The sequence below is a fragment of the Uloborus diversus genome, chromosome 6 (genome assembly GCF_026930045.1).
Source record: "Uloborus diversus isolate 005 chromosome 6, Udiv.v.3.1, whole genome shotgun sequence".
In the NCBI taxonomy this organism is placed as follows: domain Eukaryota; kingdom Metazoa; phylum Arthropoda; class Arachnida; order Araneae; family Uloboridae; genus Uloborus; species Uloborus diversus.
In genome coordinates, this window is record NC_072736.1 from 84,915,786 (window position 1) to 84,987,874 (window position 72,089).

Genomic DNA, 72,089 nt, shown 5'->3' on the forward strand with positions numbered 1-72,089 from the left:
ACAAATTTAATGAAAGAAACAAGGGTATTTATTCTGCAAAAACTTAAAAGTAAGTGTAATCTTAAAATAGAATTATCCTTAATTCTGCATTATTAAGATTATTTAATCAAAGGTCACCGAATGCAAGTTTCAAACTGTTTCAACGAAAAAAAAGTTAGTACATAGTGTTAATTTGTGGCAAGCTTCAGTTTACAAAAAAATTAATAGATAAATAAAATTCATTGCTTCATAGGGGCCACCGACACATTTATATCTTGAATTGTTTACATGAAATACCATCACGAAAATCATAGCTAAATGGAGAAAAACACAGGAGCTCCCAAAATATGTTTTGAACATACCCCCCCCCCCCCGTTAAAATATAGTGGTTGAGTTTAAAAATATTGCAATGAATATGCGCACCAGTTGTTCTAAGTGTTTGAATGTTAAAAAAAAAAATAATAATAATAATAATAATGAAATGAAAAATCAAGAGATTCAGGAGACATGATACTTAGAATATAAAAAAAAAAAGAAAAAAAAAAAAAGAAACTGGAAAAAGATTGCAAAGTACACCATTTCAAACCAAAATGTTAAAAGCTCTATTTGTTGGGGCTGCTGACAGTTTTGTATTTCAAATAGATAAAAATACTAGGTTGTACAAACCAACCAAAGCAGTCCAGTGGTCATGGAGAAGAATACAAAGGGTGGGTTTTCCATGTTAACCATAATTAGAATAAATAGGAGAGATTCTCTCTTCGAACCTTGTTCTTCCATTTTATGTCACCAAAGGTAGCCTAGAAATGTGTTTTTGAAACTTTGATTTTGGAAACATTCCGAGAGAAAGCTTCCAAACTCCAAAATTGCGCATTTAGGACTTCAATTTCGAAAAACTTACAGGGGGAGCACACCCCGATAACCCTTAGAAACGCCCCCTGTCCATCATAAAAGATCATCTGAACTTTCGATAACGGGCACAACTTCTAAACAATTTCTAGGGGAGAGCCTTTAAACCACCTCTTCTCACAACATCAATTGGAGATCATCTACAACTGTGTTTCTGGAACTTCAGGTTCGAAAATTTGTCGGGCCCCCAAACCTCTTCTCTCACGAACAGTACTAAAGAGAGTCAAAAACTGCCTTTAAAACCATAATTCTGGCAAATTTCCGGGAAGAGAGTCACAGAAAACTCCATTCAATTTCGAGAACCTTTAAAAGGGGCGGGGGTAGGGTTTTTAGCGTCAAAAAACTCACTTTCTTTATGATTTTTTTTTTTAGAAAATAGTTTGATTACATTTATTTAAACTTTTTGTGCATTATTATGTATGGTTCTAATAATATTCCATAAATTTAAATCAAAAAATATCCATAGACAAGCCGGTGACAGCTTTTCCCAGAGCATCTTTGGAGAAAGATGATTTGCGGTGTTCACTGTATCTCAGCTAACATTTATCTGAAATCAAATTCTATGTGATTTTAGGAAAAGTATTAATTAATCCTGCCCCCCCCCCCCCCCCCCAAGTTCTCAGATCTTTTTTTGATTTTAAAATTTTTGGTAGCCACGAACAATTTTTTGCTATTTTGTTAGTAAAAAACACATAAAAAAAAAACTCAAACTCAATTTAGATGTGTGTATTGGTATATGCCGAATATTTGTACAAAATTTGAAACGGATCGGTCAAATGGTTTTAAAATGGGAGAAAACACAGACTTTGAAAAAGTGATTTTGAGAAAAACTCGTTTTAAGTTTTAGAAGCTAAAAGGCATAAATTCCAGCTCCATAGAAGACAGTCCCTGCAGCAGCTTCGATTTCCTGAGCCTTTTTGTTTTTCATTATTTATTTATATTATATCTAACTTAACCCAAGCTAGCAGCACTGACATTCTGAGCCTCTGCAGCTGTCAGAACAGCTGTTTTCTTCGACAGCTGTCGGAGCTACAGTTTGAAGGAGCAGAGACTGAATACTTGATAACTTCGAGAATTTTGCTTAAAATTTTGGGAATATATTTTTGAAATGTTTTACTACAAGACGAAAAAAAAAAAAAAATCACTTTTATGAAACTGCAACACCCCCCCCCCCCCAAGAATTCAATTTCGAAAATTTCCGGAAAACTCTTAAAAAACTCCATCTCTTCCCTCCCTTGCACCTCCAAAGATCGGCTGAAACTGCGTTTTTAGAACTACAATTTCGAAAATATTCTGATGGAGATCCCCTACTATCATAATCGAAGATAATCTGCACATGTTTGTAAAGTTTCAACTTAAAAAAATTCCCGGGCAAGGGCCTTTGAAATCCCCCTTTCCATACACTATTGGAGATTGTGTACAACAACGCTTATAAAACTATGATTTCAGAAATTTTCCGGGGGAGAAAACCACGAACTTCCTATAACTGAGAGAATATTACACTTAGAATTAGGTTTATATAGCTAACACTTCAATCTTGTAATGACATCCTCTTAAACCAGAAGCTAAAATCTTTCTCGCTCTCTCTCTTTGTTAAAATGGGCTAAAAATTAAGGGGTCACCAAACTCATACACTCCCCAATTTTTTGACCTTGCGACGTCCCTGCATTTGTTTTATTTCTCTTTTCTCCTTCCATTTTTAAAAAAACCCTTAAAGTTGCAAGATTGTGTACATTCACCCCTGAGCTGCGGCCGGTTTTGTGTAATCGCCCGAATCGTTTTAACGGTCCAGTCCGGCCCAGCATTTAATATTGCGTAATGGTTATAATAATTGTTGGCTGTTAGAAGTAGCCTTAAAGAAATTACTTTTATCAACTACGACTGAGATGATAAGTGGACTTTAAACAGCTCAAATAAAAATAAATGAGATGTTGAGCTTGCTTTTCAAAGTTTTCTCACATTGTAACTAAATCTTATCTACCTCAAGCTAATCTGGTTAATCCATTCCTTTCATAAAACTCTTAAATTTAGCTTCGATTTTCTTGGGATAAAGAATTTTCTTTGAATGAGTACTATGGACACTGAAACCTTCTTCTCACATCTATATTGCATTTACTGATGAATAACTTTCTCGCAATTACAGCTTTGAAACGATGAGAGTTGAACAAATTTTTACTGGTTTTGAATTGTGCCTTGTGTATTTGTTGAGGCAATTTTAAAGCAGTCTGAATTTAGCCAACTTTTCACTTAAAGTTTTCTTTCTTTATATTTCAATTTATCTTGACTTGCTTGAAGCAACTTCTTTAGTTTTCAACTTTCATCTTCCTATAATCTTTCCTCTGGAGACAACGTTTGTATGCATTACAGTTTTTTTGGCACTGCTGCTGACGCCTTTGTTTTAAGTACAGAAGACAAAAATTTTCATGTGGAACACATAATGTAAACAAATTAGCAATCTGAGGGCAAAAATATTGACTTCAAGATTCCCTTTTTGTCCAAAAATTAACTAGTAAAAGTTTGTCTTGACATTAACATGAAAATGAACAAATATGTATTCTAAAATTCTAGCTGAGGCCTACATTCACACTTTTCTCTTTCTTCAATTTCTTCATGCTCAATCCAGACAGATAGACCCATGACAAGCTTTGTATAGAAAACTTAAAATGTAATTATGCTGTTTTTTGCATTGTAAATTACATGAAATCAAACAAATCCACATGAATTCAAAACTGTAATCAATAAAAAATGAGTTACAAAACTCTGTTACTGCAAAGTTTTTGATAAATTTTTAGTGTTAAATTTTTTTTCCAGCTTGAATAATTATGAATTTTATTCAGTATATATGAAACATTTTTAATGCGCAATCTTAAATGCTATTAGTTTACATTTATTACAAAATTATAGAGTTAAATACACAATATGCAGCAATTCATCTACCTTCGAAGAAGGGACACCTCTACTTAAGGGAGAAGTTGTCTGGTCCCCTTAGTGACCCTTATTGAGAGGTTCTACTGTACTACCTGTTCGTGTTGCTTGTTCAAGTATTTTAGTTTTAAATCTGTCAACATACGATGATTATCAAATTTAATTTTCATACCAATTTTCTTGTATAATATATTTAATTTTTAAAATCCATGAACAAGATGTTCAAATCTTCAATTCAACAGATTATGTATATAAGCAAATTCATGTTTTTAAAAACATAGGCAAATCATAAAGAAGGCAGTTTACGCTTTATAAATAACAATATGAAATTTCAGGATTTTTTTCTAGTAATAATTAAATATCCTCAAATAAATAATAGTCGATGATCCAGTAACCTGCGTGTTTCAACAATGAAACTCACACCACCGCATGATCATTTGATAATATGTTTTGGTAATGCTGGGAAAGGCTTCACTGTGACAAGGCTGAACTCAATCCGGTAACTTAACTGTTTTACTGGTAAGACTGTGTCATTTCAGGGGAATGAAGAAACGAAAAAATAGTCAGCAATGAACGCTACCTACTGGAGTTTAGGGTTAATCAACTGGAGTTAGGGTTACAATTTCAACTATCAAAATATCACCAAACAGGCAACGGCTTCGTTCAAATGTAGAAGCAATTTTCACCCATCATACCATGACGGGCGATTTTCCAGTCAAAAGATAAAGTTTAAGAAATACAACAGTCAAAAGAGAATGTTCTAATATTTATTGAATATTATTAAATTTACAAACACAATCTGTACATTATCAGTTTGTTCCAGATGGTCTGTAAGAAAAAAAAAGACAGATTTAATTAAGAATACTCAGTTAATAATTTAATACAACTAATGTCCAAGACTAAAAATAATCATTGCTAAGACTTTTTCTCCAGCAATTCTGCAAATAATCACAAAATGTTAAGAAAATTCTACATAACGGATAAAAAGTAAAATTAAGAATTTCAACACTATAAGTTTAGAATGAGCCTGGCAATCTAAATGCATGGTTTGGGAATTAAATAAAAGAAAATGTCATGCATCACTTAATTATTTTTATTTTTGCCAGACTTTAAAACTTTGTGGTTTATTTTTCAGATTAAACTATCTCTAGTTTAATGCATTAAATTTTCAGTGTGAAAATTATTTAAAACTAGCTGCGCTGCCCGGTTTTGCACGGTCTACCTCGAAAATTTAAGTTTCGTCAAGTGAGGCGTATTCAAAAGCTAGGCTTAAGTAATAGAAAAAAAAAAAACTTTAAAATTTCCCATCAAAATAATGATATTTAAATTTCGATAACAGCAAATTTTAAAGTCCCGAATAAATTATACGCAACCCTCCACAATTACAACTAAAATCCTTGATTATCGCCTACTAGCAGTACAAAAAAAAAAAAAAGAGAGAGCCAGAACATAATTATAAGGGGAAATTTTAAAGAATTTTACTTGTTCAGAGTCGAGAAAAAAAATGGCAACAGATCAAAAATGATTTTATTCACATTAATTTAAATGCTGCTGGTTAGCAAGTTAAAATTAGGGATTTGATGTGTGGATGTTCCATTAGGTTTAGAAATGCATTTAATTTTTTTTCCAGTTATTTTATTGCTTTGGTTTTATTTAAATTCCAAGGAAGAAAATCAACATTAAGGGTATTTTTTGCAGGTTTTCGAATGGGACTTTAATCAAGAAGATTGGATAATTATTTCGGGTAAAAAGAGCCTATTAATGCCATTTTTGGATATTAAAATTAAATTCCGATAGTTCATCCTTTTTGGCCTTTGAAAACTCCCCTAAGCTCCTTTGCAGATACCCAAATACCTCCCTGACAAATTTGGTTGAGATCCAACATAAACTGTGGATTTGTATAGAGAACATATAAACACACATACATCTCTACATAGTATAAAATGAAGTCCCCAAAAAGCGTCTGTGTGTTTGAACTCGCAAAACTCGAGAACTACTTGGTCGATTGTGCTGAAATTTTCACAGTTTGTTCCTTTAAGTCCTGAAAAGGTTTGCAGAACAGTTTGAATAAAATTCGATGAATAGTTCTTTTTTTATTCCAATTTACTTCTAATTTTTTACATAAATTGTCAAATATGGGGGTAAAAAATTACTTGCACATATTAATATTACATATCGTTAGAAAGGGTAGAATTTCCATGTTCTAACACAGTTTGTTTCAGTGCTCTAACTTTATTACGAGGGAAGTTATTAGCGTTTTTAGCTCGAATTATTTTAGGCTAAGCTGAAATTTAGGCACTACTTTCTTTATTAAATAAATTAATAAAAAGTGAAAGAATTGTCCCACAGCTTTCTTTTTGATGCCATTGGACAAATCGACCTTTTTTACTCCAGATCTACTTCGACCTATGGTTGAAAAAATAAGCTTTTATCTCAAAAGGAAAAATAGTTACAAGCCTTTTTAAATCAAGTTTAAGAAATCGCGATTCCATTCACATTGTGAACCATTTTCTTTCGCATTTTAATTCCTTAATCTTATTTTATTTTGTGTTTCCATGGTTATGCATTTTAGATCATCTTTCTGGATTTAATTTCTTAAAAGTATTTTAATATCTGTCGTCATTGTTTGGAAGGGAAATAATGATGGTTTTTTTAGTTTATTTTTTACGCCTGATTGTTGAATATACGTCACTTGACACAATTTTTATTTTCAAGGTAGACCGGGCAAAGCCTGGCAAATCAGCTAGTACATATATATTCTTTATTTATATAGATTCACAGAAGTTTCTACTGCACTAGCTAGTTAAAACAAGTATTACACATTTTTATAGCACTAAGTAGAAAAAACACAATCAATGAAAACCTTTAAACTAAAATAAATCTGTAACAAAAAAATTATAATTTTTAAGTCTACTTTTAGTGACATAGATGTTCCAAACTGTTTCATTAAATTTAAAGACAAATACTCTGGCAAGAAAATCCATTCTTTAATTTTTGTTTTCAATGTGCAAGTATGTGCAAATACTACTTGTCATCCAATACCTATGGTTCAATTAGTCTTTAATTATAGTCATAATTAAGGTCTGTATTATATGGAAATATATATGTGCACATAAAATTGTTTCTTTTTTCTTCTTTTGATATTAGAGTATAAATATCCATAAAAATGTTCTATCTCCATTCTAAACACTCTTATCTTTTTGAACCATTTTTACTTTTCAAAATCATCATAACCCTAAGATAAAAATGGAAAGGAAATTTTTGAGTAGGTGTGCTAAACAGATGAGCATGCAACGGAAGAAATGTAAAAGGAATTTAAAATAAAGGTCAACTCAAAATCAGTGTGTCTAAAAAGTAGACTTTTGTATGAAACAAAAACATGAATTTTTGAGACTAATGCAATCAAATTTCAAAATTGGAAAAAAAAAGTTTAATGCTTAAAAACGGCTTAAATACTTATTTTTTATGCAACAAGTATGAAAAGCATTTGTATTTTATTTATTTTTAAGGCGTTTTTAAGAACCTATGAAGATTAAAAAAAGAAGCAATTTTAATATCCTTCAAGGACCCATCGAAAAATCACGTACTTATTACTTGATAGAATAAATAAAAGTCTAAAATTAAGTGCAAATTATTCAATAGTTAGTGAATATTTCAGGCATATTTAGTGCACGTCATAATCTACCTATTAGCATCTTGTAGTAAACACAGTTTTAGAATTTTTAGTGAAAAGTTTTAATGCACATAAGAGGAAAATCATAGGAATAGAGACAGCACTAAATAGAAGGAAAATTTCACAGAAAACCAAAAATATTCAAGGGACTGGTTGGGTATAATTAGTCCCTTGAATATCCAGGAGAAACAAATATAATCACTTACTTAGCCCACTCTACACTTAAAATCAAATTATCATATCCAAAGCCATCAACACTTTGAATAGCTCTTGCAGCATCTTCACGGCGGTGGTAACTGATAAAAGCAAAGCCCTAGAAAAAGAAAAATACAACCATACTGAGAGATTATTATGTGTTTTTATGATATTTTCAGGGATAAAAAAAACAGACCAAAGTCAAAAAAGAAAAAAAATTGTGCGGCCTAAAATTTGAAAAACTTTTTAAAAAAATATTACGAGAAATTATACATATACATTGATACTATGCTGTCTTTTAAATATTAATAGAAAAAAATTGTTTTATTCTTCAGCCCACAAATTAGGTGAAATGCTATAAAACTTCAATATAATTAAACACTCAATACAAGCTGAATGATTAGACACCATAATTACAAAATGACAATATCAGGGTTGCCAACCTTGGAGAAACTATTTGAGGAGCACCTGTGGTGATTTTGAGAAGCATTTTGAAGTTTTGTAGAGCTGAGAATATTATATACAAATCAATAAAATAATAATAATAATAAAAACCTAAAACCAATTTAAAACTGTTTCTGAGATTTGATGGTCATTTTAAACATTAGCATAAAAATAATTACTTTAAAATTAATAAAACAGCTTCAAACACTATGTTATGCTTGGAGAGTAAAAGCATCTTTAATTTCCTATATTTACATGCATATCATAATAAAACAGCACAATATAGTTAAAACAAATTAGAATTCATTAAATCTTCAAGAGTTATATCTCTGGTAAGCATTAAAACTAAATCTGACAAATGATGTTGGCTTGAATAGGCGTGGCCGTCTTCAGGGGAAAAATATATATTTAAGAAGGGTTGTGTGTGTGTGTGTGTGAAAATAATAGTCTACAAAAAGGTATTAATGTCTAAGCAGTAGAATGGCATAGCAGATAAAAATGAGAGAGTGTTAAAGAAGCGGATGCAGTCGGATTTCAAAAGCTATATCTAATGATAGATAGCACCCTCACTTTCCTGCACCCCCCCCCCCAACAGCAAGTTACTTCCATCTTTCTACCCAAGAAAGAACAATTGCCTAAGCAAAAATCCTGATGGGAAGGTTGGGGAAGAAGGGAGGTGAGAGGGTATTTGTGCGATTGCTTGAAAGTGACTGTGAAATGGGTGTGGCAAAACAATAAGCAAAAAATAAAATACAAGAAGGGTTGAAAATAGTAGTCTACAAAAAGTTATAAAAGTCTAAGTGATATGATGGCATAGTAGACAGAAATAAGTGAATGTTATGGAAGTGGATGCAATTGGATTTCGAAAATGCGTAAACCCTGACGATTGCTACGTCATTCTCAAACCTTTCCTCCTCCCCACTCAGAGCTCTTCTTTCTACCTTAGAAAGAGCACGTGGGTCAGCAAAAATTACGGCAGGAAGATCGCAATCGATCGCTAAACCCTCGGCCGGAAAATGAAAAAAATACAAAAGCGAAAAATTGCGAGTTTGCCAAACATTTTCATCCCTGGTACTCACGAAGTAAACAATATTGTGCAGTTATTGTTTAACACCGATATTTTTAACAAACTTCAAAAAGGAGGTGCTGATCCGCAGAAGATTTTCATCCCTGTATTTTGAAGTTTGCTTCGTTCCTGGGCAGAAACCAAAAAATCTTTGAAATAGTTTGGAGCAGTAAAACATTTGTTTCACAGCTGGACAATTTGGAAAAGCAAAGTATCAGTTTAGGAAAGCAATAGTAACAAAAATTTTAGGGTAGCAAAAATGCTACTTCATAAGAAAAATAAAGTAGATTTGGAGCAGACATATCGCAAGTTAAATCAATAACTTTATCAGAGTTTAAATAATCAATGCAATGAAGATAAAAGGTACACACAAATTCATTTACCTTGTTATGAAAAAATAAAAATTAGCAAGGCAAGCAGTTTCTTTTGTTATTTAGTTATGTAAGGAAAAATTTTGTTCTACTGCAAATAATTGCTGTTAGTATATCATGTAAATATAAATTACATGTAAAATTTATTAATGAGTAACTAAAATCAAAGTCTTAATTGCACAAAAAATCAAGGATTTTCTAAACAATTTTAACCCATTGCAAGAAAGTCAAGTTAGACCTTTAAGGAGTCTTAGTGCAATGCATTACAGAATAGCTTCTTCTAGAAGCTGATTGACGCAAGCATACGGCATGCTTTTCAAATCAAACTTTAAATATCAGATGGCATCAGGTGTACCCAGATGGGAGGTTATTGTGACCTCCCAAAAAAATTCCTTATTCAGCATAATTTGTCTGGCAATTTGGAAAATTTGGAGACAGCATAGCAATACTGCAACAAATTGCTTTTTAAATATTTTATTTTCGTTTTTAAAGATGCTTAAAGTCTTTTCTGATTAGATGTAGAATATTTGTCGATGGGTAAAATTCATATATTTTATCGTTTTTATCAGGGAAGGAACTGGCATTAAGATCTGTATGAAAAATTCTGATCATTGCTCTGTCTTCAGGGCTGAGCTTTCAGCTATTGAGGAGGCTTTGAACTATTGCATCACAGAGAATGTCAGTAGAAATATTTGGATTTTGAGCGATAGCCGAAGCTCTATTCAGCATCTGCCTGAGTGGTGGAGACATGATGACAAAACAACTCTGAATATAATCCAACACCTTAAATACAGTAGGCGCAGTTTAATGTGATCACTTTGGGACAAATACAATTTGATAACAATAGCCGAAAAGAATCCAGGACGCACAAAATGGAAGATTTCTTCAATTAAAGACCATTCATTTTGACAACTACAAATTGAAATTACAATGACTCAATTAAACCAGTTTAAAATTATTCATTTGCAGAATGGAATATTTCTTTTTTTCATCGATTAAACCATTCATCCGATGTTACTAAGTCTTTTTTGCCCATTTTAAAAGCAAGAAAAAAACTTTTTAAAGTTAAGTTTTTTCTACGTTAATGAATCGTTTACTTGTGTGCGCATCCTTTTCTCTGACGTTCGTAAACCACAGTTTCAAATTTCCAGCAGTTTCACTTGTTGTTTAAATTTTCATTTAGCTTCACTTTGTTTTCAATCTCGTCACAATTTTTTTTTTGTTTTGTGTAACTTACTAAGTAATGACTGGAAAAAAAAGTTGTACTGCTTTGATTCATCATGGTTAATTTGTCGAAGCGTTTTAAATTTTTTTCCGTAAAAGTTAAATAAATTGTTAAATTATTGTATTTTTTCTCCATGGCTAAAATATTTGACAGTTTAGAGTGAAGTTTTTAGTGTAACTGGACAGGGAGAAATTTTTTTCTGCTTTACTGATAAGAAGGAACTTTATTTTTCCGAAAGATACTTGTCAGTGTTTGCCTTTGCATTTCTATTGATTGAGGAACAAAATAAGGGAAAAAATTTAACGTTTATGAAAAAGTGATAACAATAAACAAACACTGATCACAATATCCGTTTTTTTAAACATGTTAATATGCAAGTGTTCTGGGACTTTGTGATTCTTCCACTGAAAATTGATTTTCATTGGATACTGTCACATGTGGATGTATAGGGAACTGAAGTTGCTGACGGACTGGCATGTGAGGGGAGCCGTGAGGTTTCTCCTCATAAAGGGTGCCTTTCTTCTTGAGAAATTGCAACCCGAGTCAAGCAAAACATCTGCTCCGCTTAGAGACGGGCCCTTACATATGAGGGGTACAAAGCAATGCACCCCGGTGCTGCTTTACTTAGGGCAAACAGCAGCAAAGATCAAACAATACTGGCTCGGCTACGAAGTAGACACACTCAAGCACAGCAACATGTGGCTGGTCTCGAAGTTTTCCCTCAATGTCCCAAATGCCATATTGGTCAAGCCGCTTCTGCCCATATCTTTTCTTGCATTGGTTGTGAAGAGGTTCTGCTCTACTCTAACCCAAAAAGTGTATTAGAGGGTTTGAAAGCGCACGGGTTCATGGACTTGGTCCAAGGGTGCCCATATAGGGAGGCAAGGGGGGGGGGGGGGGCTCGAGACCCTCCCTTTGAAATTAGAATTTCCTTGCTTTTAGTACTTTTTTCTTTCCAAAAATGTAAAAACATTTCTTCTCCAGCCATTAATAAATAAATTATTAAAAACGTCAAATTTTAATGACTCAAATCTGTCCTGAAATCAGTTTCCATGGGGAAAATATCCAGCTAAACCACGAGGAAAATATTTGAGCCCCCCCCCCCCCCCTTGCAACTTTGCATATGGGCGCCCATGACTTGGTCTGATGTTTCTGTCTACCAAGTGGGATAAGCAATAACAACATATATTTTATCACTTAGTCAGATTTTTGTTCAGCACATAGTAAGCTTAAGTCCTTACAAACATTTAACCCTTTAAGCAGTCTACCCGTACAGTGTACGTGCTACCTGAAATTGGTCTCATCTGGTGTGCCCGTACGCGTACAGGCATCGACATTTTTTTCTTTCCTTTTCTGCTTTGCCCGCATTTTTCATTATTGAAAGAGACTATTTAGTAGTATTATTTTTCAACAGATGGCGTGGCTTGTCCATGTAAATGAAATGCTTTTCATCCGGGTTTTTCTATGTAGCGGAAATTTTTCTTTGAAATTTTTGTTCGACTGTATGCTGTGCTTGTGAATCTTATGAAAATTATGGATGGAATAGACGACGAAAATACTTTCTTGTTAGATGATGAACTACATGCTGATACAGATATTTCTTCTAATTATTTGGATTATTCCTCAGATGACTCATGCAGTGAGCTCAGCTCTGATGAAGATTTGAGTTTCTGCAAGAATTTTTACCGAGGCTGATGTGAAAAATCCACCTGTTCCGTTTCCTCGATTTAAATTTTCTGGTATTCCCTCTGTGCACGTACAATTTGACGACACCTCTGATGTTCTACAATTTTATGAAACATTCACTGATTTTTCACTCAAGAGTAAAATTGTGGAAGAGACAAATAAATATGCTAAACAGTGCAATAAAAAAATATGCTTTTTTTGGAAGCATTACTGCTAAAATAATTGACCGCTTAAAGGGTTAAGTTCATAGTGCCCACATAGACAGCATTACTAATCAATACATTTTTCTTAAAAAATATTAGAACCCCAAACTAGTACTTTGCTCCCCAAAATCAAGGTTATAGTCCGTCAAGTCTTTGTGCATTATTATTTTTCTTCTCGTTAATAAAAATTTAAGTTAACTTAAGTGGGTGTGCAAAGAAATACATGCTAAATATTTCATTTTTGAGTGGATGCCTGTTAAATTATTCTTTCCCTTGGCATGGGATCCTATAAAAGATTGCTTAACAAGTGGTTTATTCATCTTGGTGTGATTTGTGTAGCTTAATGTGAAAAAGCAAAATATGATAAATGTAATTAATACATAACACTACAGATAAGTATCTAACACAAATGGTACAAAAAAATAATGATTTCAAAATCTTAAACAAACCCACTGATGTTAAGTGATGAGTAATTGTCATTTGCCAAAAATTTGCTTTGATAAAAAACAAATGGTAAAAAGGTTATAATAAGATGTGTAGTAAGCTGAGAGGCACAACCAATTAGCCAGAGTAAGATAGAATAAACAAGAGTCGCACATCTTGTTACAGCTTTCAGTGACAGCAGTTCCACTCTTATTGGAGATTATTAGTCTGGAATTGCCATATTAGTCTATGGGCCGAGCGCAAATATCGTTCAAGTTCGTTTACCAATCTTAGGGACTACGTGAACTTGCTTGAAATCTCTTATAAATGGTGAACTCAATAGAAAAATACAATGTTCACAAGCTGGAACAGTCTCATTAAGTTTTAATTAGTAATTGAAATAGGAACTATGTTCCGTGGACTGTTAGTACTTGCACAAAAAAATCTGTCTCTAGATGGCGCTATTAAACACAATATTTATAATCTAAAAATTTAATAAACAGTTTTTCAACCGAAATTTTACTGTTTTACTCAATTTTTTGTTGCTAAATATATTAATACGTTTTAAATTACTTACTTTTGTTTAGTAATTTTGTAATTAAAAGGAAATCAAAATTTGTATTAATCCGCAGCTCTGAATGATCATCTCAAGATTTCGTTTATTACACTAGAGCCAGCGCACATAGACATTGTTAACAGGGTTCATACCCTTTAGGCAGAAAAAAATTCAAGCACTTTTCAAGTACTTTTCAAGGTAAAAAATTTTGTTTTCAAGGCAATATCATAAATTTGTACTAAAAATATTGTATGCAGATTTCATTTACTACAAACACATAGAAATAAGGCAATAATACAAAAAAGTATAGGAAAACAAAATTGTTTTTTCTATAACGAGAGACGCTTTGATGAAAGATCTACTGCGTTGAAAGTCTTTCTGAAAATGCTTGAAAAGTTCGGTCATAAAGAGAAGCAGATACCATGAGGTTTAATTTTGAGGTTTTTCAAAGGTTGCAGCAGTCAGAGGTTTGTATATTTTCTAGAATCAGCAAATTAATACTTAAAAAAAAACCCTTTCATAAGTGCTTTTAACTTTTATGGGAAGAAACTAAAATACCCAAGTTCAATGGCATTGCCAGAGAGGAGTTTTTGAAGTCACTCCCCCCCCCCCCCCCCACCGGTTCCAACATTTATTTCCAATATCTATACAGTGGTTAATTATAATATAAGGGCGGTTAGGACAAAAGCACTACCCAGAAAGTTATTTCAGTTTGCACTATTAAGTTCTAAAAATATTAGGTTTGCAAATCATTTATAAGTATGCAAATCAATTATTCGTATGTATTTATTAGCTGTTCAGCCAATAAGGCATTTCAACTGTCCTCGAGTAATTTTAAAAATTACGAAGTAAGAAAAGTTTATGAAAGTCCACAGTCCAGTCTCTACACCTCAAAATATACAAAAGCAGCTTAAGCAGTGATAAATACTCTGAATGCAAACTTGAGCCTATTCAGCTTTCATTGATTAACTTGCAATAGACAATAAATGTGCAAGTTCAGATTTATAGAGCCATATTTCGAAATTGAAAAGATTCAAAAGAAGTTGACATGTATTATGACAAAAGTAGTTTTATTTTGGGAAAAAATGGGTTATTGTTGAAATTAGAATTTAAATTTAGAAAGGCAATAATATTCAGGTGTAATTGTGATTTGTGAGTTCATAAAAAAATTACCTGAAAGTTTCAAAGAGCAAAATGGGGCGGGGGGGGGGGGGGGGGAATAATTTTTAAAACTAAGACCCCTATTACTTGAATATACATATGTACAACAGTAACTTTTGCTATGCATACAATTCATAAAATAGTTTATTAAATCAAAATATTCTGCATAGAAATACCATGCCCAGTGCCTGTTGATAACCAGCAACAGGCACTGAGCCTAGCTAGGCTGGTACTGGTCAATTTATTAGATCCAATTGAAGATGAAAGACCCTCCTTAAGCTATCTACCCCTTTGTTGATTAAAGCCTCTTTCAGTAAGCTCCAAGTACCCACAACCTCAATAAAGTAGTAATTTTGAACATTTGAGGAAAAGGGGAAAATTGGAGATATAAGGAGGTAAAAGCATAAAAACAAACACTACTGGATTTCAAGTGAATAATCATAACACAACCACCCCTGTTATACACCTTATTTATTTTAGCAGACATAACAAAATGATGTACTTATAAATAAAATTATATAAATCAACTTTATATTTAAAATACAAACTTTAAGTTAATTTGTTAGGTGCTCAACTGCTGAAATTTAAATTTTTTTAAAAAAAAATCTGTTATGACCAAAAATTAAGTAAAGATAATCATTCAAAATTGCAAAAATAAATAAGCAAATAATTAAACAAGACCAAGGTAATAAATTCTTTAACTCTTTAGTTATTAAAATAAAAAAATAAAATAAGCTAATCTGATGCAGCAGTGTCAAAATAACTACTAATTGCCAAAAATATAAAAATATTTACAAAATGCAAAAGGATTGAAATCTCAAACAAGGGAAGCAAATTTTCGCGAATTCAGTTTAATGTTGTCATGTTTCCCATAAAATAAACTTATATTTTACTGAAATTAAACATAAAATATGCTAATCTACGGTAGCAAATATGAAAATAACATCCGATTAGTGAATATATTTAAATATTTGCAAGATGCAAAAAGATTGAAATTTCAAACACGAGAAGCAATTTGTTGCAAAGTCTGAGTTTGTTCGACGTGGCATGTTTCCCATGAAATAAATTTATTTGTTTTTCATTAAAATTAAACAAAAAATATACTAATCTAAGGTAGCATATGTGAAACTAACATTTGATAAGCCAAAATATTTAAATATTTGCAGGATGCAAAAAGATTGAAATTTCAAACACAAGAGCAATTTTCCGCGAAACCCGAGTAAGTTCAATGTTGTCATGGTTTCGAAATTAATTTCTTTGTTAATTAATGAAATTAAACAAAAAATAAACTAATCTAAAGTACCATATGTCAAAATATCTTTCGGTTGTAAAAAAAACATCAAAATATTTACAAGATACAAAAGGATTGAAATCCCAAACACGGAAGCAATTTTTTCGCGATGTTGCTTACTGAACACATGTTCAGAAAATTGCATTGGTGAAATACTTTTTTAAAACTTCTAAGCACAATTCGTTGATTTTTTAGAGAATTTAAGCACTAAGAAACTTTTTCAAGGTTTTCAAGCACTTGAAAATGAACTTTCTTTTTTCAAGCACTTTTCAAGGTTTTTCAAGGGCGTACGAACCCTGGTTAAGTACAAAAAATTAGAAGGCACTTTACTTCCAAAAAAAGGTATTAAATGAATCACCGAATAGCAATAATTTACCTACAAAATCTTAAGAACATAAACAACTCTAACAGATGCCAATACATGTTTAAAATTTTTTATAAAATTAAACATTAGCAGACGATAAATTAAAAATTAAAAAGTATATTTCACTTTCATATCACGATGTTTTACCTTTTCCTTTTTTAATAATATTGTTTTTTGATTACAGACGACATCTTGAGTTCATTTTTAGCCTACTTTCTCGTCAACGTAAAATAAAATTAAAAAATAATTTGAGCTCTGAAATTTTGAGTTCATTTTTTGTGTTTCGCAATCACGAGTTGCGACAGGACATTACTCATTGGAGTTATTGTTTCTAGAAACGGCTCCTGTACCCCCAAGCCAGACCCTCTCTCCTAGGCGGTTACGTGTGCATAGTTGTGTGTGTGCGTAGACCTGTGTGTACGCTTGTAGGTGTGTGTATACATGTATAAACGTGTGCGTGTGTGAGTGTGAGTGTGTGACTAGGACATGGACGCCACCGTCCAGGAGAAGCGGATTCCGGGGGACACGCTCAGGACCGGAGGACGGTGGGCGGGTAGTGCTGCAGAGGCCCCTGGTCCAAGCTAAAAAAGGCCCGGGCATCAAAGACGGTCAAGTGAGAACAATAAGCAATCGTGATTGCTGAATAAGGACATGAAAGGTGGTTTAATGGGCTAAAATTAATGTATCGTAAAAATATTGCTTAGTACTAAATAAAAAAAAAATAGATATAATAATTAAATAAATATCAAATTCAAAATTAGGGGTTAGAGATGGGGAAAATGCATGTCTGTTGGTGCTCCTCCCCCACCCCCTCAAAAAAAAAAAAAAAAAAAAAAAAAAAAAAAAAAAAAAAAAAAAAAAAAAAAAAAAAAAAAAAATTGAACAAATCGTTAGATTCAAACAATTTTTTTTTTTGAAAGATCTTCCCGATGACACCTAATTCCGGTATTTCATTTTTTGATTTGAATAGTCATTCGTTCAACTTTGAACAGTTCAAAGCACTTCATATTAGCTCCTGCGGGAAAAATTTAAGGCAAATATAAAATGCGAACTTAAAGGCGGATTTGTTTAAGAAAAACTTTTTTGGAAAACGCTCTTAATGAAGAACATTTTTACAAAAGTTTTTTTTTTTTTTTTAAATTAGCCATTTTAGGGCCATTTTTTGACAGTTGAATTTTTTTTAACATTAATGACAACGCGAAAAATTATTTTATGTCACCAAAAATTGAAAAAATGGAGTAGGTTCTGAATACATTCTCAGTTTTTGGTGACCAAGAAATAGAAAAGAAAGTTATTAATCAATATAGAAATACCATATCTCGTAGACTTATAACATAGACAAAAGTCAGATAAATATGACTGAATCAAAATGAAATGAATTTAAAGCGCAAATGTTTTTACCGAGGCTGCGGAGCTGGAGTGAGAAAGAAAATTCCTGACTTTGACTCCTATCCTACCCCTCGTTTGTGCACTAACTATCAAGCAAATATTCATTGCTGATGCTTGAATAACTTAATCCATTGGTGAATAACTATTTTTTACCTACGGGCCACAACTAACATTAATAGGAATCTCGTGGGCCAGAACAAATATCGAATTTATTTATATGATTGAAGTTTTTCTAGATAGCATGGAAAAACAAGGGAAACAACAGACAATTACAAACCAAAATTGCTGTCATTATTACTACATGCTTATTTTATTGCATCTGTGTTTCAGAAATCAATTTATGACTGCTAGACTTCAAAATTCATAACACCAATAGAAGATGATTAGTTTTTTTGGAAGTTTTTAAAATATATTTTTCGTTTTTTAACTCTGAATACAACGACGGGGCACATGGGTCAGCTTCAAGGGCCATATTTGGTCCGCAGGCTGTAGGTTGAGCACCACTGATTTAATCGATGCTCTCAGTTCATCAGAACATTGCATGAACTATAAATCCGGGCAGTATTGAAATACAATGGAGCACTAATCTCATTGCATCAGATAATGTTCAAAAACTAGTCGCCTGTGCATGCCCGAAAACTCGGTGTTCTTCGAAGAGATGTAGTACATGCAAGACGTAAAATTGTTCATGCACATAATTTTTCTCTAGTGACTGTAGCTGTATAAACTCGCAGGAGGTAAATAAACGCAAAAACAGGATAGATGAATTCAGTGGTTCTGACGATGATACTTCAGAATGAAGAGTTTGCTACTTGAAAAAAAACTATTTTTTGATGTACATGCATAATGGTTTTAACGTACATGCATAATATTTTAAATGTACATGTATAATGTTTTTTTTATTTATTTAAAATTTGTCCGCCCTTTGCTTGTCAGTTTCGCTCCTTTTCATGTATCTCCAACAATCTGTAAAAAAATTATGAGACACTATTTTTTTGTGAACATTGGGTTTTTTTCATCTGTAGACACTAATGATTCAGAAAAATATAACTTTTTGTACTCCCCGAAGTTGGCAAACGAAACCATGTTTTTAAGCATCTTTTATGCCTTCGTCCCGCAGCCTATATCAGAGTTGGAGGTAGTAAACATCTCATTTAGGCAGAAATTTCCTGCACTAAATTTGGTTTTATACACTAACAAGGACCCACACACTGCAAGCCAGTACAAGGCAAGGCAACAAGTAAATAGCTTGCTGCAGCATTTCAAGACTGCAGATTCGCTCATTAAAGATCAAGGCTTCAGTTTTGCTTAAACTAGAGACTAGAGAAGCACCAATATGATTACTGAATAACATGGGCGGATTTATGGGGGGCAGAGGGGGGCAATGCCCCCCAGTTTCGGGAGGACTTTATGTAGTTACAACACATGTTCCAAAATTAAAAAAAAAAAAACATTATTTTTTTGTTTTTGAATAGTTCAGAAGAGCATGGGTTACTATTTACCTTTTATGGGGGGGGGGGCAAAGGGGGCAATGCCCCCAGGTTTGGGAGGAGTTTATATAGTAACAACTTATCTTCCAAAATCTTATAACAAAAAAAGATCATGGTTTTTTCTTTTTTGAATAGTTCAATGAAAATGAAGAGAATAGCGAATGTCCTTTTCTGAAGGGAGAAAAGAAAAAACCGAACATTTAATACAAATAGTACAATTGTCATTGTGGTACTGAAAATTGGTCTAAATTCACTATTTTGGACTGAAAACCATTTGGGCATGTATGTGAATGAAAATATAGGCTAAACGAGCTATGAATTCAGCTGCAACACTTATAATAATTAACGCTTGGGACCCTCCCTCCCCCCTCCCCAATTTGCGCTAACAGAACGATCTACTCGTTACGATTTGTTTTCTCTCTTTTCAGAATGTTTATTTTCAATTTGTGTGATTTCAAAACTAGATGTTTTGGGTTGTTACAGACGAAAGATTTTGAAGAACCTTCTGGATTCACACGTTCAAATGAAATTGGCTGATTTGAAATGTATGCTATTGCAAGAGAAGTACATAGCTAAAAGGATTTTGTACAGCAAAACACTATCAAATGTAACAGTTAACACCATACTCAACGAATGTATGTAACAATGAACAAAAAACTGGAAAAATTGTCCAACCATTGAACAAACAGAATGTAAAATCACTGTAAACAATGTGTTGTTTTTTTAGGGGAAAAAATAGGAATCTCAATCCCTAGCAGTTCAAAACTAAATTTCTGATTTTCCAGAATCATACATTGTAAGGGAAACGTCTGAATAAAAGAAAAAGTGAGGGAGATATATTTCCGGCACGAAAGTTTTGCACAATTCTTGTAAGATCGTATTATTACCTGATAAAATGTTTTTATAACTGTGTTTTCCTTATTTTTTAAAGGAAAAAATTTGTATATATGAGACTAATAGTTGGAACTGTACTTAATGCGCTCGGAAATTTTTCGGCTTGTCTTTTTTTTATGAGAAAGGAAAGTAAATACTATCTCAGACTGAATAAATTTCAGTTATCTGAACGTTCTGATTAATTGAATCTTTTTACTTAGAGGGAAAGTACCATTTTCCTTACTTTCTAAATACTGTTTAAAAATTAAGGTAAGTCATAATCATCTAAGTCTAAATGAGACAGTTAATTAGTATTATTGAAATCTGAGTAATTCAGTCATAAAAAATTTTGGAAAAATTTGCTGAAATTTGATAAAAACCGATAAAAACCTTACACAGTTTAGTAAAATCATAAAATCCTTTAACTGTAAAAACTGACAAATAATCGTTAAAATTACAAAAAAATAAACAAAAATCTGCAGGTAAGAGTGAATTACATGCAGGGTCGGATTTGCCTATAAGATAAACAAGCTGTAGCTTAGGGCCCCTGCTTTGAAGTGGGCCCCTAACTCCCAAATTTGTTCCCCTGATTCGTTCCTTAAAAAAATGGAATGTGCTTGAAAAACTAATTTCTTTTTCAAGTACTTGAAAACCTTGAATATTTGGAAACGTGTGGCTACAAACCTTAAATTTTAAAATTTCTAACAAATTGTAAGAGGATTAATGCCAAAATGTGTCAAATTCAGCTCCTTGCTACATCCTGCATCAAAACTGTAAAAATCATGGTTCTTGCGTTTGTAACATATTACTTGAAATAAATTTTTGTGACTCACATGCTTCATATCTTGCTATTTATTTAATCCCGAATGCAGAATTTTGAAAATTCTTTTGTATTGATTGCTTTTATCTTACTTTTACTGGATATTGTTAATCTGTTTAGCCCGGGGGGAAAATGATGCACGACCCCTATTCCTTTTCGTTTTCTGCACTACTTATAATTTAAAAAAAAGTTGTAATAAGAAATTAAAGTTTATTTTTTCTTTTAAACTTAAAATAACCGTTTCTTACAAAGTTTGAACAATACTGTACAATTGTATATAATCTAGTACTCAATTTCAGAAACTGGAAAGTGCAAATTTTGATCTAACCAACCAAACCTTGAAAATAATTAGACAAGTCTTTGAAACTTCTAAGCAAAGTATGCTTCAATTTTATTTCTTATCAAGTGTAAAAATTAAGAATTGTTCAAATGGGTAGTATGCTACTCTCTTGATACCTATTCTCTAAATCTGTGCACCATTCCTTTTAAAGTATTAACTTGCATCACAAAGCACTTTTAAAGCATAAAACTTGAAAAAAAAAAAAAATATTTGCCTATTATTTCCAATTAAGATAAGATAAGATAAAATTTATTAACAAACAAAATACACATACATAACAGTAAGCAATATTAAAAAAGTAAAGTTAAAAAACTTACAAATTATAAAACATAAATTACAAACATCATAACAAAACATTGAGTACAAACACAAATATGTATTAACAGTAATATTTTCAAATTAATTTTACACAAGTAGTAAACATTTTACACAGAACAATTATTGGACGGTTTGACTCCAGAAAAAAAAAAAAAAACACAATAACTCGCATTGAAACATTCAATAATTAACCCTTATAAGACTTCAAAATGCAGAATTTTATATCCATTTTATATAATTCCCTCCGGGGGAGTAACCCCCAGACCCACAAAATTGGAGATATTCTATATCCCACTTCAAAGAGAGCCCTGCGTCACCGCGTCACTCTCTTAATACCAGCCCCCTCTTTTAAGGTCAATTTAAAAAGGACAGCATGATTACACACAGTAATGAAAACGACACATAAAAAGGTGAAGAATGGCCTTATGCATCACAGAAAATAGATAAAAACATGGGAGAGTGGGGGGGGGGGGGGGCAATTATTAATGTTGCTCCAAAAAAAAAAGTCCTGCCCCCCCAGAAACTCAGTCCTAAATCCGCCTATGCTGAATAATCAGCAAAAGATAATCAACCGATACAAATTAATGATAGATTTTTTTTATACTACAATTTCTCCATCAACTTTTTTTTAAATTACAATATTTCAGAACTAGTTAATACTTTGTTTATTTGAAAAGTAATTTATTTCTCTTTATTTTAACAATATTTCTAAAAAATAATGCTTCAAAATTTTTATAAATATCTATTAACCAACTTTCTTTTAAATATTGATAAAATTATCTTCTGCTAAAAAAGACATGAAAATTCAACTATTTAGTTATTTGATTGTATGCTTACTTTGGTATACAGTTTTTTTACTGTTAGCAGTCATTTAAAGCAAGCCTTTCATTTTTAAAAAATATATAAGGCATTTTGCATGTAATTTTGTCTTAACTCAGGCTTAAAGGCGGTAACCTACTACTTATTATTAGCAGTCTTAAAACAAGACCATAAATGTAGCAGGGACAGATACAGACTAGCAATTCAGGAGGGAGGGCCCACCCCCCTCCCTCCTGAATTGCTAGTCTGTATCTGGGTCATCCTAAAAAATATTAAGTGTTGAGAACAAAAAATTTCTGGCACTATTTGGGTGTCAATAAAAAACATTGAATCGGCCAGAAATAAGGCGCCCAGTAGGGACAAACTTTATTAAATTCAGAAGTAATGAAAGGAAGTTTCATTTCAGACATTTATTTAAATAACTAGGGGGCTCTGCCCCCTGCTCGCTAACCAACCCCGAAGATTACTTCATAATCTTATTTGATTCGCAAAGATTTAAATTCGTTAATTAGAAAGAAACTGATTAAAAACGCATTATGAGCTCTTTTCGGATCAAAAAGCACCCCTTCCCTGGGTTTCAAAATAACTTGTACTAACTTGCAAAGCCTTAAGTGCTAAGGGGCTAATAAGCATTTAGAACTGCAGTTTTGCACGTTTGAAAAGTCGATTTCATATTTGTGGGCTCTAGTAATATATTTTGCTCTTTAGCTCAGGGCTTGAATTGAGTTGATCCTAAGATTTTCCGTTAAAATCGAAACCCATAAAGTTTGTGAGTAAGAAAGAAAAAAGATGCGAATCGAAAAGACATAACTGTGGCAACTTCAAAATAAAACATCAATAATTTTAATGGCGATGAGATTATTCGAACTTTATATTTAACGGCTTGTAACTTTTTTTTCCTTTGGAGATAGAAGCTTAGTTGACCAGATCTAACTCAACCATAGGTCGAGTTAGATCTGGAGTAAAAAAAGCCGCTCTTTCCAATGTTGTCAAAAAGAAAACCGTGTTACATTTCCTTCACTTTTTGCTGATAGATTTAATGAAGAAAGTAGTGCCTAAATTTTAGCTAAGCCTAAAAAAATTTGAGCTAAAAATTTCAAATAACTTCTTCTATATCTGAGTTAGAGCATTGAAATAAATGCATAGAACGCGGAAAATTTTACCCTTTCTAACGATAATTAATATTAATATGTGCAAGTAATTTTTCACCCACTTAATAGGCAATTTACGCAACATTTGAGCCTAAAAAATTAATTACAAAAAGACTAATTCAAATTCCAAAAAATAAAACCCCAGGTGCACACCCCCGGAGCTCGAAGTAGTAATTTTGCACAAAATTTCAAGGCCGAAAGTGCTATGGGGTCTTCTGGACGTAGGTTCACCACAAACTTCCTTCCAGAATTTCTTAAAAACCTTAATTTCATTTACTACAAAGAGATTACTAAATTGAATAAATTACAGCAAAAAAATTTACATTTTAATCACAAAGTACTGGAACACAATTTGTAATAGTATATTTGTTGATGAATGGATGTTCTACATCCATTCATCTTATATGTAATTGCTTAACGATGATCACATGCCATAATTATGGATGCATAATATTGTCAATTTTTTTTTTGGGGGGGGGGGGGGAGGGGTCTTGACTCAAATGATTCTTTTTGTATCCTCCCCCGACATAAAATGTGAAGCAAAGGACTTTTCATCATCCATTATTTGTAAATATACAGGCGAACCAAATGACCTTTTAATTTTCTACTATGGGAACATCCGTGCTGGTACCGCTAGTAGTGTATATTTCAGCTGAATACCCAAACATTCACCTTCGATTTATAAGGTGAAAAATAGCAGGTTAATGGTCAATCAAAAATAGAATTGTGTGATTTGGAGGGCAAAAAAAAAAAAAAAAAAAAAAAAAAATCAAATGAAAAAAAGAGCTTTTTGAAAAATATGGGCAAAAACGAGCACAGCAATTTCTGGTGGTAATATAAAATATGCAATAGAAGGGGATGTAACAGAGAGAGCAAGTACTTTTTTCAACAACTTGTCTAGTTTATGCACAGCTTCAACAGTGCTTTACAACAATCAGAGATTTTAAAACTAGATTTTTAAAATTTTATCCAGAATATTCAATTTCACCAAACCTATAGTGAAATTTAAGGTCCCTCCCTTTTAATCTCCTTTGGTTAGTTAAATTTCCTCTCGGACAGGTTTCTTAAATTAGTTGGGTTTTAACATGAAAGCGAATTTCACTTAGAAGAAATGCAAGGTTTGTAACTTTCTGAAGCATACTAATTACCAAAAATTCTAAAACAAGCTGTTGCCAAAAATGAAAAACAGTTCAACAATTTTTAATTTATAAATCCAATGCCAATAAATCAACATTACTTTCAAAATCTTAAAAGTTTCCAAATGTAAAACAAGTACAATAAAAGAAAAATATAGTTACCTTAGACTGCCCTGTTGATTTATCTTTTGCAAGATAAATACGTGCAATTGTCCCAAAAGGTCGGAACAGCTCTTGTAAGTCAGAGTCCCTTACATCTTCAGACAGGTTTGTTACTCTGATAGTTGCTGTTTCATCTGAAATACAGGTTATGCAATCATTTTAAGATATAAAGTATTACAATTAGTTTGATAAAAACGAATTAGGAAATAAAATCTGCTGTGTGATGATTAAGAAAAACTATATTTTCATTAAACTGCTTCTAAATATATAAGAACTTTTTTAGCTGAAAAAAGTTAAATCTACATAAAATTGATAATATCTGACTAAATAGTTTTCTCATATTCCTACATTTTATAGAAAGTTAATAAACTTTTCCTCCTTTAAGAATGGCAGCTTTTACAGCAATTTGGAGTTTTATCTAAGTAACAACCTCTGTGCAAAAAAGGGGGGGGGGGGGAGAAAAAACACTATATATTAACAATAGATCAGTTGAAATTCAATTTTTACATTTCATCAATGTTAAAAATAATTTTACGAAACACATTAGTTATGAATTCTCTTTAAGTAGCTTGTAGTCCGAGTTGTAGGAAAGTAGGAAAGAGGGGTGGTTCTTGAGTCTGGACCCTTTCTTTGAAGTTCAAAATAAAATTCTTATAATGAAAATAAAAACTTTCTTCGTTTGACAGATCTTTTTTTGATCATCTAATCAATTTTATGTATATATGGCAATGTAAAACTAATGTCAAAAATAACATAAAATGTGCCATAAATCTTTTTTTTTTTTTGGGGGGGGAGGGGGGGGGGGTTGATTAATTTCTTGGAAAGTGCAAAATTTTATCTGCTAAATTGTAACTTATCCTCATTGCTTTGGAGGCTGTTGGGCTAAAAACTACTTCATCTAAAATGCAGGTTCTTGCCAACTTTTCACATATTGATTTTTTGGCGAGAAATTCAAAAAAACTTTTTAAACTCAATTTTCCAAGCAGCATGTCAATAGATACTAAATAATTCTCCTTTAAAATATGTAAAATTATATTTATTCATTATTTTTCTGAAACTGGAAAAATACCCCATCCCCCTCCCTTAAACTCGGCAACACTGGTGGCCTCTAAGTTTTTTGGACATTGGCCATTTTTTAAATGACCTTTATCTGCCAACTGTCTTTGGATTTTTTTTTTAAATAGCAATTCAAATCTTTTTGAATGAATTGAATTAGTCTTGCAGCATATTTTTTCCCATTTTGTAAACAATTACTTTTAATAATGTTGTCAGAACATGGATTTGAAATACTTTTTCCTGTCACAAATCCCTTTTTGTTTTGTAAAGATTGTGAAATTTATATCCAAATTAAATTATATTTAGTTAACAACTGATTTGAAGACACCTGAAATATATACTATCTTTCTTTGGGAATAATCTGAAAGCAATAGAATAGTCTTTAGAAAGATTTGTACCTCCATCTATAATTGTTGAACAATAAAATAAGTTTTCTAGACAAAAAAATAATACTTGCTAGAAAAGTCTCTTATATTTTAACTGTAGGGGTGGGAACCTCTTGTGAGGCTAGGATTTAGAATCAACAGAATGTTAGAATAAAAATGTCTTATAAGAGTAATTCATTTACGAATTAAATTTTTGAAAATAATTATTACTGAAATCAAAATCATCCACTATAATATTAAAATGTGTTCGCGTCCGTCTGTCTGTCTGAAGATCGATCTTCTCGAGAACCGCTGCGAATCGAGAGTCAAACTAGATACCGATCAATTCGAAATTTTCCAAAGAAAAAACAATAGGACCAATCTCGTAATTGTGCGACTTTAATTAGCGGAAATATTAATTAAAACGTTAATTAACATAACGTTATTCAGGAATTATTTTTTATTTCTTTCCTGTTGCCATTTTGCATATGCGTGAGCAAGTAAAATTCTAATAATTGTTTTAAAAGAGATTTTTTTTGGCTGATGTCCAAATCTTAAAACAACGTTTCCATCTAGAATTTCATTTTAAATTAGTTAAAAATTGGTTGCCTTATTCGGACATAGCCTTTATTTTATCATCTGACCTTTTTTTTAATTTTTTACATTCAACGTTCTTAACTCTTTTCAGCATATGAAAGATTTTTCTTCAGCTATGTTTATTGATTGTAGTGTAAGTTTATCATTCACCGGCCTCATATTTTGGTACACTTAGGATGTGCGATTAATTATGTTTATTTTATTGGACTTTTTCCCGTCACATGGGTGAGTTTTCAAATTGTAATAACTCTCTTTTTCGTTCCTGTTTCTATTTTTAAAATACAGTTTATATCGTTAAAAGAACATGTTAAATTAAGATTGATTGGATTTCTTTGTGAAACAGAGTTGAACAAAAACGATTGTTTTTAAGGATTTTAACTAAATCTAAATTGGAATCTGATGACTTGGTATTAAATTAATACTTACTGGTAGTTATTTCGTCTTGGTACTTTAGTTTCACGTAAGCAACCAAAAACGTATGTGTTATTCTATGTAAAAAGCTGATTATAATTCTACACAAACAGTTCAGGTATAGTCTATCAGATGTAATTCATTTTAACGTGAGCACAGATTATAGTTGATAATGCATATATTTTCATCTTTTGTGCTAATTGAAAATACTCATAACTTGTATCATTGCTAACTATGATTAGCGTTAAAGATATTTTTGACAAAAATATGCTCTACTGGTGTTTTGCAAACCTTGCATTACGCGTATTTATTTACTCCTTAGCGCTTTAGAAACTGATGTCAGAGTAATACAAAAACATCAATTGGACATCACTTTCATTTTTTAAGTAGCTCGTGCAACGCCGGGCACGCAGCTAGTTAGTTAAAATAAAAAATGAGAACTAAAAAAAAAACATTAAATAAAATTAGTTTTTACACTAAAATAAAGTTTTTGATCAGTTGAACCACTAATAATCACACTTGAAGTTTATGTAAAATGAACAATTTGTTAAGTTGGCAACCCACTCTATAAATCCTAATTTATTTGTAGATAAAAGAAATATTCAAACAGGTCAAATGCTTTTGATATTAATAATTGCTATATCCATTTCAAATTGAGTGCTTTGCTGATTTTTTTTCAAAATGGCCAATTTTGTGCAGAATAATAATAGGCTGTAAAGGGAGGGGAAAAAAATCTTTCAAAATCCTTGTGGGATTTTTCATATGCCTCTTAGTTGTAACTACTTTAATTGGAAGGGGGGGGGGAGGTGATAGTCATGTGACAGGCCCTGTCTGATTCGAAATGGAATGGCTCTATAGATAGAGAAGGAATATTATGTACGCATAAATTTAGCGACAACGATTGAGAGCAAGAGGAATTTTTTAAATGTGAGTTGGGATTTCTTAAACTCATATTGCTATTTTTACTTTACTTTTTGAAAGTTCCAAAAAAAAAAAAAAAAAAGTAAGATTAAGAAATTTTTTAAAAAACATATAAAAGAGGAGTAAGTTTTTTTTTCTCTTTTCTTTAATTGTAGCAGGTAAAAATTTTACAAATTCAAAGATAAATTGGCAACATTTTTTTGGGAAATAAAAATTTTAAAAAGAAAGAAAATGAAACAAACAAGTTTTATAAATTCTGTACCTCAGAGCCAGACTAACATAAGTACAAAAATAGACGTTTCCCGTTTATTAGTACATCGTACGTAGATGCCGATTTTGCATTGAGGCATGTGAATGTAATTCTTTAAAAAAAAAAAAAAATCTTTTTAATTTTCCACCAGGGTTAAAATAGCATGCGTCCCATTCTTTTCATGCTCCAGAAAAAAGCTTTTCCTCTCTCCAGTAAAATTACCATAGTGTGACCTACGTCCTTCTTCCGAGGCACAGAATTCTTAGATATATATACAATTTTCATACTCATGTATGAAAAGACTTTGTTTTCGAAAAATCCCTTTTTTGGAGAGAATTTTATTGCCTTGATGAAAAATCGGTCTCCCAAAAGCATTGGGAGAGTTCGCATCTTATGGTATAGTTATAATAATCAATAATAATTCTTTTCATATGCTTTTCAAACAATTACAAAAATTAAATTAACTAATTTCATTATTTACCTCTTGTTCTTGAGGGTGTCATAGATTCACCACGCCTATTGGCTCCTTCACGCATACTTGGGGGCACATATTTTCCTGCCTTTACCTTTTCTTCTGCTTGAGGGTTTGGAGTTGCTAAAAGAAAAAAGTGGTCACAAATATAGTTGTTGATGACTAATTTAATAAGACCATAATTTTACAGCACAAATTACATAGCAAATGTGATTTGTAAAGCAATTACACACAACATGTTTAGCATTTCAAAGGAAGAAACAAGATGTTTCATTACAGTACTCTTATAATAAACATTTCAAGGCAAGTATCCGTTGATTTCAAAATTGTCCTTTATACATACACTTGAAAAAATTAAGTCGTTTTGGAAGTAATTTGATGTTAATTTAGAGCTAAAAACTTTCAGTTAAGAAATATATATTTTCCTGAATCCTAAATGTCTCAGGCAAGTCGTAAGGCAACAAACAGATTATTGAAATGAAATAATTAAGCAATTCTTTGACTTCTAAGAAGAATATCCAAAGTAAATCAAAGCTAAAACTGCAACAGGTAAAATAAGAATGTGTGACTAGTTTTTAAAAGTAAAAAATTATAATAAAAGAAGCATGTATTGTATTATGAAGAATATTTACTAAACTATTGTAGCAGTTCATTGTAAGATGACTTAGAGATCGTATCATAATGAATATTTTAATAATAATGCAGGGATGTGCCGACTGAAATTCTCTTTTGGAACAATCTTGGGAACAAGAAAACTGTTAATTATCAAGTCTGTTACAATGTTACCAGATTTGACAGAAAGTCACATATTTGATATCATTAGTTAACTGTATTTATAAAGTTAATTTTCCACTGGAATGGCTATAACACCTGCTGAGAAGCAAAGGTGGGTCTAGAAAAGGCTGGGGGGGGGGAGGGGGGCACGGAACCCCTGAAAAATATAAAGTCAAAAACCCTCCTACGCTCCGTCTCGGGTGCCCAAGTACCTCCCTGCCAAATTTGGTGGAGATCCAACCTAAACTGGATTTGTATAGGGAACACACACACACACACACACATATATATATATATATTCTCTGCTTTATTTATATAAATTGCAAACTTGAAGCCAAATAATCAGAACTTGGCTTTCAAAAAAGAGATACAAACTTTATATGGATAAAATATGCATATAGCAATGGTAACAACAATTGAGGCAGTGAAAAGCAAAGAAATGTAAGTGGCAAAATTAAAAATTTGGAGATAACCAGTACACATGGTAGGCGAACCTCACTTCTGTCTAGGGGCAAGAGATGGTACTAGTAGCCCTAGTAGTTGCTGCTATACAGATTAATTTCAAAAAAAAAAAAAATCAATGAAAGCCTACCAAGGATGTTATCTTTGAATGCATTTTACTCAAAACTTGAAAATGCACAGTTACATCCCTTTGCTTCTCACTGCCACAATTTTTGATTTGTAAATCTTCTCCCTTTTTCTGTGTTGGTAACATGTTATCAAGAAAAATTTTTAATTCATTCAAAGTTTAAGTGTTACGGCTTGGGAGGTTCCCTTTAACATGAGGCATGGTCCTTGTGTAAGGAAAAATTGGGCACAACTGCAATGATCTATGAAATGCATTTTTATTACATTGAACTTTTAGAACTAAAAAGTATCTTTAAAGGTTAATGTTTGGTTTAGAGTCAGAACAAGCAAGTTAAAATGTGCATTAGAAAAATATTTACCTGGCTTTGGTTCTTCTTTTAACAAATCAGGCAAAGTGCCAAGTTTATCCTTGTATGGACATTGAGTAGTCCAATGATCATCTTTGCAAATACGACACTTAACCATTTTTTGACCCTTAAGTTTTGCCAAGGGATCTTCTTCTTGACCTTTTTCTTCCTAAGGGAAAAAAATGAAATAAAATCAACTGAACATATATCCAGCACTTTCTAAAATTTTACATATTGGTACAGCTTTGAAGAAAAAATCCAGAAGCAGATTCTTATATTTATTTGAAACAAGTTTTTGAAATATTTGAATTCAGAATACATGAGTAATATGTAAATTCAGAACAGGATACCTTATTTCCACACCCAAAGCAATTACCGATGAAAGGGTGTAAAAATGAGCACATGTGTGAGTATGGTCATCCCTCCCAAATAGGCTAGGGAAGGGTGAAGAATGTCGACCAAATTTGTAGACTGTCCCACTTGTTAGTATAAGAAAGCAAAGAGCCGTTAGAAGTATTCTTTCAAGCAGTGTTGATAAATTGTGATTTAATGTGTGCATTGGTGTTGTCCTGGACAGAAAACTTTTGATAGATGTTTGAAATCACTTACTTTTCATGCTCTTGTTGTTATAACAACTTCACAATAATATCTGATAAACAGATTCTAAGCTACTTTTAGGAGCATGCCTTTAGATTACATGAAACATCTATTTTTAGTTTGGATTGGTGCAATTTTACCCTTTTGGATTGCAAATCAAGCTTAGCTCTGAAGACAAACTATGTCAGCGTGAAATTACGGCACACATCAAGCATCAAAATAAAAGTAAATAAAAACAATACAAATCCCTAGAGTATCAAATAAGGAGACAAATTTGGTAGTTGTAACAAATCGAACTCGATTGTATCTTGAAAGAGATAAAGAAACAGGGGAGAAATTAAATGCAAAGCAATTGCAGTCATTGAGAAAAACCTTGCTTGCAAAAAATAAAAGTACCTCAACAAGCTGATATAGAAAGCACCTAAATTGAAAATAAGCTTTTTTTGGAATTGTGTATGACAACAAGAAAAAGGGAAGAATTTGCAATAACACAATTGCAAAAGTTGCAGTAAATTTTGACAAGAATTAATTCAAAAAATAAATAAATAAATAAATAAGGTGATGACTCATACTTACTCCATATCTTACCTATAATCCCTGATAATTCCAATGTCACTTACTTTTTTTAAATAGGATAAATAATAATGCAATTTTAGGTAAAGGGATTATTTGAATAATTTCTAAATTGTTTCTTACTCCATGCCAAATCAAATCATTTTACTTTTATACTGAAGAAAAATTAAGATGTTATGGTTTTTCGACCCATAATTCCCGTCTGATCCTACATGAACAATCAATGTTCTAATATTTTCAAACAAAGATTTTTTGAAAATCAAAATCATGTCAGAGTTCATAAAATATTTTGTTTGAATCAATGCCTCCTAAATACTAAATGCCTATCGCTTTCTGGCTTTTAACACAGAGCAAAATGATCAAAGTAAGAACATTAATAAGAACAAATTTAAATTTTTAAATCGACCAATTAACAATTTGATTTGAATTGTTTGAATCCATCGTCACAGCAACGCCATCCATGTATTGCCGCCAGGTAACGTTGTTAGAGTACTGGCGGAGGATCACTTTTGGAAGCAAATGTGATAGGCTTTAGTATTAAGGAGGTGTTGGTTTGAACTCTAAATTTGACAAGACATAAATTCCATCTGTAAAAACATTTTAATAGACAAATATTAAACACATAACCTTACTTCTTTATTGGACAAGAACTGCATAAAAATTTCTTCGCACACTATAGTATTTGATGGATTAGGACCTGGAGGATCATTTGAAGCTGAGCCAAACTTCTTCCAAGCCTTCAAAAAAAAAAAAAAAAAATGTGCAAAATTTTAACCATCTTATACATATAATTTTGCATTTACAATGGAAGGATGAAATTTTACGTTTCACTAGAAATTTATTATTGCTATAGGAGAACAAGTTACCAATAGCTACATTTATATGTAAGAATTTTTGCAAAAAATACGATTAAAATTTCATGTACATACAGAATTATTGATTGGTCTTCCTTTAAGAGCAAATTATATTTACAAAAACCTGTTTGCATTCTGGATTGAGTAGAAGTATACAATGGATTTTTCAATTTTACTACTAAAACAACAAACAACTTCAAACTTTCTTTGAATGATGACACAGTTCTTGAGAAAAGCAGAGGAGATTTATTTACAGCTATGTACAGGAAATGTAGTTACAACTCAGGGTTTGAAATAGAGCGCGGGATTGCGCAAAACGCGCGCAGAATTGGTAAATCCCACGCAATCCAAAGATCTGTGCGGGATTCCCCCCCCCCCCCGTAAATTCTTAAACTTGATAACGAATCCCAGACCGGGAAAGCGGAGAAGATAAAAAAAAAAATATTTTGAAATCCATTTTCATTTTGGAAAGATGGAAAAAATTTAATAAGGCGTCCATCAATTCAAAGCAATACAAGTTACATCGACAAATTCCGATTCACCGGCATCAACGAATTCCGATCCGCCGACATCAATCGATTCCGATCCGTTGAGATCAACGAATTCCGATCCGCTGACATCACCTAATTTCGATCTGCCGGTCGAAATGCGATCCGATAGCTGCTGGAAATGACAGTCTGTTTTCAATAGGTATAAAGACAATTTTTTACTTTAACTTTTTGATGGTCAGAAAAAAGTCTTTGTGCAGTAGAAATATTATTCTAATCAATGGGGACCGAACCCCATTCGGATAATTAGAGCCAGAAAATGGTCTATTTAAAAAAATAATTGAATGTACATGTGTATGTTACTTAGTTGTAAAATATTTTATTAAAAATGAAATAATAAAATAAAATTGCAAAATTACTGAATAATTATTTGAAAATGTGGGGTTGATATCACACAAAAAAAAATTATTATTTAAAAAGGAATAAATAGAAAATACAATAAAAATGATTTATTAAAAAATTCTAAACAAATTTTCAGAACTTATAAAAATTCTCCCCAAATTCAAAAACTCCCCCCTGGAATCTGAAGTAAAGGGGGACATTCCCCCCTAGAAATTGAACCCTATTTCAAACCCTGCAACTGCTAAATCAATTATCAGCAATTAAGCAAATACCAAATAACACCGTAAACTCAACGATGGCACATGTATTTACATCCAAATACGCAAACCACAACGCAAAATCCCTCACAATAAACAGAACAACGGCCCAGACGAACTTCAGACCGTTAAAAAGCACAACTGACTCTGCGCTCATTCACAAGACGCCCGGTGTTTTATACCAAGTGAAGAAATATATAGAAAATCCTACTAAGTTCTACAAATCTCTCATATTTTCTTTTTGTTCCATTCACAAATGTTATCCGGGGACCATATACTTCAGTCGAATGTTAGGGGGTTTTATGTACATTACAAGAAACTATTTACAGGCTACGTTACTAAGAAAATTTTAGATGAAAAATATGGAATAAACGCCAAATTTAGCTAGATTACAACAAATTAATCATAAAAACGAGCTGATGTGTGCATCATATGACTTCCTGCTACTCCAATTCAATGTTATTTCCCCATTACTGGCAATTTTAATGTGATTCAATAGTTTACTCTTTAAATCTGCCCTACAGCGGTAACTTACTGAATACTTGCCTTGCCTTCAATATTCGAGTTGAACCGAACCATTGCTTCGGTCACTCATTTGGTCAGTGCTAATTCCATACAGTGAAACTTCTATGAGCGACCACCTCTATATAACAACCACTTTTCTGGGGCACCAAATTTTCCCCGTATATGATTAATGTTAAAATACCTCTGGGAAAGACCATTGAAACCTCTCACAACGACCGGCAAATCGTAAACCTCAGCATTAAAAAATACAGGAATTTTTGTTGGAGAAAACTGAAAGAGAGACAACAGAAGAAAAGCAATAGAAAATAAAGTTCATATGTACACAGAACGGTTTTCTCATATTAACAAAGATGGAAAGAAACTAGAATAATAAGGGATTAAAATCTATTCTCCAGTGGGTCCAAAACATGTTCCTTTCTTGCTCTCTCTGCTTGGAACCTCGTTAAAGTCACAAAAAGGAGGGCGTTGTTTTTCGGACCCTAGGGAAGCTAATGTAGCACATGCAAATCTCAAGGCAAATCAATTGTGCACCTTTCATTGAGGGAGGTTGATAAGAACAGAACTTTGTTAAAAGGTTGTTTCTTGGAATTTCTTGGTTGCTTACGGGAGAGGGGGGTTAGAAGAGAGCATTCTTACTTCATCAGAGTGGACAAAATCTATTTTTAGTGCCTTTGAAAGCTCAAGAATTGGTTTCAGTGAATTTGAAGTCTGCTTTTCACCAACATACCATACATTGCAGTCAAAATTTCGAAAAACCGAGCAATCTCACGCTTGAAAGACGTGCGGAAATCTTGAACTTACACAAGAAAGGAACATCAGAAAGGAAATTAAAGGAAATTAGCAGTAAAAAAAAAGCTGTCCTTACAACAAACTCTAACAGAAATAAATAATCTTATCTTGCACTAATAATAAGGACACATTATTAATTTATTTTTGCAGCTGAAAACTAAACTAGAAACTAAAGTTGTTTTAGGAGAAACAAAGAATCTGAAGCAGGTGAATTTTAAAGCTACTAGTTTTTAAATAAAAAAATCATGTAAAAAGTATATTTTACATTTAAAATTAAAAAAAAAAGTTTCTTTATTTAAATACATTCTTATCATAATGTTCTTGGTATCACTGCAGGAAGAAGGTAAATAACAACTATGGTGCTATATTTGCATGTTCGAAAATGACCTCCAAGAGCGACCAACCTCCATTAATGACCACTTTTTTCAGGAACGGAGAGTGGTCGCTCCAGAGAAGTTTCACTGTATTAGCTACAAGTTTGTTTGGCTCTCTTGGCTTTCTTAAGAGGGTTTCCACCTCCAGCTCAGTCACTCCTATGCCGGGCTGATGAGTGCTAATAAGCACGAAACTGCAGTCCTCGGCTGGAATTGACTGAGCTGGCGATGTATTTCATATATTCTTGTTTGAAATTTAAGAACAAAACAAAGTTCAGTGCAGTATTAATGAAACAATATAGGTTAAAGTTTAATATAATGTTGTACTAAATATACAATGTATTTTCTGACTTACGTGACACTTATTGAACAAATCTATTGTTTATAACAAAAGAAACAGTTAAAAGCATCACATTTAATACTTATTTTGAAAATATTTACACATTTAAATTTTGACTGGAAGTTTAAGGGCATTTTTAAGTCTTCCTTTTAAACAAACATTTTCTTTACCGAAGGTACTTTTGATTAACAGTCACTTCAGTTACAAAAATTCTTTTGTACATGCCACAGGTTCCATCTAACCAAATAAACCACAATAATGGTAGGTACTGAGGATTCTGGAGCGTGAAGTGTAAACATGCCACATATACTTACTTTACGCAATGCAATGGATTTTGAGACCATCTTCCGTTCAATCTTGTAATAGCGCACAACCTAAAAAGATAAAAGTTAATAAGCATATGCAAAGGAACAAAAAATCTCATATAATTGATAGTAAAGGAAATTGTAACTTTCCACTGAAAAAAAAAAACAGGAAAAAAAGAAGGTATGACAAAAACATGTACTATAAGAAAACAGTATAAGTCTGCTGAAGAATCAAGAAGAAATTACAAATAAATAAATAAAAATATTTACCCTGATTTTCTTCCCTTCATCATTAAGTTTGAACTCAGTAACTATCTTTTTATCTCCAGTGATAACTTCTCCAGCAGGCTGAGAATCAGCTAGAAATAAAAAAAAAAGATCAAACCATTATAGGGAGCTAAATAAGTTAAAAAATTAAAAAACACTAGAAAATGGGTTTTGAACAATAGACAAAATAGGAAGCACAATAAAGTAATTTGCATTGCGAAAATTCTACTTCAAATTCTGTAAAAAAAAATTGAAATAAATTCAAAACTGAGAAAATTTTTCGAGCAGCACTCAATAGGACAGATACACTCTTTTTACAACAGTACAGAATACAACAGTTTCTACAATTGCTAGGCAGACTTTTTACAGTATTTACAGTATTCATAAGTTTTGGATGGGGAAGAAATACTGATGCATAAATAAAAGCAATTTTTTAAATTATTGGTCAGAACTCTTTAAATTCTATAAACAACAGCGATTGATCCATAAAAAAGGTCAAATTTTAAGTGAGAGATTGCTGCAGAGGTGCCGAGTAAATCCAAGCTTGAGCAAAGTGCTGTTCTGCTCAGGACTAAGTTTGGTGGAGAATCAAGAGATCCCCATATATATAATAGCGAATTCACTGATCGAGTAACGCTCCTGAAGTCATCCATCAACAATAGAACTCACGCTAGGGCATGATAATTTGATATTTTTTGGTAATGTTTGACATGCAGGGAAATGCTTTACTTTTTGGCAAGGCTGGACTGGATCCAATAACTTAACTGTTTTACTGGTAAGACTAATTTTAGGAGTATGAAGAAACAAAAAAGTGGTCAACAATGAACGCTACCCAAGTTTAGGGTTCATCCACTGGAGTTAGGGTTAAAATGTCAACTATCGATATATGACCAAACAGTAGGGTTGCGAGACCTCCCGGTTTGACCGGGACAGTCCCAGTTTTCAAACCAAATTCCGGTGTCCCGGCCGATTTACTTCACGTCCCGGAAAATGATAGATACGACAGTAGATGACCAAAAACTATAAAAATAATTCACTCTGAAGGATTATTTAGGATAATTACTATGTCATTTGAAACATTAATATGTAAAATTAATATTGCATTAGCTTGTGAAGGTTTTTAAATCAATTTTTTAACCAAAACAGTTTTAGCTACATGTAAATATTGTTAATTTTTTTTCCTTATTCAAAGTGTTTCTCCTTTCTTAAGTAACTTGAAAATATAAACATGAAAGAAATAAAATGTTTAAATTTATCTGCTTTGGTCATGTATTATTACTCCTGTTTTTGGTTCATTATTTAGTAGCCATTTATTCTTAGCATTGAGAATGAACTACCGTCTAAAATATTCTAAAAACCAGCCAAGGTTGTGAATCCTTTTGAATACACGCGACAGTGGGGTGGGGATGGGGGGAGGGGGGGTCTCTTCCGGTGTCCCAGTTGAACATTTCAGAAACCTGGCAAGCCTACCAAACAGGCAATTGCTTTGTTCAAATGTGGAAGCAATTTTCCACCGTCATACCTTAATTTCTAGTACTTTTATACTTATCTCTAGTATACGTAATATCAAGTACTTTTTTATATATTTTTATTACTTCTAGTATACTAGCAACTTTCTAGTACTTTTATAATTACACAAATAAAGCTGTTTAAAAGAGGTTAGGTTAAAATAGTTCAAATGTTTATAGGATGCAAAGGGATTCAAGTGGCAAGCACAGTATGAATTTTAGCATGAGATTGCTCATTCAATGGGTGACTGGGATCCAGTCGGCTTTTATTCAGGGCAAAAGCAAGTAACCATTTTAAAGAAAATTTCTAAAAGATTTCTTTTGTATACAGGGTTCATACTCTTATTTGGATGAAAAAAATTCCATGACTTTTTCATGGCATCATAAAAATTTTCATAACCTTGTCACAAGAAGAGAATATTACTACTTAATATCAAACATGCAAAATTTTGGGAATGAGCTTTAGCAAAACTGCCATGCGAATGCACTACTACCTGTGTATACCAAAAAACAATCAGTGTACACCTAAATACTAAATTATTCTTATTTGTCTTCATCATATAAATTCAAGTAAAGTAAAGATTGAGTGAATGGAATACAATGATGCTTAAGTATTATATATATACATATATATATATAATGTGTATATATTTTTATAAACAGGCAGAATGATAATGAATGGGTCGAAGGTTGAATGAGTCATTACTAAGTTTCGATAAATTTGCTTCAAAAGCCTTTTAGTGTCAACAGTGCATTTAATCATCCACATAACTTGACAGTATTTTGGTTCTAGAAAGTTAAGTCACATTCTGAAGAAAATTCATGTTTCTAAGCCAGATATTTATTTAAAAAAAAAACATTCAGTTGTGAATAAATCTTTTGATTCAAATTTACATTATTTATTTGCCCATTTTCAAATCCATGAAAATTAATTGGTTCAGGAATTTCTGAACATATAGTGTTTGATTCTTGACATCAACAGTGGGTTGCATGGATCAGTTTTGCAGGTCATATGTAGGGGAGTAGTTTTGGAGCATTAGAATTCCCCTATTTCTGTATTCTATCACCTGACTAAAGATCTTTATTTTTCAAAACCTTCAACAATATAAGATAGATAAGTTTTAAAATATTTTTTTTACAAGTGAAGGAAACGAACTCGGATGCAATTGAATTGAGCTTTTTGAGTGGGCGTGGCAAAATAAAAAAACGTGCAAGTTCACTACTTTAGAAAATATAATAAAAGAAGTGTTGAAAATAATGATAAAATCAAAATAAGGGATGTCAAAACAGTAAAATCACATTACAAGAAAAGAAGAGCGGCTGCTACGGAAGTGGATGCAATGAGATTTCAAAATTCAGATTTCTTTTTGGGATAGTTCCATTTTCCAGTTTTGATAACTTTTATGTGCAACACTGTTAAATCACTAAAGATTTCTGATGCTTCTTTAGCTACTGTTACTTTCTCTTTGCCCAGGAGATCTTTCCATGGTCTTCAAATAAATTTCCATGGCTTTAAATGAAAATTTCAATTTTCCATGACTTTTCCAGGTTTTGAAATTTGTTTAATTTTTTCCATAACATTCTAGGATTTCCATGACCTGTACGAACCCTGTGTATAAAAGGAGAAAAAGTTCTCTTTCTATGCAAAATAAAATTTTTGCCCATAACTTCCGTAAACTGTATTAATATATTTAAAGAATTATTATGCAGGGGCATCCAGATGGAAGGTCACTGTGGCCTCTAAAAAAATTCCATTCCATATTCAAAAAATTTTGTCTAATGATTTGGACAATTTACAAATAGCACTGCAATGCTGCTGTTTTTTTTTTTTTTTTTTTTTTTTTTTTTTTAATTTTAAAAATGCCTAATTTTCCTTCTCATTAGATGTAGCTGAGTGTAAATGATTGAATTTCATCATTTGGTGAAATTTTAAGTTTCATTTGGTAATTTGAGAATTCACCCACAGTAATATAACATAAATGTGTTGGATACCCGATTAATATCATTTGCCAAATTTATTTCAATAAAAAGCAATCAATGGGGGGGGGGGGGGGAGGAAGGCTTAGCTGGTATTAAAAAAATAAAATAAATTTTTACTAAAAAATCCAGAGATTGTAAATTGAGAAATCTAAGCATCTTGATGACACCCGAGATAAATTTTAGAGGTGACAAAACGAAAAATCTTTGGATTTTCACCGAAATGAGTAGGAAAACTCAAAAATAAAAATGTTCATTTTTCACACATAATTCTTTTAATAATATATAAGGAAACTTGAATTTGAGCACATGCAAATTTCATTGGAGCCCTTCCAAAATGAAACCCTGGCTACACAACTGTGATACAAATATGTTTTTTAAAAAGTTAAAATTGACGACATGTTTCTTTTTATTCTTTCATGTCAACATCAAGTTGTGTTTATGAGTCGGGAGAAGAAAGGTTCAACAAGATCCAAAATTTTGGATTTGGAGGCTAGGATTGGACATCTCGGAGTAAAATTCAGAATTTTGGTCAACTGGTCATTTCTAACACTTCATAGAATGAAAACATTTTTCGTCAACCCAGTTTAGGTTGGACATATTTACACAATAGTTTGGCATATACTCAACTATTCAGATGGTTGAGATTTTACTGTACATATGATTTTTGTTGTTTAAAAAAAAAACGAGCTGATGTGTGCATCACATGACTTACTTTTACTCCAATTTAATGTCATTTTCTTATTATTGGCAGTTTTAATATGATTCAATAGTTTACTCTCTAAATATCCCCAACAGTGGCCAAATTGAAACCAGATTTTAAAAAAAATCGCAAAATTCGGCGCCAAGTTGGCAACAAAACTTGGCGACCAAAAGGACTGGCGATATATCGCCAAGTGTCCCCCAAATTATAACACCACTTGAATATACATCGAAATTAACAATGATTTCCCCCAAAAAAGGGGCAAAAGACCCCCCTTTGGAGCATCCGAATGCAACCAAAAAGGAAGGTGCACAACTAGATCCCACTAGCAGTCTACGCACCAAATTTCAACTTTCTAGGATATTCCGTTTTTGAGTCATGCGACATACATGCACACATACATACAGATGTCACGAGAAAACTCGTTGTAATTAACTTGGGGATCATCAAAATGGATATTTTGGGTGTCTGTACGTTCCTAGGCACACACCCACTTGTGGTCGGGTTGAAAAAAAAACTCAACATTCATTTGGGGGTGAGCAAAAAGGAAATAAAGACCGATTTTGGGGTGAAATTTTTTTCACGAATACAATACTTCCTTTTTTGTAAAAGGAAGTAAAAAAAGCTAATAAATGAAGTTGACTCACCTTCTCCTTGTTCGACTTGATCAGCCCAGCTGATAGGTTTTGTCCTGCCAAAAAGAAAAAAAAAATGACACACAAGGAAATCTTTTAAAGACTAAAAAATACAAATTAGATAAGACAACAAATAGGCCATCCCTCAGTGTTTTGGCAGGAGGTCACGGCAGACAGTGCTCTCTCAGGACGGCAGCTGTTACACGCATACAGACAGGGGCATTTTCTCCCGCTAAGCTTAATATGCAATATCAGAAAGTGCGCAATAAACATTTTAGGTAATAGTGAACAAAAGGAAAAAGGTACACTTTAGGTAGAAATGAAACCATTTTTAAATATGTGATTAAAGATAGGGTCAGGTTTAGTAAAATGGGTCTTGGAATAAGTGGGTCAATTTATAAATAACTGACTGTAATCAAGTTAAAATTATTTTTTTTTTCAAATCATTTTTTTTAGTATTATTTTTTGAATTGTTGGCAACATTTTTCTTTTTAAAAATAGTTAAATTCATGAATATAGCAACACAAGAAAAATTATTTAGAAGTTGTAGATAGTACTGTGAAGAACTAACTTCAGTACTAATTTCAGAAATTTTTTAAAAAAGAAAACAGAGAAAAATTGGATTATCCTATTCTCATAAAAGAAGCTCTGCAGAATATCTCAGGCCAATCAAGTGGGAAAACTTCCTTTCCTTCACTTTCCTTCTTATATCAAATTTTTTTGGATGGGGTAAAATGGATCATAGTTAGGCTTAGCTGACTTGAACCAAGCATTAAGTTTTAATTAATGTAAACAATGTTTGTTATAAATAAGAACACTACCTTGTATAAAGTTCCATGCAGACTGTGGCTTTCCATTTGATCGCCAAGATGTAATATAGTGATGTGACCATTCAAAGATTTAATGGTTGCGTTCGACGAGCTCGACCGGGAGCTACCGGTTATTTAATCACATGACAGCTAATGATCACGTGCTCCCATCAACAGCTGAAAATGGTAACCGGTGAGATAACCGATAGATGATAGAACGCTGCGGTTTGTAACCGGTTACTTACCGGTCAACCGGTGAGATTCGTCGAACGCAACCTTTATGTGCTATCGTCACAGCTCTGTCACCTATGCAATCAAGCTCTACTTTAGCAGCTATTATTGATTCATAGAAGAAAAGGAAACAAGTCCAACACAAAGCTGGAGAAGTATTGACGGAACCTGTTGTGATTAAACATCTTTGTAATGAAGAACTAGCTCAAATAAAAAAAAGAAAAAGAAACTTGAAGCTGCCACAGTTAAAATATAAACAGAAAAAATGTCAATCTGCAACAAATCATTCGGATCCAGTTAAAAATGCAAATGAACTTTTCCCTGGAAATTGGGTAATTATAGAGTATAAAGATAAAAGAATGAAAGACTTGTTGGTCAAATTATGCAAATTGAAAGCGATGAAATACACATCAAATGTGTAACAAAAAATCAAGAATTGGAAATTTTTATGTTTTCCCTGAAAGGACATTGATATTATAGAAAAGACTGATGTTGTAAAAGTATTAGAGGAGCCATTTTGTAACAACCATGAAAAATATTACTTTTAAATTTGAATATCTAATTGTGTAACAGAAAATGTAAGGTATCACTTCTTGATTGTAATGTATGTGATGATAAATATAGTCTTTAGACATCATTTTGCATTATGACCCATTTTACCCCATCGGATCAACATTTTTCAAAGCAAGTTAAATCAGTTGATGTTTGAAATTTTTTTATTAAAGTTAGTTAAAACTTTCCTAAAAAAATGTATGTCATATTTCAATTTTAAAAAATTAGAAGAAATGAATCGTTTTTTTTTTTAAACGTGAAAGTAGGTAAAAATTGCCTCATTTTAACCTACCTGACCCTGTCATAATTTCAATCATAACCATAACAAAACAATTTAATGAAACTAATTGATAGTTAACAATAAAATATAATCTATTTTACTACAGCTAAAAGTACCAAAATTAGACACTAAATGTTGATACAAAATGTAAAAATAAAGAAAAAAAAAACATTAAAAATATTTACATTTAACATTGAAATACTTGAAGAATATTGTAATAATTAATATTTCAAAGCCATATAAAAAATCTGAAAGATGGATCAATGCAGAGAGACCAACATTGCACATTTTACATTCATAGGCATTGTCACATCTTTTGTTCTGCTTTGAGCAAACGACACATCTTCTAAGAATTCTTTTGTCATCTTTTTCGGTGCATAATTCAGGAAAGTAACTAGTATATGAACAATTCTAATAATTTATGGTAGTTTCAGTCATGGCCAAAAAAGATCCATAGATGGATTATTCATAACTTTAGATATTTCCACCTTTGAAAGGTAACATTGACTTTTAGCCATGGCCACACAAACGAAAAGAAAAACCCATGCTAGACTCAGAGGCAGATACAGAAAACCATTTTTTTTGGGGGGGGGGGCATGCTGAAGACTGCCCCCCCCCCCTCATGAACGAACCTACGGTTTTGGGCACGAAAAAATACTATAACAGCTTGGGGGTCAATAAAAACACCAAATGGGCAAGAAATAAGGCACATAATTGGGGATAAATGTTGTACATTTATTTGTTATGCAATAAAACAAAGTAGTACTTCAAATATTTACTTTCAAAAATAATTAATAAATTAAAAATATACTGTAGTTGTTTACATTTTATGCATAAAGTGGTTGAAAACAATGCGGATGAATATTGTTGTTGACAGTTTAGGAGGGGTCATGACCCCCCTTTTGTATCTGCCACTGGCTAGACTATCTACCATAAAATCCTATGCTAAAGTAGAATTGAAGTTGACAAACAACCAATCCAAAATGAGCATATCCTTCCCTTTTCACCAGCTATTTATGTTTATTCGTGAATTTCCAATAAATCACAGACACTTGATGAAACTATTCTGACATCAGAGAGAGAAATACTAGTGTGTGAGAGCAATCTTTAAAATGAAACCATGAAACAGTAACACTCAATGCCACAGCGAGAAAATTTTTCTGGGAGGGGTTTCCAAAATAAAAAATTGTTTTCTTTTTCATTCATTTCCAACATCAAAATACTGTTTAATATATTTCACCAAACTGTGTCACTGGCTAAATTATTAATTTTTATGGGAAGGTGGGACTTTTTACATTATGACTTTTTGAAATTTAATTTTCAAATCAATTTTTAATCAACTTAGCTGAACATGTAGTTTAGACATTTTTGATTCAATTAAATTTCATTTTACACCATTATTTCATGAAATTAAATTTTCATAATAAAAATAAAAAAGTCATTATAAGGTCCTAACCTGCCTCACTAGGTGGGGTACCTTAGGACACTAGCAAAAGAACTTAGATGAAATACTAATTGTAATTGATTAAAAAATCTCTATTTACAAACTTACAGCCTACATGAAATTTGTTAGGAACAAATTTCATTTGATTCTATCTTCATTTTAAATTTCCTTACCGTCTTAAGAGTTCTTTACTCAATCCATATGTTTTAGTAGCCTGTCTAATTAAAATCTTATTACAATGAACATTTGCTGCTGCTGTTTCAAGAGCAGAAGCCCTTTGCTCAATTTTAGCTCATCTAAACTCTTCATCAAATTTATTAAGTAGTAGTACAATGAAATAGGATTTTTCTGTACTGTACACTGGTGGGATAGTGTCTCAACCTATTTCACCACTGTGTGTCCCAACCTGCCCCACTTAGGTTGTTGTTATCAAGTCTTGCCAGACGTCCTTGTTTTCAGACAAAATTCCGGTGTCCCAGAAAATGATAAATTTGACTTTAGATGATTAAAAAAAGTTGAAAAGTAATTAACCGTGAAGGATTATTTAGGATAATCACTTTGTCATTTGCAACATTAATAAATAAAATTAATATTGAATCAGCTTGTGAAGGTTTTTACAACAATATTAAAACCAACAGAGAGCTAATGAAAAGTACATGTAAATATTGTTCATTTTTTTTCCTTAAAGTGTTTTTTCTTTCTTAAGTAACTTGAAAATATTAACATGTAGGGAATAAAATGTTTATATTTATCTTCCTGGGTCATGTACACTGCTCGACATTGAAAATGCAATGCCAAGAAGGAGTGTTCAGAAATTTATGCAAATTTTAGAGTAGACATACATCACTGAGTTATGTAAATGATGTGAGATGGGCACCTCTCCGACGAATGTGAAGTAAGATATAAGGGAAGGAACTTGCAGAATGGGCAATGTCTTTATTTCTGACTGGAGAATTATCGAAGAAATTGTGTTTTTGTCTTTGAGGATACGTGTAACATGAGAGAATGCCAGGCCGCCGTCAATGAAAACACTTCCAGCAAATAGACGTTTTTACGAGGGGTATGGTGATCGGACTGAGAGGGGAGGTTGGTCCGTACGTCAAATTGCAGCCGATGCCCACATGGATACGAGCACGGTGCATCGGCTGTGCCAAAGATGGTTGGAACAACGAAATGTGACAAGATTGAGGGGTGCAGGAACAGCCAGAGTGATGTCAGAATGTGTGGATTGACGCATCCCACCAACAAGTCACTGGTTTCTCTATTCTGCAGCATGTGCAAGATACCCTGAATGTTCCCGTGTCCAACCTGTCGTTTGGTCTATATCCTGTCGTTTGGTCGCACGTGGTCTCCAATCACGGCGTCCGCTAAGAAGACTGCCATTGACCCCACAACGTAGACAGCAACGTTTAGTATGGTGCCGGACCAGAGCAACGTGGATGACAGAAAGGCAAAATGTCGTGTTCTCAGATGAATCCCGCTTCTGTTTATCCAGTGATAGTCGCCGCATATGTGTGTAGTGTCGACGTGGAGACAGATCTAATCCGGCAGTAACAGTGCAACGTCCCACCGCATGACAACGTGGCATAATGGTTTGGGGCGTAATTGTGTACAATTCCATATCACCTCTAGTTTGGATTCAGGGCACTATGACGGCCCAATGATACTTGAATAATGTGCTGTGGTCGGTGACAATCCCTTATCTTCAAGGGCTACCTAATGCAATTTTTCAAAAGGATAACGCCTGGCTACAGTGTTCGCATCTGCCAACATGCTCTCCAAGGCACAAATACTTCCCTGGCCACCATACTCACCTGACATGTCACCAATCGAACATGTGTGGGATGTGATTGGACGCCGTTTGCAGACTCTGTCCCTGTTTCGTTCAGAAGATGAACTGTGGCAAATGGTTGAAAGGGAATGGAGAGCCATCCCTTTGGACACCATCCGCACCCTTATTGACTCTATGCCTAGACGTGTTTCTTCATGTTTTGCTGTCCGCGGTGGTCCTACATCCTACTGAGCCGACACTGTTCTCGCTCTGTATTCTGTCTATCATTTTGAAATTAAGACCATTTATTATTCATTGCTGTCTCCGTCTTTTTTCCAAATTTCATCACTTTCTGACCACTTCTTCTTGGTGTTGCATTTTCAATGTCGAGCAGTGTATTATTACTCCTGGTTTTGGTTCATAGTAAGTATTTATTCATAGCATTGAGAATGAACTACTAACCGTCCAAACAGACTAAAAATTAACCAAGGATGTGAACCCTTTAGAAAACGCGCGACACTAGAGGGGAGGGGGAGGTTTCTTTTTCGGAGTTCTGGTTGAACATTTCAGAAACCTGCAAGCCTAAATATCAACTTTTTAAAAGCTAGGTTTAGCAGAACAATACATTTTTTAACTTTTAAATTACTATGATAGGACATGTTTTAACTCCCACATACCCGGATTTAAATTATTTAATTTCCTACTCAAAAATTTCAATAACAGAACGACCCTTTAATGTAACTCTGATAACAGAGAAAATTAGATCAGTGCTTTTCTGTTAATGTGAGAAATTTCACAGTACACAGAAGAGTAGATCATGCTGTCACCTATGATGCCCTAACCTAAGGAAACTAATTTCTGTTTACAAAATTAAAGCAGAAATTTATGGTGTCCCAAGGCATGGGCGGATTTATGGGAGGGCGAAGGGGAGGGGGAATGCCCCGCCCCAGTCTTGGGAGGACTTTATACATAATAACAATAAACCTTCCAAAATCTTAAAAGAAAAAAATCATGATTTTTTTTCTTTTGTGGATAGTTCAGAAGCGAAAATGTAGAAAATAACAACTGTCCTTTTCGGGGGGGGGGGGGGGGGGGGAAATCTGTACAATATATTACAAGTAGTGAAGCGGTCACTGGAATGCTGAAATGTGTTGAAAACAACTACTTTGAATTGAAAGCTATTTGGGCAAGTGTATAAGTGAAAATATTGACTGGACGAGCTATGTATTCAGCTGCAATACTTAAAATAATCAAGGATTATTTCAACAAATCAGAAACTCAAACAAAGATTTTAAAAAAGCGGATTTGCCTATAAACTAAACAAGCTATATAGCTTAGGACACCTGCTTTGTTGAAGGCGGAAATAAAGAAAATTTCATGATTTGTTCCTTACCAAGAAAAAGGGAAGGATTTGAAAAAATAAATTTCATTTTCAAGTGCTTGAAAACCTTGAAAATTTTGGAAAAGTACGGATACAAACCATAAATTTAAATATTTATAACAAATGGGAGGGGATAGACGGTCGAGGAATAAATGCTAAAATATGTTAAATTCAGTTCCTTGCATCATCCTGCATCAAAAATGTAAAAATCATGGTTCTCACGTTTTTGTAACATAGTACTTGAGACAAATTTTTATGACTCGTGTGTTTCACATCTTGCTGTTTATTTAATCCCAAATGCAGTCCAGTATTTTGGAAATTCTTTTGTATTGCTTGCTTCTATCTTACTTCTACTGCATATTGTTAATCTGTTCTGCACGGGGGGGGGGGGGGGGGGAACAACACCTCTATTCCTTTTTGTTTTCTGTACTGCTTGTAGTTAAATAATTTTAATTGTTCTCGAGTCCTTGAAACGGAAATTGAAGTTATACTGTACTCAAATTGAGAATCTGTAGCAGGAGGGGGAGGGGGGTTTATTTTAACCTCACATCAAGAATGATAGTGGATTGAAGTAGAATTTTCTGAAGACTGAAATTTTTTGAAACTATGAGGAAGTTTGCAATGCAAGGATTTGTTTGGCTCTGAAAGGCATCAACAACTGACCCAAATGAGCTAAAGGGGAAAAATTGGCTCCAAAAATTTCTTGTTCTGTTTTTTTGATAATATATAGAGAAAAATAAGCAAAAATGTCTGCCAACTTCTGGAAAAAAATAAAACAAGTATTCTTATAACTTGATACAATACATGTACGTTTATATTTGAATAGTTATTATAATGTTTTTTATTGCAAATGAGCACATTTAGAAGGTGATGCTGAGTAAAAGAATAACAAATTAATTAATTGGCCACATTTAAACCATTCTATTCTACACACCTCTTGTAACAGTCCCATCACAAAAGAAAGTGAGAATAAATGACAGATCCTCAATGTTATAAGTGATCCATTGGATTTTTATCCTAAACATAAAATCTCTATTAATAGAAGCAATAGGCATCGGTTAGTGTAACAGTAAAACGCTTTTTACTATTGCACGTAGTTAGCGAGTTGAAGATTCAAAGATTTTTTTAATCTTTTTGTAAAAACGCATGGACTGAAATGCGTAAAATAGCAAAGTATTTCACTAATCAAAAGAATCACACTTCACTATTTTAGTAGAATCCAATTTAGTGTGATTTCTAAAAAACCGAGAAAATATAAAACATGCAAGTCTTTTCTCAGAAAACACATTAACATATGAGCAGACAATGATTTCAAACATTGTCATGAAAGCGTTTCTTTACATTGAGAAACTTACTCCATAGCTGATGGCATGCTAGGGTTAGTATTAAATATTAATCACGAAATTCCTTTGATCCTCTTCACAACACACAACTACAAGTGGAAACTTTTGCAACTCCAACACAACTCTCCAACTCGTCAACCGTGAATTTTAAAGAAACCGTAACCGTCAAAAATATTCGGAACTATGTTGAGTAATTTCAGTACTGTTGCTCAAATGTGCTATATTTCAAAGCATGGAGGATAAACGAAATCAAGGGCCGAATTCAAGTGAAACACTACCCAATCACAAAAAAGATAATCGGAGCTACTGGTCGATGATAATCGCATGTACTTGGAGCGATTAACTGATGTCAACTAATGAGAGAATTAGGTTTGAGCTCCCTGGGTTTGAGATGGTTAAAATCGTGATGCAATATTTGTTTTGATGTTGAATTCATATTCGCTCGCGTAATGGATATATTTCGTGCTATCTTTTTTTCCAACTTTCAGTTCTACAGTTGGAAAAGAAAGCAAACTGGATAAAAAATGTTGCCGTTTAAGAAATGCTCTATATGTTCCACATGCACATTGTATTTGTTTTGAATAACACGCATGATGTTTAAAGGAAAATTACGATTTGATAATCATCCGATGAGAATGAATCTAAGGGTAGATAGCAGAGGAACTTTGGAAGTTTTTGTTCTCTTCTCAAGAAAACTATTAATTAAGTTTTGGCAAATTACAGCACTCATTTTTTGTGGGATTGCTAAGCAAAATGCGCAGAACAAAAAGAAAAGAATAGATAGAGACAATTAAAAAGAAGTAATGTATAACACTTTGAAATTCAAGAAGCTCATAGTCCATATGAATTATTTAGGTTATTATGAATGCAAGTGTAATAATTTCCCGAGGAAACGAAAATTGCCCATGCAAAAAAAAAAAAAAAAAAAACAATACCAAAAATGCATTAGTAATAATCACAGTATATTAATGAGAAAATATAATGACATTTTTCTCACCGACGTAGAACTGTAGGAAAAAGAATATTGAAAAGAAAATATTTCACAGGAAATATCATATACTTGCAGTGTAAGAATAACTAAAAATAATCTTTATAAATAAAACAAAAAATATATGTGAGTATTATGTGCATATATTTCTTGAAAAGAAAATATTTAGAAAAATGAATTACTACCGACTGTAATAAATTTTTTTGAGTAAAATCAAAAAGTCAAGAAACTGTAGCCCCAGTTTGGCTAACGCTATGCTGCATTGCATGTATGAGCAAGCTGCTTCAATGGCACCAGAGACCGACATTACATGATACAAGGGATTTTCAAGCAAATCGAAAGGACAATGTCTACGTATCAACTTTTACATGCAAAACTGACATGATGCTGCTATATAAAAATGAAGGAAAATCCTAAGAAAAAGGATCATTTTAATTATGAGGAAGAATATGGAGCACATTTCCAGAAAAGCAAGAAGTTTTGATTTCATAAACGTCTCCCGAGCTCGAAAGCTAAAAGGAGGAAAAAAACAAGTTCAACAGCATTCCCTTTTCGAAATTTCTTGGCCCTGAAAAGGGCCGTTTTTTTTTCTTTTTTTAAAAATATTTTGAGGAATTGGAAAACCTAAGACACCTATTTTCTCCGCTTTTGCTTCGGTGGCTCAGCGGAGTTCATGAAACCGAGCTCAATTCCGAGTGAGTAAATTATAGAATCTATATAAATAAAACAAAGAATAATATTTGTGTATGTTTATGTGTTCCCTATACCAATCCACAGTTTACGTCAGATCTGGATCAAATTTGGCAGGGATGTATACTTGAGCCCCCGAGAAGGAACGAAGGGTGGTTTTCGAACGCCAAAAAAGAACGGAATCGTTGGAATTTAAAATTTAAAGACCGAAAATGACATTAAAATGGATTTCTATCCGAAAAAATTATCCGATTTCTTTGATTTCGGTAACATTCGAGAGCCCGCGAAAAATACCCATAAAATTCATTCATTTCCTACAAATTGCAAAAAAAAAAAAAAAAAAGAAAAAAAAAAAAAGAAAAAGAAAAAAAACTTGCAAAATCACCGGGAAAAAAAATAAAAACTAGCAATAGGTATAATGGAATAGAAATTTTGTATAAAAAATTTATCGTTGTGCGATCTCATTTTAAATTAGCGTGAATACAATTCAGAAGGTTGCCACTTTTTTTTCTTGACTGCGAATAATAAAATTTTGTTCTTCTTTTAAGGAATTTTTTTTTCCTTTTGACTATTACTTGGCGATTTATCGTCTCTCTTTTGGATTCTAGGTGTTGCGTTTAATTTATTCGGGAGTTTTCGATTTGCCGTTTTCTTTCTTTAAGAATGATTATTTTAACGGGAAATTCACAATATTTATATTTTCTCTAATTGAAATCTGATTGTCGAACATGCGTCACTTGACAAATTTTTATTTTCGGGTAAACCGTGCAATGCAGCTAGTAAATAAATAAATTACAAGATTTCTTAACGTTCAACACTCAAAAGTTCCATATTCAGACCCATTTTAAAAAGCCAGGATTTGGAATTTCTCTTTTAGGAAAAAAGATCTCTACCTCTACTACTTTTAAATTCCTTATTACCGAACAGTGGCTTTAGAAAAATGAATTACTACCGACTGTAATAAATTTTTTTGAGTAAAATCAAAAAGTCATGAAACTGTAGCCCTAGTTTGGCTAACGCTATACTGCATTACATGTATGCGTAAGCTGCTTCACTGGCACCAGTTATCATCAAGTAATGCGTTTAAGATCAAAGAGACCGACATTACATGATACGAGGGATTTTCACGCAAATGGAAAGGACAATGTCTACGTATCAACTTTTACATGCAAAACTGACATAATTCTGGTATATAAAAATGAAGGAAAATCCTAAGAAAAAAAAAATCATTTTAATTATGAGGAAGAATATATGGAGCACATTTCCAGAAAAGCAAGAAGTTTTGATTTCAGAAACGTCTCCCGAAAGCTAAAAGGAGGAAAAAAAACAAGTTCAACAGCATTCCCTTTTCGAAATTTCTTGGCCCTGAAAAGGGCCGTTTTTTTTTTTTTTTTTTTTTTAAATATTTTGTGGAACTGGAAAACGTAAGACACCTATTTTCTCCGCTTTTTTTTCGGTGGCTCAGCGGAGTTCACGAAACCAAGCTCAATTTCGCTCTTTATAAATGTTCCATCTTCATCAAATACAGCAATATGCCAAGCTTCTGCCATAACTCTATCAGGATGATTTTCGATGTCCAACCAAAGCAAGGATTTCCTACTAATTGCGTAATTTAGCTCCTTGTGGTAGCCTTCCACTGCAGAGCTTTCCGGATTCACATTTGATTTCTCCTTTGCTTCATTCTCTTTCATCGGCAGAATTCTCTCTTTTTTCGGGACGGTAGATTTTCCTGCGTAACTTTTTCGATTAGTCTTACGCTTCGGCATTTTACTTGTCCACCAGAAGTAAACAAACTATCTAAGAAACTCTCAGAAGAAATAAGCACAATAGTGGGAAATGAAAGCATATTTATACCAGTCGTTCTAACGATAAATGATTTCACGAATCAGAAAGCGAATTACCATTCTCGACTTTCTCTCATTGGTGAAGAGAAAGGTAAAACGACCAATCAGTGAGCCGCATTTTTGGCGACAAAGTATTTTCGAAGAAACCGTGCTCCCTACTTTTGAAATCAAAAGTAGTTCACAAAGTAGAAAAAAAAAAAAAAAAAAAAAGATGTAAGGTTTAATAGAAGATTTTTTTTTTGCCTTCTGCTACTTTTGAAAATTTTGATGCTTAGAAATTTAGTATGAAAGGCGAATGCAAAACAGTGATTGCCCTTACACACTAGCCGCCGTTATTAGGGGCTGATTGATTAAAACGGCACAGTCAATAAAGCTTATTTTTTTATTTATTTTTTTTTGTTGATTTGATTCAATAAAGCAAATGATTCATTTAACCAGCGTCCACTTCCACTGTATCTTGTAAGCAAGAAAGAAAAACTAAAGAAATAGTTTAAAAGGAAACATAGCGAAAAGCCTGAGCATCGCAGCGGCACTACGATGGGAGGAGCAGGGTTTCAAGTAAAAACATCTTGTAATTGACTTCTTGCCAGTCCTAGTAAGGCAGGCTATGTATCATTGAGGACTATTTTAACCTCTACCAATAGTTAATTTATGTATTGCGGAAGTAGTGGTATGAAAAAATTGCACTAGTAATGGTTCTTCTTTTTTTTATTTAAACTTCAATAGCTCCGATATTTGCTAATAGTATATTATGCAGTTCCTGTGAAAACTGCTTCATTTTCATTGATGATGCTCACGTTTCAAAATTTAATATTGTTATAGGGGTAGACAATTACAAGCGTGAAAATGGAGCTAGTAATCCATTGTTATTTTAGACGAGTAGAAAAAAAAAAAAAACAATTTATGTGCAGAATTATTCATAAGTTTCTTTTTTAGTTCTGTTTGAACCATATTTCAGACTTTTTACTTTTTTTTTTACAATAATGAAAAAGGACATCGATAACGAACACGAAAGTTAATTTGCCTTGAATTAAATTCCGATTTGGATTTTGTCACGCCTGATACGAAAAATCTGAAACGCTCTTATTTAATAAAAAAATATCCTGTTTATTATGCGATGAAGGGTAGATAGTAGAGGAACGTTGGACGTTTTTGTTTTCTAATAAAGAAAACTATCAATTAAGTTTTTGCAAATTACAGCACTCATTTTTTGTGAGATTGCTAAGCAAAATGCGCAGAACAAAAAGAAAAGAATAGATAGAGACAATTAAAAAGAAATAATATATAACACTTTGAAATTCAAGAAGCTCATAGTACACATGAATTATTCAGGTATGGAATTCAGGTGTATTTCCTGAGGAAACGAAAATTGCTCATGTAAAAAAAAAAAAATTAAAAAATCTATAACAATACCGAAAATGCATTAGTAATAATCAAAATGTATTTATGAGAAAATATAATGACATTTTTCTCACCGACGTAGAACTGTACGAAAAGGAATATTGAAAAGAAAATATTTCACAGGAAATATCGTAGTTGTAGCGTAAGAATAACTGAAAATAATCTTTATAAATAAAACAATGAATATATGTGAGTATGTGTATATATTTCTTATACAAATCCACAGTTTACGTCGGATGTGGATCAAATTTGGCAGGGGGATAATTGGGCATCCGAGAAGGAACGTAGAAGGGGGTTTAATACCGCCAAAAATGTACCGAACCGTTAGAATTTTAATTTCAAAGACCGAAAACTACATTAAACAACTCTTTCTACCCGAAACAGTTATCCGATCAGTTCGAATTTGGCGCCATTCGAAAGCTCGCGAAAAGTACCCATAGGGTTCCCTTACCTTCTTCGAATTTGAAAAAAAGAAAAAAAAAGGCTCTAAAATCACCGGGAAAAAATTAGAAAGCATCATTAAGCCTAATGGAACTCTATTTTCATATCGGAAAATTATCGTTTGCGCGATCTTATTCTAAATTAGCGTGAATAAAGTTTTAGAAGGTTGCCACTTTTTTTTCTCGACTGCGACGAAACAAAATTTTGTTTTTGTTTTGAGGTAAAATTTTCTTTTTATTATTATTATTTGGCGATTTATTTTCTTTTTTTTTTTTTTTAACCGGCAGCAGAAGACAGTCAGGAAAATTGCGCTTAATTTGCTCGAGAACTTTTGATTTGAAGTTTTCTTTCTTTCCGAATGATTGTTTGGACGGGAAATTTTACAGTATTTTTTTCTCTCTGATTGAAGCATAATTGGTCAACATGCGTCACTTGACAAAACTTCTATTTTCGAGGTATAAGAAGAAAAATAAGTGAGTGAGTGGAATAAGAAAATAATAGAATCTATATAAATAAAAGAAAGAATAATATTTGTGTATGTTTATGTGTTCCCTATACCAATCCACAGTTTACGTCAGATCTGGATCAAATTTGGCAGGGATGTATACTTGAGCCCCCCGAGAAGGAACGAAGGGTGGTTTTCGAACGCCAAAAAAGAACGGAATCGTTGGAATTTAAAATTTAAAGACCGAAAATAACATTAAAATGGATTTCTATCCGAAACAATTATCCGATTTCTTTGATTTCGGTAACATTCGAGAGCCCGCGAAAAATACCCATAAAATTCATTCATTTCCTAGAAATTGCAAAAAAAAAAAAACTGCAAAATCACCGGGAAAAAATAAAACTAGCAATTGGTATAATGGAACAGAAATTTTGTATAAAAAATTTATCGTTGTGCTATCTCATTTTAAATTAGCATGAATACAATTCAGAAGGTTGCCATTTTTTTCTTGACTGCGAATAATAAAATTTTGTTCTTCTTTTAAGAAATTTTTTTTTCCTTTTGACTATTACTTGGCGATTTATCGTCTCTCTTTTGGATTCTAGGTGTTGCGTTTAATTTATTCGGGAGTTTTCGATTTGCCGTTTTCTTTCTTTAAGAATGATTATTTTAACGGGAAATTCACAATATTTATATTTTCTCTAATTGAAATCTGATTGTCGAACATGCGTCACTTGACAAATTTTTATTTTCGGGTAAACCGTGCAATGCAGCTAGTAAATAAATAAATTACAAGATTTCTTAACGTTCAACACTCAAAAGTTCCATATTCAGACCCATTTTAAAAAGCCAGGATTTGGAATTTCTCTTTTAGGAAAAAAGATCTCTACCTCTACTACTTTTAAATTCCTTATTACCGAACAGTGGCTTTAGAAAAATGAATTACTACCGACTGTAATAATTTTTTTTGAGTAAAATCAAAAAGTCATGAAACTGTAGCCCTAGTTTGGCTAACGCTATACTGCATTACATGTATGCGTAAGCTGCTTCACTGGCACCAGTTATCATCAAGTAATGCGTTTAAGATCAAAGAGACCGACATTACATGATACGAGGGATTTTCACGCAAATGGAAAGGACAATGTCTACGTATCAACTTTTACATGCAAAACTGACATAATTCTGGTATATAAAAATGAAGGAAAATCCTAAGAAAAAAAAAATCATTTTAATTATGAGGAAGAATATGGAGCACATTTCCAGAAAAGCAAGAAGTTTTGATTTCAGAAACGTCTCCCGAGCTCGAAAGCTAAAAGGAGGAAAAAAAACAAGTTCAACAGCATTCCCTTTTCCAAATTTCTTGGCCCTGAAAAGGGCCGTTTTTTTTTTTTTTTTTTAAATATTTTGTGGAACTGGAAAACGTAAGACACCTATTTTCTCCGCTTTTTTTTCGGTGGCTCAGCGGAGTTCACGAAACCAAGCTCAATTTCGCTCTTTATAAATGTTCCATCTTCATCAAATACAGCAATATGCCAAGCTTCTGCCATAACTCTATCAGGATGATTTTCGATGTCCAACCAAAGCAAGGATTTCCTACTAATTGCGTAATGTAGCTCCTTGTGGTAGCCTTCCACTGCAGAGCTTTCCGGATTAACATTTGAATTCTCCTTCGCTTCATCCTCTTTCATCTGCAGAATTCTCTCTTTTTTCGGGACGGTAGATTTTCCTGCGTAACTTTTTCGATTAGTCTTACGCTTCGGCATTTTACTTGTCCACCAGAAGTAAACAAACTATCTAAGAAACTCTCAGAAAAAATAAGCACAATAGTGGGAAATGAAAGCATATTTATACCAGTCGTTCTAACGATAAATGATTTCACGAATCAGAAAGCGAATTACCATTCTCGACTTTCTCTCATTGGTGAAGAGAACGGTAAAACGACCAATCAGTGAGCCGCATTTTTGGCGACAAAGTATTTTCGAAGAAACCGTGCTCCCTACTTTTGAAATCAAAAGTAGTTCACAAAGTAGAAAAAAAAAATGTAAGGTTTAATAGAAGAATTTTTTTTTTCCTTCTGCTACTTTTGAAAATTTTGATGCTTAGAAATTTAGTATGAAAGGCGAATGCAAAACAGTGATTGCCCTTACACACTAGCCGCCGTTATTAGGGGCTGATTGATTAAAACGGCACAGTCAATAAAGCTTATTTTTTTTATTTATTTATTTATTTATTTTTTTTTTGTTGATTTGATTCAATAAAGCAAATGATTCATTTAACCAGCGTCCACTTCCACTGTATCTTGTAAGCAAGAAAGAAAAACTAAACAAATAGTTTAAAAGGAAACATAGCGAAAAGGCTGAGCATCGCAGCGGCACTACGATGGGAGGAGCAGGGTTTCAAGTAAAAACATATTGTAATTGACTTCTTGCCAGTCCTAGTAAGGCAGGCTATGTATCATTGAGGACTATTTTAACCTCTACCAATAGTTAATTTATGTATTGCGGAAGCAGTGGTATGAAAAAATTGCACTAGTAATGGTTCTTCTTTTTTTTTATTTAAACTTCAATAGCTCCGATATTTGCTAATAGTATATTATGCAGTTCCTGTGAAAACTGCTTCATTTTCATTGATGATGCTCACGTTTCAAAATTTAATATTGTTATTGGGGTAGACAATTACAAGCGTGAAAATGGAACTAGTAATCCATTGTTATTTTAGACGAGTAGAAAAAAAAAAACAATTTATGTGCAGAATTATTCATAAGTTTTTTTTTAGTTCTGTTTGAACCATATTTTAGACTTTTTACTTTTTTTTTACAATAATGAAAAAGGACATCGATAACGAACACGAAAGTTAATTTGCCTTGAATTAAATTCCGATTTGGATTTTGTCACGCCTGAGACGAAAAATCTGAAACGCTCTTATTTAATAAAATAATATCCTGTTTATTATGCGATGAAGGGTAGATAGTAGAGGAACGTTGGACGTTTTTGTTTTCTAATAAAGACAACTATCAATTAAGTTTTTGCAAATTACAGCACTCCCTTTTTGTGGGATTGCTAAGCAAAATGCGCAGAACAAAAAGAAAAGAATAGATAGAGGCAATTAAAAAGAAATAATATATAACACTTTGAAATTCAAGAAGCTCATAGTACACATGAATTATTCAGGTATGGAATTCAGATGTAATAATTTCCTGAGGAAACGAAAATTGCTCATGTAAAAAAAAAAAAAAAAAAAAAAAAAAAAAAAAAAAAAAACCTATAACAATACCGAAAATGCATTAGTAATAATCAAAATGTATTTATGAGAAAATATAATGACATTTTTCTCACCGACGTAGAACTGTACGAAAAGGAATATTGAAAAGAAAATATTTCACAGGAAATATCATAGTTGTAGCGTAAGAATAACTGAAAATAATCTTTATAAATAAAACAATGAATATATGTGAGTATGTGTATTAATTCCTTATACAAATCCACAGTTTACGTCGGATGTGGATCAAATTTGGCAGGGGAATACTTGGGCATCCGAGAAGGAACGTAGAAGGGGGTTTAATACCGCCAAAAATGTACCGAACCGTTAGAATTTCAATTTTAAAGCCCGAAAACTACATTAGACAACTCTTTCTACCCGAAACAGTTATCCGATCAGTTCGAATTTGGCGCCATTCGAAAGCTCGCGAATGGCACCCATAGGGTTCCCTAACCTTCTTCAAATTTGAAAAACAGAAAAAAAAAGGCTCTAAAATCACCGGGAAAAAATTAGAAAGCATCATTAAGCCTAATGGAACTCTATTTTCATATCGGAAAATTATCGTTTGCGCGATCTTATTTTAAATTAGCGTGAATAAAGTTTTAGAAGGTGGGCCACTTTTTTTTTCTCGACTGCGACGAAACAAAATTTTGTTTTTGTTTGAGGTAAAATTTTCTTTTTATTATTATTGTTTGGCGATTTATTTTCTTTCTTTTTTTTTTTTTTTTTAAACCGGCAGCATAAGATAGTCAGGAAAATTGCGTTTAATTTGCTCGAGAACTTTTGATTTGAAGTTTTCTTTCTTTCCGAATGATTGTTTGGACGGGAAATTTTACAGTATTTTTTCTCTCTGATTGAAGCATAATTGGTCAACATGCGTCACTTGACAAAACTTCTATTTTCGAGGTATAAGAAGAAAAATAAGTGAGTGAGTGGAATAAGAAAATAATAGAATCTATATAAATAAAAGAAAGAATAATATTTGTGTATGTTTATGTGTTCCCTATACCAATCCACAGTTTACATCAGATCTGGATCAAATTTGGCAGGGATGTATACTTGAGCCCCCGAGAAGGAACGAAGGGTGGTTTTCGAACGCCAAAAAAGAACGGAATCGTTGGAATTTAAAATTTAAAGACCGAAAATGACATTAAAATGGATTTCTATCCGAAACAATTATCCGATTTCTTTGATTTCGGTAACATTCGAGAGCCCGCGAAAAATACCCATAAAATTCATTCATTTCCTACAAATTGCAAAAAAAAAAAAAAAAAAAAAAAAACTGCAAAATCACCGGGAAAAAAAAAACTAGCAATAGGTATAATGGAATAAAAATTTTGTATAAAAAATTTATCGTTGTGCGATCTCATTTTAAATTAGCGTGAATACAATTCAGAAGGTTGCCACTTTTTTTTCTTGACTGCGAATAATAAAATTTTGTTCTTGTTTTAAGGAAATTTTTTTCCCTTTTGACTATTACTTGGCGATTTATCGTCTCTCTTTTGGATTCTAGGTGTTGCGTTTAATTTATTCGGGAGTTTTCGATTTGCCGTTTTCTTTCTTTAAGAATGATTATTTTGACGGGAAATTCACAATATTTATATTTTCTCTAATTGAAATCTGATTGTCGAACATGCGTCACTTGACACATTTTTTTTTCGGGGTAAACCGTGCAATGCAGCTAGTAAATAAATAAATTACAAGATTTCTTAACGTTCAACACTCAAAAGTTCCATATTCAGACCCATTTTAAAAAGCCAGGATTTGGAATTTCTCTTTTAGGAAAAAGATCTCTACCTCTACTACTTTTAAATTCCTTATTACCGAACAGTGGCTTTAGAAAAATGAATTACTACCGACTGTAATAAATTTTTTTGAGTAAAATCAAAAAGTCATGAAACTGTAGCCCTAGTTTGGCTAAAGCTATACTGCATTACATGTATGCGTAAGCTGCTTCAGTGGCACCAGCATGGGCGGATTTATGGGGGGGCAGAGGGGGGCAATGCCCCCCCCAGTTTTGGGAGGACTTTATGTAGTAACAACACATCTTCCAAAAATTTAAAAAAAAAAATTATTTTTTCTTTTTTGAATAGTTCTGAAGGGCATGGGTGGATTTATGAGGGGGGGGGGAGGCATAGGGGGCAATGTCCCCCAGTTTTGGGAGGACTTTATATAGTAACAACACATCTTCCAAAATCTTAAAACAAAAAAATCATGACTTTTTCTTTTTTGAATAGTTTAATGAAAATGAAGAGAAAAGCGAATGTCCTTTTCTGATGGGAGAAAAGAAAAGGAAAAAAAAAAAAAACGAACATTAAATACAAATAGTACAGCTGTCACTGGGGTGCTGAAAATGTGTCTAAATTCACTATTTTGGACTGAAAATCATTTGGGCAAGTATATGAATGAAAATGTAGGCTAAACGAGCTATACATTAAGCTGCAACACTTATAATAACTGACGATTATTTTAACAAATTAGAACCTACAGTAAAGGGGGGAAAACTCCCGCCCCCATTTGCGCTAACAGAACGATCCACTCGTTATGATTTGTGTCCACATTGAAAGTATATTTGTGCATAATATTTATGTTCTTAGTAGATTATTCGGCCTTTTGAGAAATTCTAAAAAACCTAGTTTTTTTCCCTTCTCACTCTCTCTCTCTCTCTTTTAAAAAGAGAGAGAGAGAGAAAATAAATACCATCGCAAACTGAATAAATTTCAGTCATCTGAGTATTCTGAATAAATAAATCTTTTTACTTAGAGGGAGAGTACAATTGTACTTACTTTATAAATACTGTTTAAAAAGTAAGGTAGTCATAATCATCTAAGTCTGAGTCAGTCCTTGTCATTATTGAAATCTAAATAATTGAGTCATCAAAAGTTTTGGAAAAATTTACTGAAATTTTATAAAAGTCTATAAAAACCTAACAAAGATTGGTAAAATCGTAAAAATCCTTTAACCGTAAAAACTGACGAATTTTCATAAAAATTACAAAAAATCAAGCAAAAATCTGCAGGTAAGAGTGAATTACAAACAGGGCTGAATTTTCCTATAAGATAAAGAAGTTATTGCTTCGGATCCCTGCTTTGAAGTGGTTCCCTAACTCCCAAAAAAAATTTATGATTCGTTCCTTAAAAAATCGAAATCGCTTGAAAAACCTAATTTCATTTTTAAGTGCTTGAAAACCTTAAATATTTGGAAACGTGTGGCTACAAACCTTAAATTTTAAAATTTCTAACAAATGGTCGAGGGGGAGGATTGCCAAAATGTGTCAAATGCAGCTCCTTGCCACATCCTGTATTAAAAATGTAAAAATCATGTTTCTCACGTTTGTAACATATTATTTGAAATAAATTTTTGTGACTCACATGTTTCATATCTTGCTATTTATTCAATCCCTAATGCAGTACTTTGGAAATTCTTTTGTATTGGTTGCTTTTATCTTACTTCTTCTGCATATTGTTTATCTAATTAGCACGGAAAAAATACACACTACTTCTATTTCTTTTCGTTCTCTGCCCCACTTGCAACTGAAGAAAAGTTATCATGAGAAATCTATGGTTTCTTTTTTCTTTTAAATTTAAAATAGCTATTTCTTACAAAGCTAGAACAGGACTGTAAAAATTTACAATCAAGTAATAAAATATCAGAAACTGGAAGGTACAAATGAAGTGCGTTAAATAATTTTATTTATTCTAGAGTCCTTGAAAATAATTAGATAAGTCTTTGAAAATCCTAAGTAAAGTGGGTTCCAATTACTTCTACACCATATTGTTAATCTGATTAGCCAGGAAAAAAATTATACACTACCTCTATTCCTTTTGGTTTTCTGTACTTCTTATAATTGAAAAAAGGTTGTTGCAATGAGAAATCTATTGTTTATTTTTTCTTTCAAACTTAAAATGGCTGTTTCTTACAAAGTTTGAACGATACTGTACAACTGTATCTTTGTCTATTCCTATTAACCAATTAACCTACCCAATAAGGGTTCAAAATGCAGAATTTTATATCCATTTTACAAAATTTCCTCCGGGGGAGAAACCCCCGGTCCCCTAAAATTGGTGATATTCTATTTCCCACTTAAAAGGGAGCCCTGCGTCATTCTCTTGATACCAGCTCCCTCTCTTAAGGTCAATTCAAAAAGGACAGCATGAAAACACACATTAATGAAAATGACACACAAAAAAGTAAAGCATGGACTTATGCATTACAGCAAACAGACAAAAACATGGGAGTGGGGGGCAATAAAAAAGGTTGCTCAAAAAAAAAAAAAAAAAATATATATATACTGCCCCCCCCCAGGAACTCAGTCCTAAATCCGCCTATGGGCACCAGTTATCATCAAGTAATGCGTTTAAGATCAAAGAGACCGACATTACATGGTACGAGGGATTTTCATGCAAATCGAAAGGACAATGTCTACGCATCAACTTTTACATGCAAAACTGACATAATTCTGCTATATAAAAATTAAGAAAAATCCTAAGAAAAAAAAAATCATTTTAATTATGAGGAAGAATATGTAGCACATTTCCAGAAAAGCAAGAAGTTTTGATTTCAGAAACATCTCCCGAGCTCGAAAGCTAAAAGGAGGAAAAAAACAAGTTCAACAGCATTCCCTTTTCGAAATTTCTTGGCCCTGAAAAGGGTCGTTTTTTTTTTTTTTTTTTAAATATTTTGAGGAACTGGAAAACGTAAGACACCTATTTTCTCCGCTTTTTTTTCGGTGGCTCAGCGGAGTTCACGAAACCAAGCTCAATTTCGCTCTTTATAAATGTTCCATCTTCATCAAATACAGCAATATGCCAAGCTTCTGCCATAACTCTATCAGGATGATTTTCGATGTCCAACCAAAGCAAGGATTTCCTACTAATTGCGTAATGTAGCTCCTTGTGGTAGCCTTCCACTGCAGAGCTTTCCGGATTCACATTTGATTTCTCCTTTGCTTCATTCTCTTTCATCGGCAGAATTCTCTCTTTTTTCGGGACGGTAGATTTTCCTGCGTAACTTTTTCGATTAGTCTTACGCTTTGGCATTTTCTTGTCCACCAGAAGTAAACAAACTATCTAAGAAACTCTCAGAAAAAATAAGCACAATAGTGGGAAATGAAAGCATATTTATACCAGTCGTTCTAACGATAAATGATTTCACGAATCAGAAAGCGAATTAACATTCTCGACTTTCTCTCATTGGTGAAGAGAAAGGTAAAACGACCAACCAGTGAGCCGCATTTTTGGCGACAAAGTATTTTCGAAGAAACCGTGCTCCCTACTTTTGAAATCAAAAGTAGTTCACAAAGTAGAAAAAAAAAAAAAAAAAAAGATGTAAGGTTTAATAGAAGATTTTTTTTTTTTTTGCCTTCTGCTACTTTTGAAAATTTTGATGCTTAGAAATTTAGTATGAAAGGCGAATGCAAAACAGTGATTGCCCTTACACACTAGCCGCCTTACACACTAGCTTAGGGGCTGATTGATTAAAATGGCACAGTCAATAAAGCTTATTTTTTTTTATTTATTTATTTTTTTTTGGTGATTTGATTCAATAAAGCAAATGATTCATTTAACCAGCGTCCACTTCCACTGTATCTTGTAAGCAAGAAAGAAAAACTAAAGAAAGAGTTTAAAAGGAAACATAGCGAAAAGGCTGAGCATCGCAGCGGCACTACGATGGGAGGAGCAGGGTTTCAAGTAAAAACATCTTGTAATTGACTTCTTGCCAGTCCTAGTAAGGCAGGCTATGTATCATTGAGGACTATTTTAACCTCTACCAATAGATAATTTATGTATTGCGGAAGCAGTGGTATGAAAAAATTGCACTAGTAATGGTTCTTCTTTTTTTTCATTTAAACTTCAATAGCTCCGATATTTGCTAATAGTATATTATGCAGTTCCTGTGAAAACTGCTTCCATTTCATTGATGATGCTCAAGTTTCAAAATTTAATATTGTTATAGGGGTAGACAATTACAAGCGTGAAAATGGAGCTAGTAATCCATTGTTATTTTAGACGAGTAGAATAAAAAAAAAAAAACAATTTATGTGCAGAATTATTCATAAGTTTTTTTTTAGTTCTGTTTGAACCATATTTTAGACTTTTTACTTTTTTTTTACAATAATGAAAAAGGACATCGATAACGAACACGAAAGTTAATTTGCCTTGAATTAAATTCCGATTTGGATTTTGTAACGCCTGAGACGAAAAAACTGAAACGCTCTTATTTAATAAAAACTTATCCTGTTTATTATGCGATGAAGGGTAGATAGTAGAGGAACTCTGGACGTTTTTGTTTTCTAATAAAGAAATTTATCAAATAAGTTTTTGCAAATTACAGCACTCATTTTTTGTGGGATTGCTAAGCAAAATGCGCAGAACAAAAAGAAAAGAATAGATAGAGACAATTAAAAAGAAATAATATATAACACTTTGAAATTCAAGAAGCTCATAGTACACATGAATTATTCAGGTATGGAATACAGGTGTAATAATTTCCTGAGGAAACGAAAATTGCTCATGTAAAAAAAAAAAAAACCTATAACAATACCGAAAATGCATTAGTAATAATCAAAATGTATTTATGAGAAAATATAATGACATTTTTCTCACCGACGTAGAACTGTACGAAAAGGAATATTGAAAAGAAAATATTTCACAGGAAATATCATAGTTGTAGCGTAAGAATAACTGAAAATAATCTTTATAAATAGAACAATGGATATATGTGAGTATGTGTATATATTCCTTATACAAATCCACAGTTTACGTCGGATGTGGATCAAATTTGGCAGGGGGATACTTGGGCATCCGAGAAGGAACGTAGAAGGGGGTTTTCTACCGCCAAAAATGTACCGAACCGTTAGAATTTTAATTTTAACGCCCGAAAACTGCATTAAACAACTTTTTCTACCCGAAACAGTTATCTGATCAGTTCGAATTTGGCGCCATTCGAAAGCTCGCGAAAAGTACCCATAGGGTTCCCTAACCTTCTTCGAATTTGAAAAAAAGAAAAAAAAAAGGCTCTAAAATCACCGGGAAAAAATTAGAAAGCATCATTAAGCCTAATGGAACTCTATTTTTATATCGGAAAATTATCGTTTGCGCGATCTTATTTTAAATTAGCGTGAATAAAGTTTTAGAAGGTGGGCCACTTTTTTTTCTCGACTGCGACGAAACAAAATTTTGTTTTTGTTTTGAGGTAAAATTTTTTTCTTCTTATTATTATTTGGCGATTTATTTTCTTTTTTTTTTTTAACCGGCAGCAGAAGATAGTCAGGAAAATTGCGTTTAATTTGCTCGAGAACTTTTGATTTGAAGTTTTCTTTCTTTCCGAATGATTGTTTGTACGGGAAATTTTACAGTATTTTTTCTCTCTGATTGACGCATAATTGGTCAACATGCGTCACTTGACAAAACTTCTATTTTCGAGGTATAAGAAGAAAAATAAGTGAGTGAGTGGACTAAGAAAATAATAGAATCTATATAAACGAAAGAAAGAATAATATTTGTGTATGTTTATGTGTTCCCTATACCAATCCCCAGTTTACCTCAGATCTGGATCAAATTTGGCAGGGATGTATACTTGAGCCCCCGAGAAGGAACGAAGGGTGGTTTTCGAACGCCAAAAAAGAACGGAATCGTTGGAATTTAAAATTTAAAGACCGAAAATGACATTAAAATGGATTTCTATCCGAAACAATTATCAAATTTCTTTGATTTCGGTAACATTCGAGAGCCCGCGAAAAATACCCATAAAATTCATTCATTTCCTACAAATTGCAAAAAAAAAAAAAAAAAAAAAAAAAAAAAAAAAAAAAAAAAAAAACTGCAAAATCACCGGGAAAAAAAAAATAAAAACTAGCAATAGTTATAATGGAATAAAAATTTTGTATAAAAAATTTATCGTTGTGCGATCTCATTTTAAATTAGCGTGAATACAATTCAGAAGGTTGACACTTTTTTTTCTTGACTGCGAATAATAAAATTTTGTTCTTGTTTTAAGGAAATTTTTTTTCCCTTTTGACTATTACTTGGCGATTTATCGTCTCTCTTTTGGATTCTAGGTGTTGCGATTAATTTATTCGGGAGTTTTCGATTTGCCGTTTTCTTTCTTTAAGAATGATTATTTTGAAGGGAAATTCACAATATTTATATTTTCTCTAATTGAAATCTGATTGTCGAACTCACTTGACAGATTTTTATTTTCGGGGTAAACCGTGCAATGCAGCTAGTAAATAAATAAATTACAAGATTTCTTAACGTTCAATACTCAAAAGTTCCATATTCAGACCCATTTTAAAAAGCCAGGATTTGGAATTTCTCTTTTAGGAAAAAAGATCTCTACCTCTACTACTTTTAAATTCCTTATTACCGAAAAGTGGCTTTAGAAAAATGAATTACTACCGACTGTAATAAATTTGTTTGAGTAAAATCAAAAAGTAAAGAAACTGTAGCCCTAGTTTGGCTAACGCTATACTGCATTACATGTATGCGTAAGCTGCTTCAGTGGCACCAGTTACCATCAAGTAATGCGTTTAAGATCAAAGAGATCGACATTACATGATATGAGGGGTTTTCACGCAAATCGAAAGGACAATGTCTACGTATAACCTTTTACATGCAAAACTGACATAATTCTGCTATATAAAAATGAAGGAAAATCCTAAGAAAAAGGATCATTTTAATTATGAGGAAGAATATGGAGCACATTTCCAGAAAAGCAAGAAGTTTTAATTTCAGAAACATCTCCCGAGCTCGAAAGCTAAAAGGAGGAAAAAAACAATTTCACCAGCATTCCCTTTTCGAAATTTCTTGGCCCTGAAAAGGGCCGTTTTTTTTTTTTTTTTTTTAATGTTTTGAGGAACTGGAAAACGTAAGACACCTATTTTCTCCGCTTTTTTTTCGGTGGCTCAGCGGAGTTCACGAAACCAAGCTCAATTTCGCTCTTTATAAATGTTCCATCTTCATCAAATAGAGCAATATGCCAAGCTTCTGCCATAACTCTATCAGGATGATTTTCGATGTCCAACCAAAGCAAAGATTTCCTACTAATTGCGTAATGTAGCTCCTTGTGGTAGCCTTCCACTGCAGAGCTTTCCGGATTCACATTTGATTTCTCCTTTGCTTCATTCTCTTTCATCGGCAGAATTCTCTCTTTTTTCGGGACGGTAGATTTTCCTGCGTAACTTTTTCGATTAGTCTTACGCTTTGGCATTTTCTTGTCCACCAGAAGTAAACAAACTATCTAAGAAACTCTCAGAAAAAATAAGCACAATAGTGGGAAATGAAAGCATATTTATACCAGTCGTTCTAACGATAAATGATTTCACGAATCAGAAAGCGAATTAACATTCTCGACTTTCTCTCAATGGTGAAGAGAAAGGTAAAACGACCAACCAGTGAGCCGCATTTTTGGCGATAAAGTATTTTCGAAGAAACCGTGCTCCCTACTTTTGAAATCAAAAGTAGTTCACAAAGTAGAAAAAAAAAATGTAAGGTTTAATAGAAGAATTTTTTTTTTCCTTCTGCTACTTTTGAAAATTTTGATGCTTAGAAATTTAGTATGAAAGGCGAATGCAAAACAGTGATTGCCCTTACACACTAGCCGCCGTTATTAGGGGCTGATTGATAAAAACGGCACAGTCAATAAAGCTTATTTTTTTTATTTATTATTTTTTTTTGTTGATTTGATTCAATAAAGCAAATGATTCATTTTACCAGCGTCCACTTCCACTGTATTTTGTAAGAAAGAAAGAAAAACTAAAGAAATAGTTTAAAAGGAAACATAGCGAAAACGCTGAGCATCGCAGCGGCACTACGATGGGAGGAGCAGGGTTTCAAGTAAAAACATCTTGTAAATGACTTCTTGCCAGTCCTAGTAAGGCAGGCTTTGTATCATTGAGGACTATTTTAACCTCTACCAATAGTTAATTTATGTATTGCGGAAGCAGTGGTATGAAAAAATTGCACTAGTAATGGTTCTTCTTTTTTTATTTAAACTTCAATAGCTCGAATATTTGCTAATAGTATATTATGCAGTTCCTGTTTAAACTGCTTCATTTTCATTGATGATGCTCACGTTTCAAAATTTAATATTGTTATAGGGGTAGACAATTACAAGCGTGAAAATGGAGCTAGTAATCCATTGTTATTTTAAACGAGTAGAAACAAAAAAAAAAAAAAAACAATTTATGTGCAGAATTATTCATAAGTTTTTTTTTAGTTCTGTTTGAACCATATTTTAGACTTTTTACTTTTTTTTTTACAATAATGAAAACGGACATCGATAACGAACACGAAAGTTAATTTGCCTTGAATTAAATTCCGATTTGGATTTTGTCACACCTGAGACGAAAAAACTGAAACGCTCTTATTTAATAAAAAATTATCCTGTTTATTATGCGATGAAGGGTAGATAGTAGAGGAACTTTCGACGTTTTTGTTTTCTAATAAAGACAACTATATATTAAGTTTTTGCTAATTACAGCACTCACTTTTTGTGGGATTGCTAAGCAAAATGCGCAGAACAAAAAGTAACGAATAGATAGAGACAATTGAAATGAAATAATATATAACACTTTAAAATTCAAGAAGCTCATAGTACACATGAATTATTCAGGTATGGAATTCAGGTGTAATAATTTCCTGAGGAAACGAAAATTGCTCATGTAAAAAAAAAAAAAAAAAAAACCTATAACAATACCGAAAATGCATTAGTAATAATCAAAATGTATTTATGAGAAAATATAATGACATTTTTCCCACCGACGTAGAACTGTACGAAAAGGAATATTGAAAAGAAAATATTTCACAGGAAATATCATAATTGTAGCGTAAGAATAACTGAAAATAATCTTTATAAATAAAACAATGAATATATGTGAGTATGTGTACATTCTCTTATACAAATCCACAGTTTACGTCGGATGTGGATCAAATTTGGCAGGGGGATACTTGGGCATCCGAGAAGGAACGTAGAAGGGGGTTTAATACCGCCAAAAATGTACCGAACCGTTAGAATTTTAATTTTAAAGCCCGCAAACTGCATTAAACAACTCTTTCTACCCGAAACTGTTATCCGATCAGTTCGAATTTGGCGCCATTCGAAAGCACGCGAAAAGTAACCATAGGGTTCCCTAAGCTTCTTCGAATTTGAAAAAAAAGAAAAAAAAAGGCTCTAAAATCACCGGGAAAAAATTAGAAAGCATCATTAAGCCTAATGGAACTCTATTTTTATATCGGAAAATTATCGTTTGCGCGATCTTATTTTAAATTAGCGTGAATAAAGTTTTAGAAGGTGGGCCACTTTTTTTTCTCGACTGCGACGAAACAAAATTTTGTTTTTGTTTTGAGGTAAAATTTTCTTCTTCTTATTATTATTTGGCGATTTATTTTCTTTTTTTTTTTTAACCGGCAGCAGAAGATAGTCAGGAAAATTGCGTTTAATTTGCTCGAGAACTTTTGATTTGAAGTTTTCTTTCTTTCCGAATGATTGTTTGTACGGGAAATTTTACAGTATTTTTTCTCTCTGATTGACGCATAATTGGTCAACATGCGTCACTTGACAAAACTTCTATTTTCGAGGTATAAGAAGAAAAATAAGTGAGTGAGTGGAATAAGAAAATAATAGAATCTATATAAACGAAAGAAAGAATAATATTTGTGTATGTTTATGTGTTCCCTATACCAATCCCCAGTTTACGTCAGATCTGGATCAAATTTGGCAGGGATGTATACTTGAGCCCCCGAGAAGGAACGAAGGGTGGTTTTCGAACGCCAAAAAAGAACGGAATCGTTGGAATTTAAAATTTAAAGACCGAAAATGACATTAAAATGGATTTCTATCCGAAACAATTATCAGATTTCTTTGATTTCGGTAACATTCGAGAGCCCGCGAAAAATACCCATAAAATTCATTCATTTGCTACAAATTGCAAAAAAAAAAAAAAAAAAAAAAAAAAAAAAACTGCAAAATCACCGGGAAAAAAAAATAAAAACTAGCAATAGTTATAATGGAATAAAAATTTTGTATAAAAAATTTATCGTTGTGCGACCTCATTTTAAATTAGCGTGAATACAATTCAGAAGGTTGACACTTTTTTTTCTTGACTGCGAATAATAAAATTTTGTTCTTGTTTTAAGGAATTTTTTTTTCCCTTTTGACTATTACTTGGCGATTTATCGTCTCTCTTTTGGATTCTAGGTGTTGCGATTAATTTATTCGGGAGTTTTCGATTTGCCGTTTTCTTTTTTTAAGAATGATTATTTTGAAGGGAAATTCCCAATATTTATATTTTCTCTAATTGAAATCTGATTGTCGAACTCACTTGACAGATTTTTATTTTCGGGGTAAACCGTGCAATGCAGCTAGTAAATAAATAAATTACAAGATTTCTTAACGTTCAACACTCAAAAGTTCCATATTCAGACCCATTTTAAAAAGCCAGGATTTGGAATTTCTCTTTTAGGAAAAAAGATCTCTACCTCTACTACTTTTAAATTCCTTATTACCGAACAGTGGCTTTAGAAAAATGAATTACTACCGACAGTAATAAATTTGTTTGAGTAAAATCAAAAAGTAAAGAAACTGTAGCCCTAGTTTGGCTAACGCTATACTGCATTACATGTATGCGTAAGCTGCTTCAGTGGCACCAGTTACCATCAAGTAATGCGTTTAAGATCAAAGAGATCGACATTACATGATATGAGGGGTTTTCACGCAAATCGAACGGACAATGTCTACGTATAACCTTTTACATGCAAAACTGACATAATTCTGCTATATAAAAATGAAGGAAAATCCTAAGAAAAAGGATCATTTTAATTATGAGGAAGAATATGGAGCACATTTCCAGAAAAGCAAGAAGTTTTAATTTCAGAAACATCTCCCGAGCTCGAAAGCTAAAAGGAGGAAAAAAACAATTTCACCAGCATTCCCTTTTCGAAATTTCTTGGCCCTGAAAAGGGCCGTTTTTTTTTTTTTTTTTTAATGTTTTGAGGAACTGGAAAACGTAAGACACCTATTTTCTCCGCTTTTTTTTCGGTGGCTCAGCGGAGTTCACGAAACCAAGCTCAATTTCGCTCTTTATAAATGTTCCATCTTCATCAAATACAGCAATATGCCAAGCTTCTGCCATAACTCTATCAGGATGATTTTCGATGTCCAACCAAAGCAAGGATTTCCTACTAATTGCGTAATGTAGCTCCTTGTGGTAGCCTTCCACTGCAGAGCTTTCCGGATTCACATTTGATTTCTCCTTTGCTTCATTCTCTTTCATCGGCAGAATTCTCTCTTTTTTCGGGACGGTAGATTTTCCTGCGTAACTTTTTCGATTAGTCTTACGCTTTGGCATTTTCTTGTCCACCAGAAGTAAACAAACTATCTAAGAAACTCTCAGAAAAAATAAGCACAATAGTGGGAAATGAAAGCATATTTATACCAGTCGTTCTAACGATAAATGATTTCACGAATCAGAAAGCGAATTAACATTCTCGACTTTCTCTCAATGGTGAAGAGAAAGGTAAAACGACCAACCAGTGAGCCGCATTTTTGGCAATAAAGTATTTTCGAAGAAACCGTGCTCCCTACTTTTGAAATCAAAAGTAGTTCACAAAGTAGAAAAAAAAAAATGTAAGGTTTAATAGAAGAATTTTTTTTTTCCTTCTGCTACTTTTGAAAATTTTGATGCTTAGAAATTTAGTATGAAAGGCGAATGCAAAACAGTGATTGCCCTTACACACTAGCCGCCGTTATTAGGGGCTGATTGATTAAAACGGCACAGTCAATAAAGCTTATTTTTTTTATTTATTATTTTTTTTTTGTTGATTTGATTCAATAAAGCAAATGATTCATTTAACCAGCGTCCACTTCCACT

The 72,089-nt window shown here is 32.7% G+C and overlaps 1 protein-coding gene across 1 annotated transcript; it reads right to left on the reverse strand.

Moving 5' to 3' along the window:
• Positions 1–4,560: 4,560 nt before the first annotated feature.
• On the reverse strand, positions 4,561–49,322 carry LOC129224006 (eukaryotic translation initiation factor 3 subunit G-like). The gene is made up of 10 exons (XM_054858400.1): positions 49,165–49,322; positions 41,354–41,397; positions 36,522–36,610; positions 36,261–36,320; positions 32,550–32,654; positions 30,760–30,916; positions 29,048–29,161; positions 24,967–25,100; positions 7,690–7,796; positions 4,561–4,638 (listed from the first exon to the last, which is right to left on the reverse strand). Exons 1-10 carry the CDS (start codon positions 49,179–49,181, stop codon positions 4,620–4,622), a joined length of 846 nt encoding a protein of 281 aa, XP_054714375.1. The 5' UTR covers positions 49,182–49,322; the 3' UTR covers positions 4,561–4,619.
• Positions 49,323–72,089: the final 22,767 nt, after the last annotated feature.

Coding starts and splice junctions, on each gene's coding strand:
- LOC129224006 (XM_054858400.1), bottom strand. Junction 36,321..36,521: donor ATGAAGGGAAGAAAATCAGG/GTAAATATTTTT, acceptor TTATCTTTTTAG/GTTGTGCGCTATTACAAGAT. Junction 29,162..30,759: donor AAAAGAAGAACCAAAGCCAG/GTAAATATTTTT, acceptor TTTTTCTTTTAG/CAACTCCAAACCCTCAAGCA.